Here is a 72,089-nt window from a genome sequence, read left to right as displayed (position 1 = left end):
GAGGGTATGACCTCAGGTTTCAGTCTGTTGGACTTAACCCTCACCAGTGACCCTGTTGTATTAAAAGTACAGCTCTCTAAATGTCTGTCGCTAAAAAATGCTGGCTAAAGCCAGGGGCTGTTGGAGGGCTAGCCAGTTTTAAGGCAGCTAGCCATGAGTTTAGGACTGGTTTCATTGTCAAAGGTAGCCTGAGGAAATGTATCGTATCCCCAGCTGCCTTAGCCCTATACAATTCATTACTGCAGCCAGGGGCAATACAGACCTGTTGGTTGCCGTTTCCTCAGCAAGTGCCTCTGACTGTTTACATTCTACGGCTGCTTACCATGCCAGTAACGTAGCCGATTGTGAAATTCCAACATGGCGGCGCCCATGTAACAACAACAACATTTTCAATTTACCATTTTATCCCTTTTAACAAATTCAGCCATTTTAATCATTGTACCAACGAGAAGGAATAAAATACATCTGTTATATCACCTTTACTCAAATTCCAGTTCAGTTCATCTTTAAGCATACATGTGTTATAATATATAGAACTGCTGTACCTCTGCATTGATCCAGGTCTTTGTCTGGATGTAGAAAGCGAAACAATGAGAGCCAAACTGTCTCCTACCAGAAGGACAGGAAGCTGCACCCTGTATGAACAAACAAGCCAAAAACAATCAGACTAGTCTATATCAACAACTGGTCATTTACTGATTGTTCCTCCTCTGTGCTGTGGAGATAGAGCTGGCAATGCAAGACTACAATCAGAGCAACCCAACGAGTCAGAGATACTGTTCTGAATACACTTTCTCTGTATTGATAAAGTCCTGAATACGGGCCTACCAGCGCGTCAAAAAGCGAAGTTTGGTCAGGTGTATTGGCGACGCCACAAGTCTCCTTTAGCATCTAGCCCTCTGGTGTTTCACATTTTGGTGCTTTGGATCGGGATATATGTTTAAGTGACATGCAGCACAAGAACGGGTTACAAAATGTACGTATGAGTGATATATATATCTCAGACAGAATTCATCAAGCATCATCATGAAAGACATGCCTGAATCATGCTTCACTTGGCTGACAATGAGGAGAACTAAAGGAAACATTGTTTGATAAATCATGTTCTTTCAGATTGTCTCATTCTGCTGTTGCAAGTGTTGTGTTGCAGTGCATCCACCTGGTTAATGCAAAGAATGTGGAAGCTCACTGTGCCTCATGTGAAACTCTGTTTACCTCCCTAAGTACATTGTTAGAAAGGTCACAACCTTCCCTGCATTTTGATGAAGAGTTAAAACTGTGGATGGTATAGCAAAGTAAAGAGAACTTTGCTTCTGCTGCTGTCCAATTTTATTTATAGTATCAAATCATAACAAGAGTTATCTCAGGACACTTTACAGATAGAGTAGGTCTAGACCACGCTATAATTTACAAAGACCCAACCATTCTAGTAATTCCCCAAGAGCAGGCATTTAGTGCAACAGTGGTGAGGAAAAACTTCCTTTTAGGGAGAAACCTTGGACAGACCAAGGCTCTTGGTGGGCGGTGTCTGACGGTGCCGGTTGGGGGTGTGATGAACAGTGGAAATAACAGTCACAATAAAAGATAATGGAACAGTGACTAAAATAGTAGTTGTAGTAGTTCATGGCATAGCAGGGCACTGCAGGGCACTGCAGGGCGTTACAGGACGTAGCAGGGCACAGCAGAGCATAGCAGGGCGTAGCAGGACCATGGTGACAGCTGCAACAATGATTTAGGTGCCACCCTAATCCAAGGAAACATGCTGGGCGAAAACAACATAAGGACTCCGGAGAATAAGCTCCCCAGATCTAAGTTAGTAACAAGCATTTCTGGGACACACAGATGGAAAGAGAGAGAAGCTCAGTCTGTCAGCTGGGTCTTGCACTCTGACCCTATAGTAACATTAGCTACAAAAGAGAGCGCCATGCACTTGCTTGTGGGCGATCCTGGACGTGCCTAGCCTACCCCTGGTTGCTTGGCAACAGTAAATAGAAATTCTCTGTTGCTACCTTCAAGCACGTCTTAAAAGTTACTTCAGAGGTATTGTTAAGTCACAAAAACCATGTTTTTGGATTTAAAAGTATTTATTTCTCGATAAAAGTAACAAAATATATGAGATAAAATGGCAAACATATCAGATATAGGCCTATACATAAATATGATGTCATGAAGCGTTTTCCGCCCTCTTGAATTATTTTCTTCGACTCGAGCCACTGACCCACGTCACGCTGCCCTCACACTGCCTTCACTCCGATTGGCTGTCGCTTTGTCGCATCGCTCCGCATTTGCATAAAAGAAGACTTCTTGTCTATTTTGGCCCTGCCTTGCTCGTAGCAGCGGCACTCCCATTAAAGATTAATGGTAGCCTGTCGCTGTGTCTTTGTCTCTTGTAGCTAATGTGACTGAGGGGTGAGTCTGAACATCATCCAATACACACTGATGTAAAAATGTCAGAAGGACATTTCTTCTTAGTCTCAAACAAGGATGAATATTTAAAAAAGGTTTTAATGGGATTTGAAAGTTGAATACTACCCATATTGTTTGGCTTGGTCATGTGTTACATATGTAAATCATTAACGCTAGCTAACACAGTGAGCTCTTTACAACACTGTTATTGTAAATTATTAACCAGCACTTGGATTAGCAAGCATCAAAAGTATCGTTGATGCGTCGAAAATATTACTAGCATCAAAAAAACATTGAAAGGATAAAGAAAAAGAGTTGGAAGTGTTGAAACAAGCATTGTTTAATTAATTAAAGAACAGATTTCTTCTCAGAAGTTTACTAACTGAGCAGCTTTCTATGAGAGAATTTTAAATAACAGAACATGTATTTTTACTGTAGCTACACACTAAAGTCTGGGTAATGAGCTGGTATTTTGGTGATTTATTTCTTAAGTGTGTACTTACATATGCAGTCAACAGTCTGCTGGACAAACAGAGCAACAAAGCAAACGGAAAGAGTGACGTCATCTGTGGAAAGAAGTTAAACAAAGTCAACAAACTGCAGACAAGGAAAGAATGTCAGACAATGAATGACTGCAACTGATCATTAATGAGCTGTGTATCAAATTAAAGCATCCTGCTAGTTATAAGTGTATTATCTGATATAGATATGGTTTATATTTGATAGATTATCTCATTAAAATGTGTAATTATTACACCAAATGTTCTTAAAATAGAAATGTCCTTTTGATTAATGTAGGATTTGTTAGAATAATTAGAAAAATAGATGAAATTGTGATAATGAATTGAAAGATAAATACCTTTTCTGAGGTGGTGATTGGCTGAAACAGAGAAGAACAAGCTGATGACTGTCACTGAAAGAAAAAGTCCTTATATTGTTTATCATAACGCCGTGGCATCTGAAATATGGAAACCTTAGAACATGTTTGAATCGCTGATTGACATGTTTTTTATGTAAAAAGGAACAAGGAAACACTTGTTATGACTTACTTCTTCCAGTAAGAGGTAAAGTATATCTTATCTTATCTTATAAGAGGTACTGCAGCAAACATACTTGTACTTCACTTCCTTTTCATGCTATTTTATACTTCTACTCCACATGTCATCATTTGACAATTAAAGTTACTTTTTATATTAAAAAAACAATAATATAAAGTAGTACTAATACTACTAATCTACCAGTGTTGGATCCGAACCAGTTGAACAGTAAGGTCCGTGGGAGGACAAAGGACAATGCCATGTGCTCAGGAACAAAGAGAATGAGGCCTCCATGCAAACTCTGCAGCCTAAAAGTCACACTTCCATTAGAAGTAAGTTTGAGCATGGCCGGTGGTATAAAAAACTACAGAATTTGTAGTTTACACCTACATGTTACCTGCAAGAACACTGATTTCCTATTTGGCCGGGGTCCCGGAATGCATCAGCAGTGTGAACAGCTGACCTGGGAGCCCTGGCGGCCCCTCTGCTCCTTATCATTCACTGTATCTTCAAGCTGCTACAAAAGACAAACCATTGCTCTCCATTGTATCCGTGCTAAAGAAAGCACAGTCAAACGTTTTTACTTTATTTAAATAGGGAGATCCAACTCAGAGGAGGAGAGGTTAGTGAGGCCAGCGTCTCCACGGCAGGTGACAGTGAGCACGGATCTGCAGAACCATGCATGGATGAAATAATGAAATAATGACATAATGACATAATGAAATAACGAAATAGTAAATAGTAATGGTTCAGCCCGCTGAAACTTTTCCTAAAAACTTTGCCAATCATTGGTCTAAACTGGACATTCATTTTTTTACTTCCACAAGCCAAAATAATATGTTTGGAAATCTGCATAGGTCAAAATTGTTGTTGTGGAGAGTTTGGTTCAGATGTGCCCAAATTCTTTCATATGAAGGGCCGAAATGTATCTTGATGCATGATATTAAAGAATACTATAATTATTCATAGACAAACCTTATTTAATTAGAGACGTTTACCAGCACTGTGCTTTACACTGCTGTAAACTCAGATTACGTACTTTGTAGCTGCACACAATGTATGTTTTGTAGTTGTTAAGGTTAGGATTTTACAGCACTTTCAAAATAAGGAGAATAAGAATAAGCATGAGCATGTCAAATGCCATGGTGGGCCAAATCAAAGCAAAGATGGGCCAAACTTGGCCCGCGGGCCCCAAACTTGGCGGCCTTGGTTTTGAGTGTCTGCTGTCTCAATGCTGTTTCACAAACCTCTATTCAGTGATCATTGAGATTTTGGTGCTCATGGAAAGGAACAAGGAAACACTTGTTTTCCTTGGCAGGTCTTGCAGCACAACCATTAATGTGGTTTAGCAATTAGGTGCAGGGCCTGCCACAAATTGTATGTGTGGGAGACAAGAAATGCACTCTAATATACTATAACATCATTATATTTTTAATAAGGGTGATGGCACTACTGTTTTATACACACGTTTTTAACTCCACGGCTCTCAAAATGTCCAGAGAGCAGCAGAGCCTGGACCACTGCTCAGCGTCGGGCGGCGGAGAGGAAGTGGATCCATCTTTTTAAAATCATAAGACTCCACGGGTCTAAAAGAAAAAATACGGAAATGTATCCACTATTTTTTAGAAATACTTCCTCCCACTGCTCTGGTTTCCTCTCTCCTCAGGTTTTATCTGGACCTCCTCTGCAGTGCATCATACCCAACCTTTTAACGCCCCTACTTTCTTTTCTTTTCCTTGTTATTTCCTTCATTTTCTCTTTTATATGATATGACTTTTCTTATTGCTTTAATTCATATTCATGTTTAATAATAACTGTGTGTTTGTTTTAATATTTACATATTTATATATTTTATAGCATGTTTTTTTTATTTTATTACTCTTTCCTTTTTGGGGGTTAATTTCCACCTGCAGAGGGGGTCCCACCTAATATGTTTTTAAATTTGTTTTAATAAATATTTTAAAGATGACTTGGTTGTCCTTTATCATTTTTATTCTGCCTTATCTATTTTTTTAATAATATTTTTATTGTGTTTCTTTTTCTATTTTCTAACATTTATTCTATTTATTATTACACAGTGAATTACTTGCCTCAAGATTTTAACATGATAATACACATACTATTGGTTTTATGCAGGACTAACAGTGTGGTTTCATTCTATGATATATTTTAAATTATTTATGGTTATTTACAAATATTTATGTTTATTTATTGTGTGGCACTTTTACTTTGTAAGCACTTTTAAACCTCAGCACATTTTTACATATTTTAATAGTATGTGTATTTGTGTAATTCAGAGAGTAGTTTAGACTTTTTAAATGTTTTTAGTCCTCTTTAATGTTAAATAATATCACTTTAACATTGGGAGAGATTCTTTTATATCGCAACAACTAGGGCATTCATTTTCATAATTTAATATTTTTTTATTTATTTTAATTATTTCTTTTGTTATCTCTCCAGGAGAGAGGCCAGGGCCCTATTTCAGGTAGAAGGTTTAACAAACTCTGAGTGTAAGCCTGATGTCTGAATTGATTTACCCAGCTGATATGAGTTGGTTCAATCAACTCAGAGTAGGTTCACGCGCGTGCACCACCACAATAAAAAGGCAGCATGAATGGAGCCATGATTCTATGATTCACCATGGTAACAACCACAAACAAACAAACAAACGGGTCGGCAGAAATACTGATGCGCACAAACAGCGAGTTAAAAGAAAACAACACAAAGCGGCTAGTGCGAAAGACCAAGAATTTGTGTGAGAAAATTGCTGCTAGAGTAAATGCGTATAGGCTAGTGTATCATATTAAATCATATGAATAGCCTAATATTACTGGTGAAAAGAAAGAAGTACTGAACCTATAATCTATTTCATTTAGGTGAAACACTGCGCCTACTAATCCCATTCTGAGGCTGCAGCACCATCATTATTAGAATTATAATCCATAATCTTTTATTTCAAAGGGTTTACATCATTCACCTGCAGTACTGTGGAACTCCTTTTAAAAACGTTTAAAACACGTTTCAGAGCGAGTCACACTCTTTTGACGGCGCTTTGCTACAGTGGTTTTACTAACATGCTCTGCAGCACCAATGTTGTAAAATGGCGTTTGCAAAAAAACTTAATGCGACACAAATAATCTGCTGGGATGTAAGAGCATAGATGGGTGACGTTAGTCATATGAGGACGGATAAGGTGATCGATTGATCACACTGCTGATTGATCATAATTGATAAATGATATCGGTCAAAGTTATCTAAAAATTTGAGAAATATTTATGTTTCCTAGTCTTTACGGTTAGGATTTTACAGCACTTTCAAACATAAGAGGAGAATAAGCATGAGCATGTAAAATGCCATGGCAGGCCAAAACAAAGGGAGCACAACAAGGGGCCAAACTTGGCCCGCAGGCCCCGAACTGGGCAGCCTTAGTGTGATTGCTGTGTCACATACCGTTGTTCAATGTTTGCTAATGGACAGGGTGGTGCTTTTGGCAAAGGAACAAGGAAACTTCATCCAGATGTTTTTCCCACATCTGTGGAATGAGGTGTGAATGCTCGGTAACAATGCTACATTATTCTATTGACATACTAATTAATGCAGCCCAAGTCAGTTCACATTAGACATAACAGATCATTTTAAACAATAACTACAGGTTACACATTTAAACAGCAACACAATAAAACATGAATAGGGGAGTCAATATTGAACTTTTTATTAATACAATGCCTCTACAACATGACTTCAGACCTGTAAAGGATACAAACAGTTGTGTGTTTAATGGTCTTGTATGGACTTGTAGCCGTTATATTGTTGGCTAGTTTACTTTAGAATAAAACATCAGATTTTATAAACTACATGTGTTTTGTGTGCAGAAATCTTAATGTGTAAAGTAACTAGTAACTAAAGATGTAACAGATGAATATAGCAGATTAACTAAAGTAACTAGTAATAGTTACTAGTAGCTACATTCCACCACTGGTCTAGACAAAGACATTCTAATAACATTCTAATCACCTGGCCAATACCTCACTGAGATCAGCTCTTGTCTTTAGACCCAAAGGTTGGGATAAATATTCATAATTTGTCCCTTTTAGAAAACTGGACCAGACACTGTTTTTGTGACCATGTCTTTTATTTTTGAATGCTTAGTTGATTATATAGTAAAGGAAATCAGCTGAATAAAGAACACAACACATCAGTTTTAAGTAACTACTTACTTTTAAAAAGTAACCAGTTCATTAAACCAGCGGACTATATGAATTATTAATAGTTATTATGAAGTGTTGTTACAGTTGCATTCTCCTCCTGTATCACATAAAGTTCTGACAAAATATACACTTTTATTTTCCATCTGGACATTTTGGATAAAAAGATCATCACCACTTATGTCTGGTAGGTTGACAATTGGACGGAGTCATGCTAGCTGTTTCCAGTCTTTATGCTAAGCTAAGCTAGCTGTTTCCCCCTGTTTTCAGTCTTTATGCTAAGCTAAGCTAACGTCTGCCTGAGGGAACTTAATATTTAGCGCTCACACATGAGAGTTGTATTGATCTGAACAATTACTTTCGTCCTCTCATTCCTAGAAATCTAATTAAAGGGAAACTTCACCGATTAGCATTAAGCTTTGTATCAGTAGAAAGCTGGTAGTATTTTTGAATGACCATGCTTCCCTCCCTCATGTCCCCCTGAGAGGGGAGATCTCTGTATTGTGGGTCTGGAAAAAAGCCTCAGATGACGCAAAATGACGATTTTTGCGTCATCTGAGGTTTTTTTGCCCAGAGGCAAAAGACTACAGCCTGTATTAGGAGCCACTTCTGCATAGCCCAAAGGGGGTTGGACTGTCAGTTTTTTCCGGAGATTGCCGAGGAAAAAACGAGTGTCAGCCATCTTGAATCCTTGCTTAGCTTCTCAGCAGGAGCAGAAACTGTTCATACCGACGAAAAGTTTGGGACGCGAGCTTTTATTTTGAAAAGTAGAAGGTCGGGGATGGCCCCAGGTGGGACAGCATGAGACGGGACGGCATGATATGGGACGCTCCAGGCTGCAGCCATACAGTCTTGGAAATTTTAGAACAACAATTGTGTGCATTCATACTACCACACACGTGTACCACAGGGATACATTGGATCACATCAGAGAATGTGCAGGACACTTTATTACAGACGCAATACTCGACATACTACGCGAGCTTCGCCTGCACGGAGACCAGCGGTGGTGCTTGATTCCTGTGGCCGGTAAAGTGACCTCATCAGTGGGGAGCGCTGAACGAGTGTGCCGGTGGAAAGCTAACGCTAGCCAGCCACCTGTTCACCAATCCTGCTTGCAAGTGTCGGCTCATTAAACAAACTGGACTACATCCAACTTCAACCAAACTCCCAACGTGAGTTCAGAGACTGCTGTGCTGTGTTTTTGTTGTTGTGGAAATATTGCTGTGGACAATCCAGCCTGCTGTCACCGGGTAAGACTACTAGTGGAGGTGGGCTGTGTTACCCCGGACTGCCTGTTGCAGAAATGGGGTGATTTGTATCCAACTAACTGCTAACTGCTGGTGGAGTTTGTGACTGTAAAATGCCGACAATTCTAGCTACATCCCACGCAAATGTACGGTTGTGTTCATACTCGATGTTTATACCACAGCCCACCAAGAGCTAATGCTAGTAGCTATGAGTTAGCCTTCTTTTATTACATGGCTTGGTTGAAATCTAATGTAGAATGCGGCCTGTTATTTCTTGATAACAGACCGCTGCTAAGGATAACACACCGTTGCCATGCATAGCAGAGCGTTGCCATGGACACAGTTCTGTTCACTCTGGAGCTATCAATCAATCCACTGAAAGAAGTGCGGATAATGTATCAGCTGTGGCAAAAAAAAGCATGTTTTAAATGTGTAACACCACTTGAGCCACGGTGAAACGTTTTTTCGTGTATATGGTTGAAATGACAATAAAACACACTTGTTGAGTTGATCGTCTCACTGTCTGTCTGTAAAGGGTAGGCGTGGCTTGGGAGTGGCCTCATACAGCAGCAAAGCAAGTGCATTCTGGGATTTGGTGTCTTTCATCCATATGAGCCAAAAACAAATTTTCTGGCTTATCTCGGCCTAGAAGGCACCAATTTAAATTTTCTTTTCACATTTCTACTACATAAGTGACCCAATTTAAAGATATATTCAGCTTTCCAGCGGTGAAATTTCCCTTTAATGTGTTAATTGTTGTCTAGCTCAGTGAGCCAGTTTTGTGTCTAATTTTAAACCCAAATGTGAACTGTTCCCTAACTCTTCAGATAATTAACAAGTGAAAGGAGGTTCTTGGAGTACACAAAATAAAATGGGGTGCTACAAGACCTGTCGTTCCAGTTCTTTCCTGTAGAGAGAGTTTTCAAACTTAATGTCAAACTTTTGATTGAGACTGCAACATACGACAATATGTTTTAAATGTATTATTTACCCTCAAAGTTCATCTCAAGACAGTTCTCCCCCCCGACGTTGTCAGACTGCCCCGCATTGAAGAATGTGTTCTTGGATACGAAAGAAGCCTGGTAGGTCCAACCTGCGTCGTTCCAGTTTTCTGTAGAGAGAGTTTCCAACCAATGTAACTGATTTCATTTAATTTATAACTTTTATGTTTAAGACTGCAACATATGACAAGATTTTTTTATGTATTTTTTATTTTATTTCCCCGTTTCCAGTCTTGATGCTAAGCTAAGCTAGCTGTTTCCCCCTGTTTATACTCTTTATGCTAAGCTAAGCTAGCAGTTTCCCCTGTTTCCAATCTTTATTCTAAGCACGTCTGCTTGAGGGAACTTCATATTTAGCGCTCACATATGAGAGTTGTATCGATCTGAACAATAACTCTGAGAGAGAAATCTAATTATTGTGTTAATATTTTATCAGATGTGTGGGCGCTGTTTATAACAAATAATATTCAGTAAACTAAAATGGAAAAGATGTGCGAGTATTCAAATATTTTCTCTATTTCATTTTGTGTTATTTACTATAGATCTAAAGTCCAATTACTGATTAGTTTTTGTCCAGCTCAGTGAGCCAGTTTCTGTCTAATTTTAAACCCAAATGTGAACTGTTCCCTAACTCTTCAGATAATAAACAAGTGAAAGTGAGTCATCTGTCAGCAGAGAGCTGTTTCTGTCTGCTGAACAAACTGAAAGTGAATCAATGATAGAGATTATAGATGAGCTGGAGAGGCATCATGATGGTGTGGTAGAGTTACACACACAGGTTCTTGGAGCAGACGAAAGAAGCCTGGTTGGTACAAGCCAAGTCGTTCCAGTTTGCTGTAGAGAGAGTTTACAACCAATGTAACTGATTATATTTAACTTTTATATTTAAAAGTGCAACATACAACAAGATGTTTTAAATGTTTTTGTTTTTTTTTACCTCCACCCGAGTTCATTACAAGACAGTTCTCCCCTCCACAACAGTTGTTAGGCTCCCCCACATAGAAGCTTTTGTAGTGGAATTTGGATCCATCAGTCCACATCCACGTACCCTCCTGGAGGAGAAAGATTGGTTTAAAGTCAAAGTGAAACCAGGGTGGCCTCTAGCTCACCCAGTAAGAGCATTCGCCGCATGTTGGCTGAGTCCTGCAGCGGCGCGAATCCGACCTGCTGCCCTTTGCTGCTTGTCATCCCCCAACTCTCTCCCCCTTTCATGTCTATCCACCGTCACTATAGCAAAAAGTGAAAAAGCCCCAAAAAAATAATCTTATGAAAAAAATGTCAAAGTGAAATTAAGAGTTCTTGTTGTTGTAATACTCATTCAAGCCACAAGTGGATCCTCCTTGTTTTCTACAACAATCTTTAACGCAACGCATTCTCATGAACGTGTTTGTAAGGTTTTTGTATGAAAACGTATGCACAACAATTTGTATGATATCCTATGAAATTAGGCGACTGCCGGCCTGTCACATGACAGAAAAGGATAAGGTTCTTTATAGTTACATTTACCAGAGAAAAGGTGACTGTGAGCCAGGTACAGAGCACCACGAGGTTACGGTCCTTTCAGAGGCCATTAGAGCTGAGTTTAGCGGAGAAAAAGTGACCTTCAAACAACGCCGAAAGTTAAGTTTAGATATCAAAAGGATTAAGATTAGTAAAAAGATTATGACTTGGGTTAAAACCAGAGATGGCAAAAGTACTCACTTCCCGTACTCAAGTAGAAGTACAGATATTTGTGTTAAAAAATTTCTCTGGTAAAAGTAGAAGTACTGATTTAACTTCTTTACTCAAGTAAAAGTAACAAAGTACAGGCTTGGAAATTTACTTAAAGTATAAAAGTAAAAGTAGCCTTGCGAATGAATACCATTTGTTATGAAAAGCTGCATGGAATCTAATAAATCTAACTAGAGTGGTAGCTGAGAAACTTCAGTGGACTCTTTTTATGCCATTGGCTACATTTTAAATGGATGTCTGCCAATAGGCCTAAAACATCACATATATCATTATTGTGACAGAGACTGGGACTCCAGGTCAATAAGATTCTGACTGAGTAGTAAGATAAACTTCACAGATCCAGTTTCTCTTTTTTATCTTCCCCTTAACATTTAAAGGAATCTACATGTATGTGTGTGTGTGTGTGAGCTCAAATATGGCTTCTGGAATGAAAATAAAAGATTCAATATGAATTACTAAACAGACAACAAACAAACATCCATACTACTAGTGCTAACTACCACCATCAAGCCACCATGATTTGCCGCAAATGAATGCCGCCGAATCTGTCGAGTCGTTGCATCAAGTGCAACGTACAGTATATTCCCATCCAATTAGATCCAATTAGATTGAATTCGGTATTGACGTGAAAAATAATAACGGTAACTCCAGTGAAATTATTTGAAACTTGTTAGTTAGGACTAGATTAGGACTGTATTTAAAGCTGATTCTGGTTTCCAACTTCGTCCCAGGTGTGTCTGTTAAAACACGGACGGAGACAACTTCTCTTTTTTGATGCTTTATTAAGATCAAGCAATGTGCAACCTAGCTAACAGGTTAACACAAACAACAGAATCACTAGCTAACTTAAAGATTGCAATAAATATATACCAATACAACAAAAGGCTTCCATTAACTGACAACATAAGTTATACGACTTACAGTTCTCAAGGACACACACACACGATCTAACTGATTTATCTTCTTTTCTCTCACTTTTTTCTCAGTGTGGAGCGCGCGCCTGCTCGCGGTGTGAGGCGCGTGTGTCCGCGCTGTTTTCTGACATGCCCTCACAATCACTCCAGATAGACGACCTTTTGTACAAAACTAAAGTAATGAGCACATTTTCTAAAATCTAAGGAGTAGAAAGTACCGATATTCTTGTTAAAATGTAAGGAGTAAAAGTAAAAAGTCGCCACAAAAATAAATAGTAAAGTAAAAATATCTGAAAAATCTACTTGAGTACAGTAACAAAGTATTTGTACTTCATTACTTCCCATCTCTGGTTAAAACACTCCAGGACATGAACACCCGCTTCCTGGGTGAAAGTCTTGTGTTTTCTTCTTAACTCAGGATCATCACACTCTCATACAGCAGCAGTCAATGTGCTGCTGACAGTAATAAATACGTGAAATACATCCAGATTAAAAAATATTTACTTTTCACAGCTATATGTACGAATAGTTTATGAGAACAGGCTGAGAGACGAGCGACATCACTTCCTGTGTGATGATGAAAGTCTTACCTTCACTGAGTCAGTGCCTCCGATCCAGGAAAGTTTGTAAGCTCCAGACACTTGGTGAATGTAGTTTCTGATAAATATATGTTCTTCATCTGAGTGGATGGAAGCCAGATTCCCACCAGCAGTGTGGCAGAAGCTCTAATGGAGACAATATCATCAGTTTAAAACATTTAGATAGAAACAAAAACATAATCACATTATTAACAGATCTCAGGGCAGTTTTACAGTCACAGGGAACATTTCAATAATGTTAATCATTGGTGGAAGAAGTATTCAGATCCTGTACTGCAGTAAAAGTACTCTGTTACAGTAAAAGTCCTGCACTGTAAAAATTTTACTTCAGTAAAAGTCTGTAAGTATCATCAGGAGAATGTAGTTAAAGTATTAAAACATTGTAGAAAGTGTAAAGGATCCAACCAGTTGTGTGTTTAATGGTCTCATCATCTCAGCTGGACTTGAAGTCCGTTATATTGTCGGCTAGTTTACTTTAGAATCAAACATCAGATTTAATAAACAACGTGTTTTGGGTTGTAACAGATGAATATAGCGGAGTAACTAAAGTAACTAGTAACTAAAGCTGTAACAGATAAATGTAGTAGAGTAAAAAGTACAATATTTCTCTCTGAAATGTAGCGGAGTAGAAGAAGAAAGTGGCATGAAAAGAAAAGACGCAAATAAAGTACAAGTACCTCAACATTTGGTACTGAAGTACAGTACTGAAGTAAATGTACTTAGTTAGATTGCCCTGCTGGTATTAGAAATTTAATCTACATTTCCTGATGCTACTCACTTACTTTTACTGAAGGCACATATTCAATGCAGGACTTTTACTGTAATTGTATTTTTTTACATGATGTGGTTTTAGCATTTTTTACTGCAGTTAAGTATTAGTACACTGTTATGAAGCATACATATCTAATCATAAATACAACTGCTGTACCTCTGCATCGGGCCAGGTTTTTGGCCCGATGTTGAAACGGAAACAGCGAGAGCCAAACTGAGTCCACTCAGGAGGGCAGGAAGCTTGACCCTGTATGAACAAACAAGCCAAAAACAATCAGATTAGTCTATATTGACGATTGGTCATTTATGGCAGTGGTTCTCAACCTGTTTTGGACCAGCGCCCCCACCCCCAATCCGTTGTCCAGGTCCCTCACCACATCAAATACAAACCCGCCCGATTTTCGTCAATATGTGGCACTGTAGATTGTCGTGGAACTTCAGGTTTATGACTGTACACGGCAATTTACAGGCACCACCGAAAATTGACGTGAATTGTCGGAAATTAACGTGGGCCTTGGTTGGCAGTTGAACACCCATGACCCCCCCAATTCAAGGGTAGGCTTTAACATGTAAATGAAAATGCTGTGAGCTATACAAATGTAAATCAGGGTAGCAGCAGGGGGAGTTTTACCCCAGGTAACATTTTTCTAAAATGTATTAACTTAATTTTAAGAAAATCTCTTAAAATAGATCAGACTCAGTATAGCCTAATTGTAGACTCTTCAATTTTAGCTTGACTTGATTTATTTAATGAAAGTATGCTAGATTAATTACTGTGTATGTAATTAGCAATGACCAATGTTATGTCAAAAAGATACACAAAATAATTTATTTCAACAATTACTTTTAATCAGGTTTTGCCACAAAGGTAAAATGTGCATTCCATGATTCATTCCCAGTCTCCGAGAGCTCAACCACTGAGCATAGTGACATGACTACAGTGGCCTTTCTTTGGTCTTGCTCATCCAACATTGTCTGGTGGAATGGAGACAGAGGCTCCACTGGACAGTTTTCTAAGAGAAGTCTTTCTGCTGACACCAAAACACTGGGCTTCACATAAAGCATATCAGGTTTGTCATTGCATGACAAGGTCCCAACCATTTGTCTTCTTAAAATACTGGCAAATTCAGCACCATATTCACATGTCCATGGCAAATGAAGCTGTTGGCTCTGCTGAAATGGCCTCATAATCCAGACTTCAATTGTCCTATTGTTATTAAGCTTTCCCAGTATTCCATTAAATCTCACTGTAATTGACTGTTCGCAAAACCCCGCCCTCGAACGGTCCTCGTCCAATCCTAGCTCAGCAACTGTAAATAAGGAGAAGGACCCCCCGTCAAACATTGTGATTTCAGCAAGATGGTGAAACGATGCGCCTATGGCACCTGCAAGTCTGACACCAGGTACCCCATAAGTTTAGAGGGAGGGGACGTTTTTTTCGCCTTTCCAAAGCCCAAGACCCAAGCGGAAAGATGCCGACAATGGATTAAGCAATGTGGGAAACCTCACTAACAGCTAAATGCCTCGAAGATTAATAAGCACAGCTACATATGTCTGCTCCAAAGTAAGTAAAGCTAGCGAGCTAACTTATATCAATTATCAATAAGTAGTTTAAGTAGCTAAGTACATAACAGTTACAATCTGTAAAACTGACTTAAGTTAACAGTTGTGGTTCTATATAGCATTATTATCGAAAGTAGTAAAGTTAGAACATTAGATACTTTATTATTCCGTAGGAAATTCAGGCAGCCTGACAAAATATACACTTAGCCTGTCAAGCACATGTTGCTATCGACACAGAAAATTTAGCAAGAGGTTGACGGTCATTGAACACATCCCTCCGCTGCATATTGCAGCCCTTTCTGGCGTGCCCTGGAGGATATGTCTGCTGCATTACTCCAAAACCAATCATTTATACCAACAGGTATGGAGCTCAACCCAGCCATGGCTATGTGTCTGGTTCTCAATTGTTTGACGGGCGTAGTAACAATAACTAGGGGGCGTGGCTTTTGCGAAGGGTCAATTCACCTCCACACCAGTGTGCGCGCTGTCCGTGCCCTGCTGGTTAATTTGCTCTCTTTGTTTCTCTATCACTCTGCCCCGCCCCATACCCCCGCCTTCACTGCTTCCATTTGAAAAATAGCGGCGGGACTCGGGAGAGAGCAAAAACTTCCAAAGTATATGATTATTAATGAAAACGGCGAGCTAGTCTGTACTGTTCATTAACTCTTGATCGTACAATGACTGTATTTTGATGTTAAACAGGCTACTTAGACTTGGCAGTAATGTTTTAAACCCCACCAAGTTTAAACGCGAGCAGCACAGAGCTGTGTGTCTGGCTGCTTTCAGCGCCATTCATTACAGAGTGGGTGAGTTGTTTTATAAAAGTATATTTTTTATCCTGTAATTTACAGGAAGCAGTCGCCGTCTTCACAACTCAGAGACAAACTGTGGCAGGCGCTATGAACCGGAGCAAGGGTAAGATTTAAAGAATATGCTTTAATTGAATGAACTTCATTAATTCATACGTTAATATATTCCGCATGACGCTGATAATGACACCATTGTGTGTAAGTCATTTTTACTTTTTCATCTTTCCTTGTTTAATTTTACTGTGACTTGTGTTTTTTATTCATACCACTCTCATTTAATTGTTTTCCAGCTGCCTGTAAGACATACTACGAGACAGCAGCAGGAGCTTCAGCTAGAAACAACCAGATGTGGCATCGCGGGCAGAAGCTGTGAAGAGTTCAGCTCAGAGTCGGTCGAGAAGAAAAGAGGGTAAGATTAGATCAGTTTGGTTAATGTGAATATTTTTCAGGTGCATTCATAGATGTGTTGTGTCCGTAAGCAGTATATCACACAGTACCGATTGTCTTTATTGATTGATTTTACAGCTGCTGGAAGTGAGACAGAGTGTGCTGGCTACGGGTGAGGTGGACATTTGGAAGTGCGCCACCATAGACCTGATGATCCGAAATACAGAACAACACACCACAGACGTCTGCAAAATTTGGTTCCCAAACGCTCAATAAGCGTTTCGGAATCCGGCGGCATTTCTGGGTCTAGTTGATATGGCTTCCCTTTGCATAGTAGAGTTTTAACTTGTAGATGTAGTGACGGACTGTGTTAACTAACGACAGTTTTCCGAAGTGCTCTTGAACCCATGTGGTAATAACCTTTACATAATGCTGTCGGTTTTTAATGCAGTGCAGCCTGAGGGATCGATGGTCATGGGCATTCAATGTTGGTTTTCTGCCTTGCAGATTCTCTGAATCTTTGGATGATATTATGGTCTGTAGATGATGAATTCCTTGCAATTGTACGTTGAGAAACATTCTTAAACTGTTGGACTATTTTCTCACACAGTTATTCACAAATTGGGTGACCTCGCCCCATCCCTGCTTGTGAACGACAAACATTTTTTGGCGATGCTCCTTTTATACCCAACCATGACCAATTAACCTGTTTACCTGTGGAATGTTCCCCACAGGTGTTTTTTTGAGCATTCCTCAACTTACCAGTCTTTTTTTTGCCCCTGTCCCAGCTTTTTTGGAATGTGTTGCAGGCGTCCAATTTAAAATGATTGAATATTTGCACTAAAAAATATCTTGTCTTTGTAATGTATTCAATTGAATATAGGATTAAAATGATTTGCAAATCATTGTATTCTGTTTTTATTGACATTTTACACAACGTCCCAACTTCATTGGAATTGGGGTTTGTAGGATGAAGATTAATTACCTTGAATAGTAATGATCAGGCCCAATTATCATACAATTGAATATAAAATGTTCCATGGCTATGTTCATAGACTTATTATAATGCAAAATAAATTAAGTTAATGTTTAATGATGACTTTAAAGTCCAAGACAAGACCGATTTATAACGCTGCAGTACTCAGTTCATATAAGATGATACTCTGATGACCCATTCTCGTGAAGGCAGCAACTTGACTTTATTGCTCTGCAAACAGCACAACCAGGAAGTAAAAAATAAATAGCATCATTATACAAGCATTTGTATTTATATGTGCAATAATATCTGCTGAACAGGGCCAACATTTACTCAAAAGTGAAGATTGTTAACTGTTTATTAAAATCTATTTATAATTAGAGCTGCGAGCAGCGATGGACGGGCCCTCGCGCCTCTGGGCGCGTCGGGGTTACCGGCGGACGCCGGTCCTTGCGACCGTGCATTTACGCGGCACTCAGACACCGCAAATCGTCACCAATGAAAAGGGAACTCCCCGCCGAGTTCAACGATACCTCACACAAGACTCTACAACATACGGATCATTAGCTGTGAAAGGGGGCGTGGCTTATGCATAGGGGGCGGGTCAAACCATCACCAATTAAAAAGGAAGTCTCTGCTGAGTTCAATTATACCTCACACAAGACTCTAACTTAGATGGGTCACAACCCAGGGGGCGTGGCCTAAGTACATGGGCGTGGTTAAAGTATGGTTCTTGGTTCATCGATAAATGCTCAAAATGGCCGCCATGTTGCCACTAGTGAGTGCCATGACTTTAAGTAAATATCGGCCTTTATTTGTCTTCAGGGTTGGACTCTTATGAATCCTGAAAAGTTTCGAGCCAGTTGGACAACGTACCACTCGAGTTACACCCACTTCCTGTTTCAATGGTGAAACGCACAAAATGGCCGCCCCACCACGGCCACGCCCTATGACAAAAAGTTTTTCTTTTAACAACTTTTCATCTTTAACATCTTAAGATGGCACAGACTGAGTTTGAAGTTGATCGGATGAAATCTCTAGGAGGAGTTCGTTAAAGTACGACATGTGGAAATGGCCAAAATTGCACTGTCTAACTTTCAATTAAAAATGGCGGACTTCCTGTTGGGTTTAGGGCATAGCTCCAATGAAGTTTTTTGTACGTCTTGACATGCTACATATGTTTACCAAGTTTTGTTCGTCTACGTAAAACGTACAGCATGGCCTACATTTTTTACATTTTGTAGGGGCCCTAGTGAGCCATTTTTGTGCGTTTGATTTACTAATGCAACAATCAACAATCTGCATTTAGTTTTCTGCAATCTACTACAAACCAAATATATCAAACTTTTCAGGCAAACCATGATTGGTAATGATAATAGTACAGGTAGAAATATCCATTATACTCACATCAATACTCTTTGTTCTGCCTGGTTTGGTTTGGAGGGAAAAAAGAGTCATAGGCTCTTATATACCTTGGAAAGGGGAGTGGTCTTAGTCATGATTGACAGTCCACTGTCCAACATGGCCCTGGGCCATAGGACATCATGTCAAACCTTACATACAGTTCATGAAATTCTTTTGGATTTTCTTAGGCCGATTTATCTTATCAAAGAATCTGCAGGGAGACCACATGGTGCAATAATAGATGTTTATTCAATTGAAAGACCTTGAGTAATTTTTCTGCAGAATAATGACTTTCAGCATTCATTCCTTTTACACATAGCAACAAAACAGGCACACACTTCTCATTCAACATCCCGGAAACCAACATCTCCATATAAGGTCATTTAAACGACTTCCAATCATTTATCTAACCCAGTTGTTGGAGTGATTCCCATAAATTCTTCTGAAATGATGTTCAGTACTGCAAGCTTATTACACCATTTACACCGGCAGTCCGGCACGCACTCTCTGCTCTCTTGATGCTGGTCTCGCGGTCATTCCCCTAGTAAACAAAAAATCTGTTTGTTAGGGAGCATTGTCCTACCATGCCCCTAACCTTTGGAATGGCCTTCCACTACATGTTAAAAAAGCTAATATCAAATTATATTAAACACACACACACACACCACTCACACAATGGGATTGAACACCCACCTCTACTCATTACACTATAGTCCACCATAACACACCATTCTTTTCTACATCCTTCCCAAACAGACCTTTTCACTTATTCTCTTATGTTGCTGGTTCTGTATTTGTTTATTATTACTACTTTAATGCTGTTCAATTGTTTTGTTGTTCTCTGATATTTCTGTTTCTTTAATTGTAAAGTGCACTGAGACTATGTAACTGCCAACACAGGGCTCCTGAATATTGCTACATTGTGGTTAAGGGTCTTTTAAAGAGCATTTTGGGACAAGTACAAGATTGCTACTGCATATATAGAAAAAGCTTCTTCTCTTGGACAACAATCAAGTCCGATGATGTCAAAGCCCTCCAAGTTTATCCATTATTCCTGCGTTGATGTTGTAATGTGATGGAAGAACTTCACGCAAGAGTTAAATACCAACTAACATTTAAATGGTTATTTCCAAGATGCCCTTCAAGCGCATGGAATGATGGAGAGCCAAATCTCATGACATTTGGGAAGTCTCAAATGACAGAGCTAATTTCACAAACATGATTGCATTTCTTGAGAGACATATAGGAGTCTTGGCAGACCCAATCTTTGGGATTGTTAAAGGTGTAAGCCTACAGGTTGTTGGCTTAAATACTTCCAACAAGTTTAAACCACATTCAAAGGGCAGAATGAAAGGAAGCAGTTTTGTTACTACAGTGACTCCAATGGATTCTGATGAAGACAAAGAAAGAGACCATGTATGGGCTGAAATATGTGCCACCAGAAACTGAATCATTTATATTTGAATTTAAATTGCTAAACTTGAATAATTGCATTGAAAAACTGAATTTGAATCACATAATTTGAAATTGTATTGTTTAATTTGAATCATTGCATTGAAAAACTGAATCTGAATAGCATAATTTGAAATTGAATTCATTCGTTTGTAACTGAATTCCAATAAAATTTGATCTTCACTGAAAATTCAAAGCTCTATATATCCTCACATTCAGTTCTCACTATTCAGATTACAGTACTTGGAGGATGAAGGAAGAGCAATCGAGCGCAGATCGATAAGTAGAGTTCAGTGGCGCAGATACCCAGGACTCCTCTTCGGCCAGCACAAACGTTTTGGAGCACAGCCTCGCCTTGACCCAGAGACTCATAGATAATATAATCTACCTGTTCACAATGTTCAAAATGTAATGCCTGGTGTTAGTAGGCCTAGGTTTATTAGTCACATTCTTCCACATAAGTAAACTTAAAATGAACTATCGCTACTTACCTTAGCCTAGCCTACTGCATGCAAAGTAGTGTGACTATCCATATTTGAATACATGTTAATTAATTTAAACATTTGAATTGCATTGGTTTACTTTGTACATCAGCAAGCCTGCAATACAATGTGATGTAAGAGCCAGTCCCCTGAGTTTATACGAGATGTTTCCACATTAAAACGCAAAATAGTAAATTATTGTTTGAGTCTATTTTTAGACTCAAACGCAGTGGAACTTCCAGCCGAAATCTACATACAGGTCGTCCTGGACTACGTGGAAGATCCTGCCGATCACCACTCTGTCTTTGGCCGGTCCGATCTGGATCAGCGGGGACCGGCGCAGCAGCGAGGCGAAGCGGTGTTCCTGCCCTGGGAAAGAGACGCTGCCGCTGGGCCACGGAACTCACCACCTCCCGCTTCCGCCGGAGCTCAGATTGCAGGTCCAAGGCGGCATATATATCATAAAACACGTTCTCACCTGTGAACTGTTATCCTTTGCTGTTTGTTTTTTGTCATTTCTTTCGTTCCAACTTCCATAAACAGTTTGGCATCTTTAGTGCTAATCCTGCGCCACTCCACTGAACTCTAGCTCTCGATCTGCACTCGATTGCTCTTCCTTCATCCTCCAAGTACCCGGATGTCTGTCTCAGTAACTTGAAATTGAATTTGCTGATCTGAATCTGAATTGTGAGAACTGAATGTGAGGATATATAGAGAGTAGAATTTTCAGTGACGATCAAATTTTATTGGAATTCAGTTACAAACTAATGAATTAAATTTCAAATTATACTATTCAGATTCAGCTTTTCAATGCAATGATTCAAATTAAACAATACAATTTCAAATTATGTGATTCAAATTCAGTTTTTCAATGCAATTATTCAAGTTTAGCAATTCAAATTCAAATATAAATGATTCAAATTCAGCTTCTGGTGGCACATATTTCAGCCCATAACCATGTCACAACATGTCTGAGTTGATTCGAACGCACCATAAATAGGCGTAACTCTTCCTCCTGAACAATCTGTCCCCCTCACTTCTTAAATCACGGCTACACCACTGTGTTCAATACCATCAATTTTGTGAATGACACAACCGTAGTTGGACTCATAACAGACAACGACGTAACAGCCTACAGAGAAGAGGTACAACATCTGGCTCAGTGGTGTCAGCATAACAACCTAGACCTTAACAACTGAGATCAAGGAGGTGATGATAGATTTCAGTCAGTCAGGGTGTACTGAACATCTCACTCTCTGCAGGACATCTACACAGGCGGACTTAAAAAGAAATCCAGCTGTATAATAAAGGACCCATCCAACCCTGGACACAGCCTGGTCTCATCCCTCCCCTCCGAGAGTGGGTACAGAGCCACAACATGTAAAACAAATGGGCTGAAAAACAGCTTCTTCTCCCCCCCCCACACACACACACTTCCAAAGACTGAAAGAACTTGAATCACTGTTTTGCACAATCTTTTCATGCTGCATTAACCACTGTTTTTAAAAACTTGTTTTGCTATTTAAGAAAACTTGTATATATTTTGCCTTCATTCATATTTTTTCTAGTCTACTTTGTGTTCTGTTTACTTAAGCATGAAAAAGATGAATAAATAATGATGATAAAGTTGTATTGATCATCAGATGTCTCCAGCTGTGAGCAGTGTGACAGAGTTGATCCACTGAGGTCATACTGTAGGTGTAGACTTCAAGGGGGATGCAGGGGATATGTCTCCCCCCAATATTTAGAAGACATAGATTTGTCTCCCTCAAAAACTATGAAAAACACAACCCTGGAAAGAGGAAAAAATACCCATTGAGGGGGCACAAAATATGTACATAAACATAGAACTGTGTGTAATTAAAGAAAACAGCAAGTGAAAAATAAAGATAGATTTATGTACATTTAAACTTTGGAGGTTCTGGCTTTAACAAGGTCTCATTCTCTAACAGATTAGCTGTTGAGATGAAGATGATTCCTAAAAAATAACATGCTGAAACACGTGTGATGTTTTGAATGTGAAGAAAGTTTTGAACAATAAAGGAGAATATTCATTTCCTTTACATAAAGACATTTGCACCATAGAGTGTTGCATCAAAATTCACCAGAATGCAGGAAATGAAGAGTTTGACAGACAATATTTTATGAAGGACGACCCCCAGACCCCCCAGTTATAATGTGTCCCCCCATCAATGTGTAAACCAAACCTCCACCCTTGACTGAGAGGCAGAACCATCATCAGATCCAGAGGTTCAGCAGCTGGATCTATAAAACAACATGTCTGCCCTCTGCTGGAGACCCTGAGCTGACACATCACCGTCTGTCTGTTGGCTTTTAAACAATGTTGGGGAGGAACTAGTTACATGTAACAGAGTTAATAAAGGTAAATGTAATCTGTTACAGTTACTGGAAAAAAATGTCTGATTAAATTACAGTTAACTGTGAACATGTTCATGATTACATTGGTAGTTAGATGTGAATATTTTCTGCAAAAGGCAAGGCCATATGTTGAATAATATTTAATTTATTAACATTTTTTCTCCCCAATGGGGATAAAAAGAACTGAGCAGAGGCAAAGATATGTAGACCAGAAAGGGGGAAATCACATCACTCCGGCAAATCACACCCTGACCATATGGTTGTGGATACAAAGGTGTTCCAGTACTGGAAATATACAACCCCACATCAGAAAAAGTTGGGACAGTATGGAAAACACAAATAAAAAAAGAAAGTATTGATTTCTAAATGTACTTTGACTTGTATTTCATTGCAGACAATGTGAACACAAAATATTTCATGTTTTGTCTGGTCAACTTAATTTCATTTGTAAATATACCTATATATATCCTTTCCTGTCATTCAGACTTGCAACACATTCCAAAAAAGGTTGGGACAGGAGCAATTTAGGGCTAGTAATCAGGTAAATTGGTTAAATAATGATGTGATTTGAAACAGGTGATGTCAACAGGTGATTGTAATTATGATTTGGTACAAAAGCAGCATCCAAGAAAGGTCTAGTCCTTTAGGAGCAAAGATGGGCCAAGGATTGCCAGTTTGCCAACAAATACATGAGAAAATTATTGAAATGTTTAAAAACAATGTTTCTCAAAGAAAGATAGGAAGACATTTGCTTATTTCACCTTCAACAGTGCATAGCATAATTAAAAGATTCAAGGAATGTGGAGGAATTTCAGTGTGTAAAGGACAAGGGCACAAGCCTAAGCTGACCAACCGTGATCTCCGATCCCTCAGGCGGCACTGCATCAAGAATCGTCATTCATCTATAAGCGATATCACCACATGGGCTCAGAACTACTTTGGCAAACCTTTGTCAAGTACCACAATACGTAGTTACATCCACAAATGCCAGTTAAAACTGTACTGTGCCAAAAGAAAGCCCTACGTTAAAGGTGTCCAGAAGCGCCGTCGACTTCTCTGGGCTCGGAGGCATCTGGGATGGACCAGCACACAGTGGAAACGTGTACTGTGGTCAGATGAATCAGTATTTCAGGTATTTTCAGGGAGAAATGGACGCCGTGTGCTCCGGACCAAAGAAGAAAAGGATCATCCAGAATGTTACCAGCAACAAGTCCAAAAGCCAGGGTCTGTCATGGTATGGGGTTGTGTCAGTGCCCTTCGCAAAGGTAACTTGCATTTCTGTGATGGCACCATTAATGCTGAAAAGTACATAGAGATTTTGGAGTACAATATGCTGCCTTCAAGAAGACATCTTTTCCAGGGACGTCCATGCATATTTAACCAAGATAATGCAAAACCACATTCTGCACACATTACAAAGTCCTGGCTGCGGAGGAAGAGGATATGGGTACTTGACTGGCCTGCCTGCAGTCCCGACCTGTCTCCAATAGAGAATGTGTGGCACATTTTGAAGCGCAAAATGCGACAACGAAGACCCCCTAGTGTAGCCCACCTTCAGACTTGTTTGCAGCAAGAATGGAACAAAATTACACCTGAAACACTTCATCACTTGGTGTCTTCAGTCCCTAAACGTCTTTTAAGTGTTGTGAAAAGGAATGGCAACGTTACAAAGTGGTAAATGCTTTATTTATTTGTGTTCCAACTTTTTTTGAAATGTGTTACAAGAACCAAAATAGAAATTTTGCTTTTGAAAAATAAAACAATAAAAATCATGAGGAACACATTAAATTATGTGCTGTTGTATTGTCTGCAATGAAATACAAGTCAAAGTACATTTAGAAATCACTACTTTCTTTTTTTATTTGTGTTTTCCATACTGTCCCAACTTTTTCTGATTTGGGGTTGTAAAATGAATTTCATATAAAAAGTACAGAAGTACAGTAACTGCAAGCAATCATAGTCATGGTTAACGGTTCAAAACATTCATTAGATGTTCAGAAATATATCACAAACTGAGCCCAGGATGCCTTAAAAAGTTTTACGGCATACAGTAGATAAATGCTGCAATTAAATCTTTGATTTTCATGAAAGAAAAATTCTGAAGTGACTTTAGATTTAGTGTGCAACATTTCAGATTTTTATCTGAAAAAGGGAAATCTTTTAAAAATGTAATTCACAACGACAGTTATCTCAGGACACTTTACAGATAGAGTAGGTCTTTATTACAATATAGTTATTATGGTACACACATTTTCTCAATTTTCTAGTAAGAGATGACTTTTTTACAGTAATTCAAAATTCAGCATTTAAATGCAGTCCTGCCCCTTGTCTACTAAATGTTGTGAGGCCATTTGTGTCATCACCCAGATAATAGCTCCCTTAGGTCAGCACCTGCCACCACCGTCAAAGGTTCTGAGTTAAAGCCCCTGGTGTTGCAAGGTGGTCATACATATATCTAATCAGGCATTAAGATGTGGACAACTGTCCTGCATGTTTTAAATATGTCTCTGCATTAACACACCTGATTCATATTAATAATCTGACCAGTTTAATAAAGTCATGTTATTAAGTCAACCTGGGTAGACTTAATTAAATAAATTACAGGCATCTATATATTGTCTAGAACTCGATGAAGGAAGTATTCAGATACTTTACTTAAGTAAAAGTACTAATACCACACTATAAACATACTTTGTTACAAGTAAAGGTCCTGCATTAAAAATGTTACTTAAGTAAAAGGGGAAGTATCATCATAAAAATCTACTTAAAGTATTAAAAGTAAAGAAGAATCCTCCCATTGTAGAAAGTGTAAAGGATCCAACCAGTTGTGTGTTTAATGGTCTCATCATCTCAGCTGGACTTGTAGCCGTTATATTGTTGGCTAGTTTACTTTAGAATCAAACATCAGATTTTATTAACTACATGTGTTGTGTGCAGAAATCTTAATGTGTAAAGTAACTAGTAACTAAAGCTGTAACGGATGAATATAGTTGAGTAACTAGTAACTAAAGCTGTAACAGATGAATGTAGTGGAGTAACTAAAGTAACTAGTAACTAAAGCTGTAACAGATGAATATAGTGGAGTAACTAAAGTAACTAGTAACTAAAGCTGTACCAGATGAATGTAGCGGAGTAAAATTACAATATTTCTCTCTGAAATGTAGCAGAGTAGAAGTAGAAAGTGGCATAAAAAGAAAAGACTCAAGTAGAGCAAAAGTACCTCAACATTTGGACAGTACAGTACTGGAGTAAATGTACTTAGATCCATTCCACCACTGGTCTAGACAAAGACATTCTAATAAATTACTTGAAGCAGTCCTGCACATTGTCTATTTGATGTCATGAAGCCAGTTGTGTCATCACCTGGCCAATACCTCACTGAGATCAGCTCTTGTCTTTAGACCCAAAGGTTGGGAGTTCAAGCCTCCAGGGTAAATATTAATGATTTGTCCCTTTTAGAAAACAACAACAGGACCAGACACTGTTTTTGTGACAATATGTCTTTTATTTTTGAATGCTTAGTTGATTATATAGTAAAAGGAAATCAGATGAATAAAGAACACAACACATCAGTTTTAAGAATAAAAAGTAACCAGTACATTAAACCAGTGGACTATATGAATTATTAATAGTTATTATGAAGTGTTATTACAGTTGCATTCTCTTCTTGAATCACAGAAAGTTCTGACAAAATATACACTTTTATTTTCTATCTGGACATTTTGGATTAAAAGATAATCACCACTCATGTCTGGTAGGTTTACCTTTGGACGGAGTCAGTCTAGCTGTTTCCAGTCTTTATGCTAAGCTAGCTAACGTCTGCTTGAGGGAACTTATTTAGTGTACGCACGAGACATATCGATTTGAACAATAGTTCTCAGAGAGAAATCTAATTAGTGTGTTAATATTTTATCAGATGAGGGGGCGCTGTTTATATCAGATAATATTCAGTAAACTAAAATGGAAAAGATGTGCGAATATTCAAATGTTTTCTGTATTTCATTTTGTGTTATTTACTGTAGATTAAAAGTCCAATTACTGATTAGTTTTTGTCCAGCTCAGTGAGCCAGTTTCTGTCTAATTTTAAACCCAAATGTGAACTGTTCCCTAACTCTTCAGATAATAAACAAGTGAAAGTGAGTCATCTGTCAGCAGAGAGCTGTTTCTGTCTGCTGAACAAACTGAAAGTGAATCAATGATAGAGATTATAGATGAGCTGGAGAGGCATCATGATGGTGTGGTAGAGTTACACACACAGGTTCTTGGAGGAGACGAAAGAAGCCTGGTAGGTACTACAAGGCCTGTCGTTCCAGTTCTTTCCTGTAGAGAGTTGCCAACCAATGAATTACATTTACAGTTTTTTCCAACTGCTTACACATGTTTTCAAAACTATGTCTCCTTTTTTCAAAACTCTAAACAAAATTCCTAAAACTGCACACACAAAATGCTAAATGCCTCACATCTCATTCAAAATGAAACACTGCATTCAAAATACCATTACACATCTCAAAATGAAGCATTTGCATCAAATGGCAAACACTTTTTTCATAATAGTACATTTTTGGATATAACATGTACACACTGTTGTTCTAAATCTAAAGCTCTTTTGTCTTTCATAGGCTTATATCTAAATTTACAATGTTCTAGAGATAAAGTAAATCTGCTGAGAGGGGTTGAAAAGTGCACAGTAAAAAATAATGTAATGTTACAGTAAAACAGAAAATATTTATTGGGCAAAACATCACGTTAGTAAGAGTAGCACAGTGTTGTATACAGTAGCATGAAACAAGAAAACAAAAGTATACAGTTTTTTCCAACTGCTTACAGACAAAATCTTTTCATGTCACACGATTTTTGAAACCTCTCACTCAAAGTTCTAAACTACACAGCAAATCTCCAAAACCAGAAGCTATTTCTCAGCCTTTCACTCAGCTTTCAATTGCATGAAACACTTTTTTCAAAATATTACACACAATTCTCTACCTAAAACACAAAAATCTAACAGGAAGTGACTTGTTATCCATTTATCCAAAACACAACCAATCAAAATGCTACACTTATTTACCAGGGCACACATTCCTCCTCACATTTGCAAACACATTATGTCATAACTGAACACTAACCAATCATGGCTTTAGTATAGGCCTATACAAAGGTCAAAGGTCACATTACCTGTTTTAAACAATGGATGCCAACAATAAACAGAGAGCAAGGGGAGTAGGAGGAAGAGACAGGGGATAACAACGAAGAGGAGGAGGAGGAGGAGGGAAGAAGAGGAAGAAGGAGAGCCATCTCTGATGAGATCAGGGAGAGAAGCCCATCTTGAGTAGCTTTAAGGTGGCGTCCATACTGCATGCAACTATCTAATGAATATTTCAGCATTACAAATCAATCAGACTTTGTTTTGCACAAAGTGCATACAATTCTGTCCCCCCCACACACCCGCCCCGACACACAAACACTCACAACACACACACGCACACTGACACACACACACACACACACACACACACACACACACACACACACACACACACACACACACAGACACATATTCTTTATTCTATAAATTATATCTTTGGTTTACATATGTTTATACTTTAAGACAGAATTGTATGCACTTACTTTGTTTGCAAAACAAAGTCTGATAGATTAGTAATGCTGAAATATTCATTAGATAGCTGCATGCAGTATGGACGCCACTGTAAAGCTACTCAAGATGGCCTTCTCCTTAGAGATCAGGGAGATGGCTCTCCTTCTTACTCTTCTTCCCTCCTCCTCCTCCTCCTCTTCGTTGTTATCCCCTGTCTCTCCCTCCTACTCCTCTTACTCTCTGTCTATTGTTGGCATCCATTGTTCAAAACAGGTAATCTGAGCTTTGACCTTTGTATAGGCCTATACTAAAGCAGTGATTGGTTAGTGTTCAGTTATGACATAATGTGTTTGCAAATGTGAGGAGTGTGTGTGTGCCCTGGTAAATAAGTGTAGCATTTTGATTGGTTGTGTTAAGAAATGGATAACAAGTCACTTCCTGTTAGATTGTTGTGTTTTAGGTAGAGAATTGTGTGTAATGTTTTGAAAAAAGTATTTAATGCAATTGAGAACTGAGTCAAAGGCTGAGAAATAGCTTCTGGTTTTGGAGATTTGCTGTGTAGTTTAGCACTTTGAGTGAGAGGTTTCAAAAATTGTGTGACATGAAAATATTTTGTGTTTAAGCAGTTGGAAAAAACTGTAATAACAAAGTTTTATAATTTAGACTGCCACATACGACAATATGTTTTTAATATATAAAAGGAATATTAGTATTATTTACCTTCAAAGTTCATCTCAACACAGGTTCATGGAGCACACGAAATAACCCTGGATGGTACAAGGCAAGTCGTTCCAGTTTACTGTAGAGAGAGTTTACAACCAATGTAACTGATTACATTTAACTTTAATATTTAAAAGTGTAACATATAACAAGATGTTTTAAATATTTTTTTACCTCCACCCCCGTTTATCGAAAGACAGAACTCCATTCCACCAGCGTTGTTAGGCTCCCCCGCATTCCAGCTTGCGTAGTCAAATTTGGATCCATCAGACCAGAGCCACGTAAACAGCTGGAGGAGAAAGAGTTTGTTGTAATACTCATTCAGGCCAAAAGACTTCTTATTTTCTACAACAAGTCATGAGACCCAGCGCGTTCTCATGAATGGGTTTGTAAGATATTGTATGAAATCATATGCACAATCGCCTAATTATGTGAGAAATCCTACGAAATTAGTCAACAGCCTGCCGGTCACATGACAGTTAAATTTAGCTGAGAAAAGGTGACAGTGAGCCGGGTACTGTGCATCATGCAGCGACGACAGTTACATTTAGACACCAAAACAACTAGTTAAGATCAGGATTCAGGACATGAACACTCGTTTACAGGGTGATAGTCTTTTGTTTTCTTCTTCACTTCTTCAGGACATGAACTCTGCTCCCAGGCTTCAAAGCCCTGTGTTTTAGGAGCCAAAGATCCCCCCCATCCTCCTCCCTATGAGGATCTTCATGCTCTTATACAGCAGCAGTCAATGTGCTGATGACAGTAATAAATATGTGGAATACATACAGATTACAGAGATTTACTTTTCACAGCTATATGTACGAATGCTTCATAGAACAGGCTGAGAGACGGGTGACATCACTTCCTGTGTGATGATAAAAGTCTCACCTTCACTGCGTCAGTGCCTCCGATCCAGGCATTTGTCTGTGCACCGGTCAACTTGTAAATCTGGTTTTTGATGAATCCATGTTCCGCATCTGAGTGGATGGAAGCCAGATGCCCCCCAGCGGACTGGCAGAAGTTCTAATGGAGACAATATCATCAGTTTACAACATTAGAAAGAAACACAATCATAATCACATTATTAACAGATATAGGGGCAGTTTTATAGTCACAGGGCACATTTTTATACTTTTAATCAGTAGTGGAAGAAGTATTCAGATCCTTTACTTAATACTAATACCACACTGTGAAAATACTCCGTTACAGTAAATCTTCTTAAATGAAAATGTTACTTAAATAAAAGTATGTAAGTATCATTAGTATTAACGGGTGTTCATGTCTTGGGAGATTTTGATCATTTTATTAATTATGTGGTATTAGTACTTTTACTGCAGTAAAGTATTACAGTACATTGGTATTAAGCATACATGTGTTATGATGGATGAAACTGCTGTACCTCTGCATCAGACCAGGTCTTTGCTTGGTTGTAGACAGCAAAACAGCGAGTGCCTAACTGATTCCAACCAACAGGGCAGTAAGCTTGACCCTGTATGAACAAATAAGCCAAAAACAATCAGACTAGTCTATATCTACAACGAGTCAGAGATACTGTTCTGACCTGTTTATTATAAGTTACACAAGACTTTAACAGCCTCTAACTCAGCCAGTTAAGAGCTACATTTAGCTTTACATGTTATATGAATATGGTCCCTGGAGCACAAGTTTTATCAGCACACAGTTTTCAATGCACATTAAAGAATGCAATTATTATTAAAAAACCTTTAAAAATTAAAAAAATTAACTGTTTATTAAAAGCTGTGTATAATAACAGAAAATGTATTTTTACTGTATCTACACACCAAATTTCCACTTTTAATTATTTTAGTTATTTTAGTGATTTATTTCTTAAGAGTGTACTTACATATGCAGTCAACAGTCCGCTGGACAAACAGAGCAACAAAGCTAATGGAAAGACTGATGTCATCTGTGGGAAGAAGTTAAACAAAGTCAACATACATCAGACAAGGAAAGAATGTCAGAGAATTAATGACTGCAATTTATTATTAATGAGCCATTCATCAAATTAAAGTCTCCAGATTAGTTAATAGTGTATTATGAAATATAGATATGGTTTAATATATGATAGATTATGCATCGTCATCCGCTGACCGCAACTCTGATTGCCCAGGGGCATCTTTACCAGACGTCTAACTGGGGGATCCCGAGGTGTTCCCAGGCCAGGTTGGAGATATAATCTCTCCACCTAGTCCTGGGTCTTCCCCGAGGCCTCCTCCCAGATGGACCTGCCTGGAACACCTCCCTAGGGAGTCGCCCAGGGGGCATCCTTACCAGATGCCCAAACCACCTCAATGAGCTCCAGTCATTACCCAGCCTTCATGACCATAGGTGAGGGTAGAAACTCAAACAGGCTGGTAGATCGAGAACTTTGCCTTTTGGCTCAGAACACACAAATTGTGTATGTAATAGTGCCCCCGCTGAGCTGATTCTCCAGTCAACCTCCTGCTCTGTTGTCCCTTCACTTGAAAACAAGTCTAGAGGAACTTAAACTGCTGCACTTGGGGAAAGGACTCATTCCCTCCCCCAAAATGTCCTCTCAATACAGACAGGATTATTTATTAATAAAAGTAAAATAGATGAAATTGTGATAATACATTGAAATATAAATACCTTTGCTGAGGTGGTGATTGGCTGACACAGCGGAGAAGAACAAGCTGATGAAAATGTCACAGATCTGAATAGCATTAAACACTCAATAATAACAAATTAGGTCAAACTTCACCTGATTTACATAATTAATGCATTCACTATCTGCACTCATTTTTATCTTTACTCAACAGAATAAACTCTGCAATCCAGCATAAACAACATTCATAAATTTTTCAGGCAAATCTTTCTTTCAATGATAATGATAATACAATATGAAAACGTCCATTAAACTCACATCAGTAATCTTTGTACTGCCTGGTTTGGTTTGGTTTGGAGGGAAAAGAGAGTCACTTATATACCTCAGAAAGGGGAGTGGTCTTAATCATGATTGACAGTTCATGCAATGACGCAGGTAAAGACTTGATATTTAACAGGGTGTTAAAGTCAGGGTCAGTGATAGGCCTGGCAAACTAGATTCCTTTTAAGGATTTGGGTTATTCTGAGTCACTCACTAAACTGATCCGGGTTGTGCGAATCACTTGAGTCACTTGAGTCAGTATTGCTAAATCCTAGTCCTACTTGCCACCTCATGTAGCTGCCCACAGGAGAGCCATTTAGTCACGGGAAAGAAAGCATTTTGACTCAACTTAGTGTAGCCTAAGCAATATATAGTACGGTGGCCGAGAAGGGTCAGAACACATACAAAAGCTACAACACAAATACAAAAGCTACAACACAAATACAAAAGCTACAACACAAATACAAAAGCTACAACACAAATACAAAAGCTACAACACAAATACAAAAGCCACAACACAAATACAAAAGCTACAACACAAATACAAAAGCCACAACACAAATACAAAAGCCACAACACAAACGCAAAAGCGACAACACAAACGCAAAAGCCACAACACAAATACATAAGCCACAACACAAATACATAAGCGACAACGGAAGTAGCTAGCTATGTGACAACGGAAGTAGCTAAGTGACAACGGAAGTGAACGTGTTGTTGATAAACGGAGCCGGAGGATGAGCAGAAGGAGAAGTTCTTGTATGAGAAGTAAGTGAAACTTACTTCCCTTGCTAATTATGATTACTGTTGCTATGTGATTGTCACAAATAAGCAATGTTGTTCGATATATTTGTATTTTCACATGTATGTACTCTGCCATTTAGGCTACGAAGCTTCGTAGTGTCTTTTAACGCGCAAATGCTATGTTTAAAGTCTATAGTTTGTCACGTTTAGTGAAGCTGTTAAGCTAAATCACACAAATACTATATTATTGTAACTTGTTAAGCGTATCTCGGCCATTTAGGCTACGAAGCTACAGCTAGCATTTAACTAACGTTAACTAAATGGCGCCCCGCGTCTTTTAACGCGCGAGTCCTACGTTTAACTATCAACTAGCCATCCATCCATCCATCTTCGTCCGCTTATCCGGTGTCGGGTCGCGGGGGGAGCAGCTCCAGCAGGGGACCCCAAACTTCCCTTTCCCGAGCAACATTAACCAGCTCCGACTGGGGATCCTGGCGTTCCCAGGCCAGGTTGGAGATATAATCCCTCCACCTAGTCCTGGGTCTTCCCGAGGCCTCCTCCCAGCTGGACGTGCCTGAACACCTCCCTAGGGAGGCGCCCAGGGGCATCCTTACCAGATGCCCGAACCACCTCAACTGGCTCCTTTCGGCGCAAAGGAGCAGCGGCTCTCTCGAGCTCCTCACGGATGACTGAGCTTCTCACCCTATCTCTAAGGGAGACGCCAGCCACCCTCCTGAGGAAACCCATTTCGCCGCTTGTACCCTGGATCTCGTTCTTTCGGTCATGACCCAGCCTTCATGACCATAGGTGAGGGTAGGAACGAAAACTGACCGGTAGATCGAGAGCTTTGCCTTCTGGCTCAGCTCTCTTTTCGTCCTGGCGGTGCGATAGATTGAATGCAATACCGCACCCGCTGCGCCCGATTCTCCGACCAATCTCCCGCTCCATTGTCCCTCACTCGCGAACAAAACCCCAAGGTACTTGAACTCCTTCACTTGGGGTAAGGACTCATTCCCTACCTGGAGAAGGCATTCCATCGGTTTCCTGCTGAGAACCATGGCCTCCGATTTAGAGGTGCTGATCCTCATCCCAACCGCTTCACACTCGGTTGCGAACCGATCCAGTGAGTGCTGAAGGTCGCAGGCCGATGATGCCATCAGGACCACATCATCTGCAAAGAGCAGCGATGAGATCCCCAGCCCACCAAACTGCAACCCCTCCCCACCCCGACTACGCCTCGATATCCTGTCCATAAATATTACAAACAGGATTGGTGACAAAGCGCAGCCCTGGCGGAGGCCAACCCTCACCTGAAACGAGTCCGACTTACTACCGAGAACCCGGACACAGCTCTCACTTTGGTCATACAGAGATTGGATGGCCCTGAGTAGAGACCCCCTCACCCCATACTCCCGCAGCACCTCCCACAGTATCTCCCGGGGGACCCGGTCATCGCCTTCTCCAAATCCACAAAACACATGTAGACCCGGTTGGGCATACTCCCAGGCTCCCTCCAGGATCCTTGCGAGTGAAGAGCTGGTCCGTTGTTCCACGACCAGGACGGAATCCGCATTGTTCCTCCTCAACCCGAGGTTCGACTATCGGCCGAACCCTCCTTTCCAGCACCTTGGAGTAGACTTTACCAGGGAGGCTGAGAAGTGTGATACCCCTATAATTGGCACACACCCTCTGGTCCCCCTTTTTTAAAAAGAGGAACCACCACCCCAGTCTGCCACTCCTTTGGCACCGTCCCCAGACTTCCACGCAATGTTGAAGAGGCGTGTCAACCAGGACAACCCCTCCACACCCAGAGCCTTGAGCATTTCTGGACGGATCTCATCAATCCCGGGGCTTTGCCACTGTGTAGTTGTTTGACTACATCAGTGACTTCCGCCTGTGAAATCGGCGACAATCCCCGTTATCCTCCAGCTCTGCCTCTAACATAGAGGGCGTATTAGTCGGATTCAGGAGTTCCTCAAAGTGCTCCTTCCACCGCCCTATTACCTCCTCAGTGGAGGTCAACAGTGTCCCATCTTTACTGTACACAGCTTGGATGGTTCCCCGCCCCTCCTGAGGTGGCGAACAGTTTTCCAGAAGCACTTTGGTGCCGACCGAAAGTCCTTCTCCATGTCTTCTCCAAACTTCTCCCACACCCGCTGCTTTGCCTCTTTCACGGCAGAGGCTGCAGCCCTTCGGGCCCTTCGGTACCCTGCAACTGCCTCCGGAGTCCTCCGAGATAACATATCCCGGAAGGACTCCTTCTTCAGTCGGACGGCTTCCCTGACCACTGGTGTCCACCACGGTGTTCGTGGGTTACCGCCCCTTGAGGCACCTAAGATCCTAAGACCACAGCTCCTCGCCGCAGCTTCAGCAATGGAAACTTTGAACATTGTCCACTCGGGTTCAATGCCCCCAGCCTCCACAGGGATGCACGAAAAGCTCCGCCCGGAGGTGTGAGTTGAAAGTCTGTCGGACAGGGGCCTCCTCCAGACGTTCCCAATTTACCCGCACTACACGTTTGGGCTTACCAGGTCTGTCCAGAGTCTTCCCCCACCCCTGACCCAACTCACCACCAGATGGTGATCGGTTGACAGCTCTGCCCCTCTCTTCACCCGAGTGTCCAAAACATACGGCCTCAGATCAGATGAAACGATTATGAAATCGATCATTGACCTTGGCCTAGGGTGCTCTGGTACCAGGTACACTTATGAGCATCCCTATGTTCGAACATGGTGTTCGTTATAGACAATCCATGACTAGCACAGAAGTCCAACAACAAACAACCACTCTGGTTTAGATCAGGGAGGCCGTTCCTCCCAATCACGCCTCTCCAGGTGTCTCCATCATTGCCCACGTGTGCGTTGAAGTCCCCCAGCAGAACAATGGTGTCCCCCCACTGGAGCCCCATGCAGGACTCCAGTCAAGGTCTCAAGACGGCCGAATACTCCGAACTCCTGTTTGGTGCATATGCACAAACAACAGTCAGAGTTTTCCCCACAACCCGCAGGCGTGGGGAGGCGACCCTCTCGTCCACCGGGTAAACTCCAACACAGCGGCGCCAGCCGGGGCTTGTGAGTATCCCCACACCCGCCCGGCGCCTCACACCCTGGGCAACTCCGGAGAAGAAAAGAGTCCAACCCCTATCCAGGAGTATGGTTCCAGAACCGAGACTGTGCGTGAGGTAAGCCCCACCAGATCTAACCGTAGCGCTCCACCTCCCGCACCAGTTCCGGCTCCTTCCCCCACAGAGAGGTGACGTTCCACGTCCCCAGAGCCAGCGTCTGCCGCCCGGGTCTGGTCCGTCGAGGCCCCTGACCTTCACTGCCACCCATGTGGCATCGCACCCGACCCCAACGGTTCCTCCCACAGGTGGTGGGCCCATGGGCTGGAGAGATGGGAGCCACGTAGCTTGTTCGGGCTGTGTCCGGCCGGGCTCCGTGGCAAACCCGGCCACCAGGCGCTCGCCGACGAGCCCGCCGTCTGGGCCTGGCTCCAGACGGGGGCCCCGGGCTTCCTCCGGGCAGGGTCACTCCATCTCTACCTTGCTTCTTCATTGGGGTTTTTGAACCATTCTTTGTCTGGCCCCTCACCTGAGACCACTTTGCCTTGGGAGACCCTACCAGGAGCACAAAGCTCCAGACAACACAGCCCTCAGGTTCACAGAGACACACAAACCTCTCCACCACGATAAGGTGATGGTTCACGGAGAATGACTATCAACTAGCATTACTTGTTAATATATCCATCCTGCGTGTGTGTGCGCACACTCACTTCACTTGGAAGGTTAACATTGTTCAATGTTCTGCACTTGCTTATGGTTATGTGGTACATGAAGCATAGCACTTAAACAAATACAATATAACGTTAATGTTTAGTAAATTGTTTATTTATTTAATGTTTACATTCCTAATGCTCACCTAATGACACTATTTGTTTTATTACAGATAACTACAGTATGTATTGTCCTTTTTGTGGGTTCAACCTACATGTAGAAACAGCATTCTGCAGTTCATGTGGCAAGAACATCACATTTCTGCATGATGCTGCTAAGCCTGGCACAAGTGAAGGTAACTATTCAAAGATTCCATCATTTTTATTAATCTTCTATACTCAATGAGTGAAAGGCTGCCACTAACAGTTTTTTTTTCATTATTGATTAATGTGTGAGTTATTGTCTGGATTAATGGATTAGTAGTTTGGTTTGTAAAATGTGGATCAGTGTTTCCCAAAGCCAAAGAGAATGTTCTCAAATGTCTTTTGTCCCCAACTCAAAGCTATTCAGTTTACTGTCACATAGGAGAGAAGAAACTAGAACTTTTTATAAAAATAAAAAATGACTCCAACTGATTGGATTCTGTTTGAAGCAGGAACTGGAAGCACAGGAAATAGTGCACTGGCTACATTCCTGAATTTTCAAGTTTGAAAGAGAAAGAGAGACAATCATGTTTCAAAAAGAAAAAAGAACCACTGAAAGACAGCAGTGTGAAGGTAACTTCAGTTCAGCTGGTAGTCCATTATGTCATATATTTGCTATGTGTCAATGAACCTACTTCTATGTTTCTCTGTAGATTTCAGTTGGTATTATGCGCATAAAGGATGGAGTGCTGAAACCTGTCAGAGGAATGGTACTACCCCTTGTAGTGCAACCAGGGTCGGATGCAGAGCAATTGCGCAAAGCAGCCGTACAGAAAATGAAAGATTTTAACAAAAATTTAGAGGCTGGTCCCTACCTTCTGCTCTACCCTGATGGTACAAAGGTAATAAATATTCCCGGGACAGAAACAGCCTTCTCTCTGAAACTCTACAAGGATGCTGTTGGGAAGGCTTGGCAACGCCTCACATTGTACATTTGTGCGGTGGAAGATTTCCTTACTAATTGTAAGTAATTCTGATATCAATAACCAAAGAAAAAAAAGCTCTCTTAAATTGATTAGTATAAGTAAATTGTCCCATTGTTCATTGTCTAATCTTGTATTTCACAGCTGAGCAATTCAACTCAGACTCGTCTGATTCAGAGGTGATCATTACAAGCAGAAGTGCTGCTGAATTCAATTCAGCTGATACAGTAGTAAGTGTAACATTTGCCATGTTGTACCTGCTTTCATGACTCACGTGCAGGTCAAAGATGGTATGCCCTTTAACAATGTGGTGTGGGTCAGGATGTTCATCAAATGAGAGATACTCTTATTGCTTATATTTCAGGCTATTTCCGTCAAATCTGAAGTGCAGCTGTGATTTGTTTTTTTTACTTTCAGCTATTTAAACCAATCTTGACCAGTACCAGTATTGGTGTTGAAGAAACTCCACACCGTGATCCAGAAACTATGGTAATATGTGGCTCCTATATGTGTAGAGATATTAAAAACTAGAAACTACTATTTAGTTCCCTTAGTGTTTTTTTTTAAAGTGGCAGAGATGTATGTGTTTGTAGCTTTGTCTTTTAAATATTCTGTAGCTAACTAAATTACATAAAGTAATATGTGACACTGACTTAGAGACCCAAAGTGATAATTGAAAGAGTAGTGCCTTTCTTTATAAATAGGACATCTGATACCCCTATCTTTTATATTCAAGCCCTTCTACTCACAAGTCCAATAACTTGTTTGTCATGCAGATCTTACTTTCCCAAGCAGAAGACTGCCCAGGAACATCAGGAAGTGCATTGGAAACTACATGTTATAGGTATGATGCTTTCCTCTCTAAATTTGGAGATTGATTGATTCATTTGGAGACAAGAACAATGTAAATGTTTCTTAATTTTTCAGAAAATACACAGAACTGTATGCACCCATTATAGTAGAGGATTCAGAGACCTCCGGAGACAGTGATGCTGTCACTCATGATATTTCAGAGGATCCAGAGTAAGAAATCAAGTCACCCTTACTACAACTGTTGTTTCTTCTGGTTAAATGTGTCTTCCACCAAGTATCATCATCATCATCATTACATTCATCATCATCTATTTGTTGGTAGGATAGAACAGAGACCCATTTCAGAAGTGATTGCAAACCTGGCACTCCAGATTGATCGCCACGCAGTCAGCAGATTTCACATTTGCCGCTCTGACATCTGGGATGGTGCCGTCAGAGGATTCAAAAGAGGAACATTCTCTGAAAAGAAGGACCTCCTAGTAAAGTTTTCTGATGATGCAGGCATGTTTGAGGAAGGTATTGATACAGGTGGCCCAAAAAGAGAATTCCTCTCACTCCTGATGAAAAGCCTGAACAAACGACCCATATTTGATGGACCTGCAGAGAGCCGCTACCTTGTCTACAACTCAACAGGTACTGTTTTGTGTGGAGTGTTTTAAAGGAACTACATCATTAACCATGCAATTCTTGTTTAACATAAAAACTGATTTAATATGATTACTATGTATTTTCATAAGCAGCAATCAGAGAGGATGAATATAGTTTGGCAGGAAAGATGATTGCTGTATCCATAGTACATGGAGGACCTGGTCCAAATTTCCTCTCAAAGGATCTGGTCAGCTACATCTCAGGGCAGTCCAGTTTCAACTCATCTATAGGAGACATTACAGATGAGGAAATAGGGAAAGTGTTACGAAAAGGTATGAGGGTGTAAAATTCTAGCAAAGGTTGTTGGTTAGTGAAGGGTGCAGTTTTGTCAACTTATTAAAGGTTAAAGGTAGTTTTCTGATATGACTATTATATTGTTTATATATATCAAATGAGTTAAGTTCATCATATATTTTTTTTAGATACACAATGCATCCTCATTGGAGACCCTCACGAGACCTAATGGTACAGAACAGCACTATGTTGCAGACAGCAGGGTGCTTCAAACATGTAAGGTCAGTTGAGGAAAGGAAGTCGATTGTAAAGGAGTACCTCAGGTGGTACATCATTGACAGAAACCACAGTGCAATTGAAAGGTATGTTTTTTGTTACTGTTTTAAAAATATATTGTTTGCGTTAAAACCTGGTGTTGCTGTCTTGCTGCTATGTAGTGCACATTCCAATTTTCTGGTAACCTGTTGTTGTATTTCAGATTCAAGGATGGGCTTTCCAGCTTGCAGGTGTTAACAGTGCTGCAGCAGCATCCTGAAGTCCTGACACCTGTTCTCTGCCTGTCAGATAAAAAGTTATCTGCTACGGACATTGAGAATATCTTCCGACCAGAGCTAAGTCTGCGTGGAAGCAACAAGAGGCTACAGGAGGAAAAAACACTATCTTTCTGGGCAGACTACCTTCTTGATTGTGAAGGTTGGTGAATTTTCTTTTAATTGTGTTATTTTATCCACAGAAATTATAATAAACAGTTCCAGAGTTGTTGTGGATGTTGTTTAATTGCTTTCTACTTTTAGAAAGTCAAAGTGAAGTAACCCTGGAGGAGGTCTTCATGTTTGCCACAGGTGTGCCATGCATACCTCCTGCTGGTATGGAACCTCAGCCACGCCTTCACTTCCTGGCCAGTTCAACGCTCCCTATGGCAAATACATGTGCCAATACTTTAATGTTGCCACTCCTGGAAAACTACAACACCTTTAAGGCAAAAATGAGCTTTGGGATTAAGAATTCCCCTGGCTTTGGATGCATTTAGACAGTTATCAACTGTCAGCCCCTTGAACCATTGTCATTGAATTACCTATGTGGTAAAAGTAATAAATTAAAAGCTTTTTGTTTGCATTAATAGTAGTGGCCAAATGTTTGTGCCAGTTTTTCAAATTGTTATGTTTGTTGTGTAGTTTGGTTAAATAACACATCACCACTTAAATGTCAGAAGTAGTGTCATTTATGAAACATGGCTGTTAGGGCTGGAAAATATATCAATATTATATTGACATACTTTAGATATACAAGACTAGATATTGTCTTAAATTTTGGGTGTTTATCGCGATATGACACAAGTTTAGTCTTTTCCTTGTTTTTAAAGGCTGCATTATTTGCATTTGCCCACATTACTGTTGATTATTTATCAAAACTGTCATGGTCTTATTTGTGAAAGCACCAATTGTCAACCCTAGAATATTGCTGAAAAATAGACATCGATGTATTAGGTCACAAACATTGTGATAATTGATTTTTTTCTCTGTGTAACTAAGCTGTATTTCTTGCATGTTATGTACATTTAGCCGCTTTGATGATAAACATTGTTTCTATTAAAAATAAAATAAGTAAATAAATAGAAATTAGATTGTGGACTCTTGTTTACACTGTATTTAAAGCCATTTAAAAAGGGTTTGTTTATAGACTGTATATTGCCATTTGTATATTACCATTTGTACAAATAAAAAATAATTTTGTGAATCAACTAATGCCATTTATTCCCAGATACTTCATGAACGCATCATTTCCCAGATCCACTTTAGCCAATCTGACAGACTGCAGGCCAGATAGCATATGTTGGAGAGAAGCATGAAGAACGGATTGCAATATGTAAAACTTAATTTTAAAATTACAGAAGTAGAGGCAATTTAATTTAGTCTTTTTATTTTGAAAATCTGTACAGTGTTAAGGTTAGTAGCACGAGGTAAAACTTTTTAAAAGACATTCATGATTTGTGCAAATTCAATTTATTATGTATTGATATGTTTTCTACATTTGAAGATTTCAATATTAATGACTCAAAATACAAAAGTATGATTTTGGATTTGCCTGTCTGGACAAGGGACTTAACGGCAAAGACTTAAGACTTACTTGCATTTTACAAAACTGACTTGGTCCCACCTTTGGAAATAAGCTACAGTTGTGCTTACACATTTATGAAACCATGCTGAAGTTGAATATATATATATGAATAAATACGAATAAAAAAAATCTTGTAAATTTCTTTATTTCTTAATTTAAAAAACAAAAATGGGAAAAATCCAACCTTTAAGGACACCAATTTTCTTTCTGCATGAATAATGTATTACAAATAAATTAAAGTTCTTCCTTAAAATACAGTAGTATACACACCCTGTACTTTACCCCAGTGTACTTATGACCCCTGCATTTTAAGGAAGAACATTTCTTTACAATACATATCCATTCACAAAGAAAATTGGTGTCCTTAAAGGTTGGATTTTTCCCAATTTTTTTTAATTAAGATAAATTTCCAAAAGATTATTTTTTTATTCCTCTTTTTAGTCAACTTTAGCATGGGTTCATAAACGTTTACCGCAACTGTACATTAAAGATCAGCCATGTTCTTCAGGGTGATGTAGTTCTCTACAGCAGATTCCCATTGTAGAGGAGATGTCAAACCACTTTGTCTCTGCAGTTCTTCAAAGCGAGTTTGCTGTTCATCCTCTCCACCAGGAGTTGCTGGCGCTGGCATGAGGCTGTCAAACTGGCTCAGGGTTTGTGTAGATGCTGGGAATCCACAATTCCTTCCGTTAAATCTAGGAGCATGTACAAAAAAAAAATCCAGAATCACTCACTAACAGTTTTCTTTCAAATTTATTTGAGTTATGTTCATTATTTTAGTCACGTACTTCTCATAGGACAATGATGCAGAGACACAAAAAGATACTAAGTCAACATGATCATGAGTTAAAATAAGTCACAACTACATATTTGACCAAAATGCTTGAAGCATGTGTGTATTTTTGTGAGAGCTAGATGTTTGATGTGCAATGTTATTGTACTATCTATCCATGAATCCACCATGAACTATAGTTCAAATAAAGTGTTACCTGATTAGGTTTATTTTTTAACATGGTGATGCAATACTCACCTGTGAGGCACATTGTACATAGCCTCTGGTTTACCAGATGGGCATTGGGATTGGCGAACTGGACGAATAGTGTGAGTGTTCCACAATTGCTTGTATTCATCCAGTTCATTCTGCAGGACACCCAAGAAGCAGTATCGCACCAAACTTATGTGTTGATAGCTGCCATTGAAGAGATGCCTCTCCCTCAAGTCACTGAACAGATCCATCCAAAATTGACTCCTAGTTAAGAATACACACATTAACACACTATAATGTCGTAGATATTAGAAAAATGTAGAAAGAAAATAGTCTCAAGCTGACACTAAGGAAATACAACAGCCAACATGAGGCACCCACCAAGCAGGAGTGAGTATTGCCTAGATCAGTAAAACATACAGTAAATACACAAATGTAGTAGAGCATAAATCAATGAAGAATTTAATGTATGAGACAAAAACCTTTGTTTCCAGTAGGACCACCAGCTTTCAATGCGCTGGTTGGATGTTGAAGTGCCGTACATGTGGCTTTTGGCTCCTGCAAACTCATCTGCATGCTCTGATCTCAGGGAACAGTGAAGTGATGCCATCAGTCCATTTTTCTGTGCCGCAGTCTGTGCGGAGACGCATTGAATAATTCCAAACTCAGCTACACACTGCATGTAATTTTGAGCAATTATGCCAGGGTCATTGTTAGACTTTCCACATTTCAGCCACATGATTTTTCTAGAAAATCCATCGATACAGCCACTAATTGCAATCCCAAAAGGTTTCATTTTATCATAGCCATCAACATGCCAGACGTCATTGGGTCCCATTGAGTGGTATGCTCTCCGGACGAATCTGCGTCTAGAGCGATTTTCTTTTCGGACGGATCCAGTTCTCCCATTAGGCGCATCACATCATCTCTTCTGACTATAAGAGAGTACTTCTGTCTCAGAGTCTGACACATTGCTCGGTATCCTAAGAGCTGGCCTGATCCCTTAAGTTCCTCAGATATAGCTGCCTGCACAGTTGCAAACGGAGTGTAGTTTGTCCTCCGGGTCAGGCGTGCATCCTGTAGTCTTCTTTTTAAAGTGCTAAGACTCAATGAAATGTTGTGCTTGGTTGCCAGTAAGTCCATTATTACTTCATAACTATGGCCTTCTGTGAAATACTTCTGAATAAGTTCATCTGCCATTGTAGCTTCAGGACCTGATGGGTAGGAATGAGGACATTATATTTAAGATTATTAGATGCACTGCATTAATGTACCGTGTTTTAACTTTTACTTAGCATTGAAGAAACAGTACAGAGTAAAAGATACTCAAAGTCAATTACATTAATTACAATTTGAATTACATTTAATTACAAAAGTGGTTAACTTCATGTTCATTTGTCAAATAACAAAGCAATCCAGTATCTAATTACACTACATGTCAGAACTAAACATAGCATACCTTCATCTTGAAGACTCCATAAAAACTGAACGTTTCTGCCACATTTCCCACAATATGACAGAACATGTTGAAGGTTCACTCCACAAAATGGACAAAACATAACCTGTTAAAAGACCAAGGAAAGCAAAGTTTTAGACTACAACCAAGGCACATGTTCTCAAACTTGTGGGATGGTAATCTAAATACTCTTCTACACAAAGTTGATCCCTTAATACATTTGTACTGGTGCATACACGGACTCATATAGTTAGTGATTCATTATCTCCCTCCAGGAGTAAACACGAAGCAAGGTCATGGTGAAAATTCTGGGTTTATTTCATTCACACCAACCGTGTATGTATGACAGATTACGCTACTAATACTGTAATAGGCAGCATATTAAAAGGTAACACAATTAGCATTCACTTTAAACATCTGTTTACCGCAACCATTACCACATATGTTATGTATATGTGTTTAAACAGCTTCACTAAACGTGACAAACTATAGCTAGACTTTAAACATAGCGTTAAAAGACGTTACGAAGTTATAGCTATCTAGCTAAATGTTAGCTAGCTAACGTTAGATAGCTGTAGCTTCGTAGCCTAAATGGCAGAGTACATACATGTGAAAATACAAATATATCGAACAACATTGCTTATTTGTGACAATCACATAGCAACAGTAATCATAATTAGCAAGGGAAGTAAGTTTCACTTACTTCTCAAACATACAAGAACTTCTCCTTCTGCTCATCCTCCGGCTCCGTTTATCAACAACACGTTCACTTCCGTTGTCACTTAGCTACTTCCGTTGTCACATAGCTAGCTACTTCCGTTGTCGCTTATGTATTTGTGTTGTGGCTTATGTATTTGTGTTGTGGCTTATGTATTTGTGTTGTGGCTTTTGCGTTTGTGTTGTCGCTTTTGCGTTTGTGTTGTGGCTTTTGTATTTGTGTTGTAGCTTATGTATTTGTGTTGTGGCTTTTGCGTTTGTGTTGTCGCTTTTGTATTTGTGTTGTCGCTTTTGTATTTGTGTTGTAGCTTTTGTATTTGTGTTGTAGCTTTTGTATTTGTTCTGACCCTTCTCGGCCACCGTAATATAGGCTTTCAATGTAGACATAGAAACATGAACGGAGAAATGCCCGCAGTGAATACTTTTTTTTTTTTTTTTTTTTTTTTATCCATCGACCTAATTTTGATATGCTGCATCTATACACCAAACCTACAGTAGGCCTAGACTACGTGCAGAACATTGTATATTATTTCAGAAGTGAAAGGATGGCTTTTGTTGTGGATTTGCTTTTCACCCTGACTCGAGGAGAGACTTCACTCACTCTACAGATCCACTCATGACAACATAGCTGGCTGATTCACGAGACTGACTGACTGACTCGTGGACTCAAGAGTCCCATGGTCTGTGAGCTTGCAATGTTTCCGGCTCTGAGTCTGTGGGTCGGGAAGTTCCTATAACCTGTCTTGCACTGTCTCTGCTCACTCAGTCGCTTGAGTTGACATGTGGAGTTGTGATTGCCTACGAAATTGTAAATTATAAAGCTTTTGGGAGCTGAGATGGCTAGGACTAGTAACAGCTATTGTTGCAAGAGGTTTGTGTGTGGTGCTGTTATCATTTTAGATTGAATTGTAGTAGGACTCAACTGATCTGAGTTAATGATACTAGAGACTCGCGACTCATGAGTTAATTTAAAGACACGGGTGAAAGATCCGAGCGAGTCACGGCTCAACCAGGTTTAGTCAGTGGTGTATGACGGTGTCTGGATGTGATGAATAATGTGTGTTTAACCGGTGGACTTCTGCATTGTGTTTGATTTATTAATCCCACTGTGACACAAGATCTCTTTATGATGATATCAATTTATTGTCTCTGGTGACAAACACAAATAAACAGGACCTCATTTTTCAGCTTCAACAATACTGTTAGAAAAATGATGCTTAGAACGGCTTTTGCTTCAGTTTCTCTTTTAAACCATTGGCATCCAAACTTTGTTTGTTTGTTTTAGGAATTCTGTCTTTCTTGGGCTAATCATGAAAGCTGAGTGACCTTGCAAAGAGCACAGGCTGTATCCTAAGGGCAGAGCGCATAATGTGGAGGAGATGCGGGGCATGACCGGAGATAAGAAGAAAATCTACTGATTGTATGAACCGAATAACGATCTTGACTCCCAACTCCTTCAAAAAGACACTGTTGTGAAAAACCTTCAGTCATTTTCTGTACTTATGCTGTGAGTGCTATAAACTGACTCTACTTGCAAGTAAACCAGCTTTTAAGATAATTCCAGTGATTTTGTCCATTCTTTGATAAATAATTATCCTAACAAATAAACACATTAACACATATACAAATCAGAAGTTAACTTTGTCTGCAAAAAATTTGAGCTAGCTACACTAACTCTACAAACTAAAACAACATAGTCATGTAGTGACATTAGGATGTTGAAATCGATACGTAGATAGGTTTGGACAGACAAAACATTGTGGGGAACAAAATAATACAAGAAATAAATTCAGATAAATAAATTACACTCACCTCTCCCAAACGGTATTACAAAAAGGGGAGAGGGCAAGGGGCACAAGGGATTCATAATCGCAGGACCACCGAAGAAGAGAGGAATAACATGCAGCTCATCAGACGTTTCCTAAAAATAAAGATTGTTCACGAGGCTCGCATCTTGAGTCCGAGTCAAGTCTGAAGTCACTGTGTGCAACTTAAGTGTGACTCGAGTCAGAGTCTTGAACTTGAGTTCCCATCTCTGGTCCAGTGTGGTTGGATGGGTCATAAAACACAGGACTGTCCCAGGAAAACAAAATATTTTCAGCCAGAAAAAGCATGTTCATTGTGTGTTTTAATCCCAACCACGATCTTTTCCCTAAACTTAGCTAGTCGTTTTGGTGCCTAAACTTACATTTACACTTATTGTAACGTGTGCCGAAACGACTGGGAGCTCGCGGTGCTCTGTTACCGGCTCACAGTCCCCTTTTATCGGGTAAACTGAACCACCAACTACCGGAGCACCATGCGGAGCACCATGTGGAGCACTGTTTCTGCCATAGCAGAGCTCTGTAGCAGCTAAAAGCATTTACCAACTACTGCTGACCTGACTGAACTGTGAAAAATAGCACTCCGGGCTGTGTTCCTCTTTGCCTGTAACACGTGTAGAAAATCACAATGTTCCCCGTCATTGCAACGTTGGGAGTAGCCATCTTGGGCCTTTGTACGAGAAGAACAAAGAGCCTTCAAACACACGGTCTCCTGACCACCATTTTGAAATCTTGCGTGGTTAGCCAACCACTTGAACCCGCTACTCCTACCATCCTTGTCTCCAATCCTGCACCTACACACACACACACACACACACACACACACACACACACACACACACACACACACACACACACACACACAGACCTGTCTCCCCACATGCTTGTTTGTTTCTGCTTTTTGTTGTAGTTTAAAAAACGGTTTATTGGTTTTGATTGATTGAAGAATTATCAATTGGCCATTGATGATTTTGAAGTTAAATAAATTCTATTATACTTTAAATAGCAGTTGTCTGTGATTGTTTTGTGTATTTGTTGTAATAACAAGTTGGTTGAACACAGTTAGTTGTTCGAATTCCCCCTTTTGTTTGTTCCTTTAGAATATACCAGATAAATTAACCAAATTAATTCAGATCTGTATTTTAAAGGGAACACCACTTTAATGAGACCTAAATGTTTCACAGTTTGATTATTGGTCCTTGGTACCAGGGTGGTGCCCCGTTTTGATTGTTTCTCACTCTGGTAATTAATACTATATTCATAACTTTATTAATATTGATAACACATCTTCTATAATTTGCCAATAATTGAATCTGTACCCTACGAATTACCAACAGGGGTTTGTGTCCTGTTCTTGTATTGTTTGTCACTGAAACTTACATTTTGTAACCCCATCCACCATCTTCCCACAATATTTACTATATATATGACCCTAACTAGGTGGTTTTCACCCTGCACACCAAAGTGGTGCTCAGATCATGAAATATCTCAGAGGATGGGATATCCTAACCCAAATACACTGAAATTAGGTGAAAGCCCCAGTCTCTGACTGAGACCAAAGAGAGACACACACACACAACTACCACAAAAAAAATAAAGCAAATAAGATGCACAACGACCATAAAAAGACAAAAAAAACACCAAAGAGACACAAAATGAATATGCGATAACGTTAAATATCGTGATAACGACATAACTTAACGATATTAAAGTGTTCTTACTCAGTTCTTATTTTCAGTATTCTGCTAAAATCCAACAAACTGCTAGTTTAATTTTAAACTAATGAAAGGAAATCATTTCCGACTTTCTTTTATTGAACTAATTGAACATTAAATCAAATATAAAAAGCAGCACTAAAGAAAGAATGACAGTTTTTTTATATATATATTTTCTTTCAACTAACACTGAAATGTGTGTGTCTTTCACAATGTGTTCATGTTTTCAGACCAATTTCTCTTTCCCCCATCATTGTCAAGTGTTTTAAAAGATAAATAAATGAATAAATATAAAGGCTGCCGCTCCTGCAGATCTTGATAAACATCAGTTCGGACCAACAGATCGACAGATAATGCAGTTACAATAGCTCGCACTGCATGAAAAGTGGGATTTCCATCCCCGTAAATGCCTGTAAACCCCCGGAAATCCCCCTAATTTTCGGCAGTTATCGACAATTTACAGGCTGCGAACGTCACGTTCGTCTGTGCCACATATTGTCGGAAACGAACCATGACGTATGTGGAGAGCCCCTGCGGAGGTGTTAATGGATCTAATTAGAATATGAATAGGAGCCTGGCCAGAGAACGTCTGGCCTGGCTGGAACTTCATCACTCAGGATTGGATGAAACCACTACTTTTAAACAAGAAAAATCTCTCATGATTGGTTGACAGGTCTGTCAAGGGTTAGGCTATTGGTCAACCTGGGCCATTATTATTATTATAATAAGAAAATTATTTTTTATATATATATTTATGTATTATATATATTTATTTCATATATGCTATGTTGTATATTCATGTCATCGTTATCCTAATTAAAATGATTTGCCAGGAACATGCTGTTTATTCTAAGATAGAGCTTTATTGACACAAAACACAAACGCAATCAGAAAAAAACTATGTACAAAGCATCGGAGACACACAGCACACACAACAAATCTCCCTCGCTCACGAGGAGCAGCACCGTCCACATCTAACCCACGGCCGCCTCGGAGCTGTTGGTAACCGGCAGCATTCGGTCTGATTCGGTCCATTTAGCAGACGTCTGTGGTGTGTTGTCCTGTATTTCAGATCATCAGGTCTATGGTGGAGCACTTCCAAATGTCACCTCACCCGCAGCCAGCACACTCTGTCTCGCTTCCAGCAGCTGTAAAATCAATCAATAAAGACAATCAGTACTGCGTGATATTTATTTATGGCCACAATACACCTATGAATGCACCTGAAAAATATTCACATTGACCAAACGGATCTAATCTTACCCTCTTTTCTTCTGGACCGACTCCGAGCTGAACTCTTCACAGCTTCTGCCCGCGATGCCACATCTGGTTGTTTCTAGCTGAAGCTCCTGCTGCTGTCTGGTGATATGTCTTACAGGCAGCTGGAAAACAATGAAATGAGAGTGGTATGAATAAAAAACACAAGTCACAGTAAAATTAAACAAGGAAAGATGAAAAAGTAAAAATTACTTACACACAAAGGTGTCATTATCAGCGTCATGCGGAATATATTAACGTATGAATTAATGAAGTTCATTCAATGAAATCATATTCTTTAAATCTTACCCTTGCTCCGGTTCGTAGCGCCTGCTAAAGTTTGTCTCTGAGTTGTGAAGACGGCGACTGCTTTCTGAAAATTACAGGATAAAAAATACACTTTTATAAAACAACATCACCAGGTCAGCAGCCACAGCTCTGTGCTGCTTGCGTTTAAACTTGGTGAGGTTTAAAACATTACTGCCAAGTCTAAGTAGCCTGTTTAACATCCAAATACAGTCATTGTACGATCAAGAGTTAATGAACAGTACAGACTAGCTCGCCGTTTCATTAATAATCATATACTTACGTTGTCTTTTTCTTTTCTGTGAGCGCATCTTTGGAGCCCCAGAGGTGATATGGAGGAGAGAAAAACCTCTCCAAACGTCTTGAACAACTCCTGTGTGTTTCCAAATGAAGTTTGACAGAGTATACCGACAACTCTTTTACCAGTTGGTCAGAAATATTCCCATATTTCGGAAGTTTTTGCTCTAACTCTCGGATTCATCTCCCGCCGATATTTTCAAATGGAAGCAGTGAGGGCGGGGGTAGGGGGTGGGGCAGTATGATAGAGAAACAAGGAGGAGCAGATTAACCAGCAGGGCGCGAACAGCGCACACACTGGTGTGGAGGTGAATTACAGTGAGTTTTAATGGAATACTGGGAAAGCTTAATAACAATAGGACAATTGAAGTCTAGATTATGAGGCCATTTCAGCAGAGCCAACTGCTTCATATGCCATGGACATGTGAATATGGCGCTGAATTTGCCAGTATTTTAAGAAGACAAATGGTTGGGACTTTGTCATGCAATGACAAACCTGATATGCTTTATGTGAAGCCCAGTGTTCTGGTGTCAGCAGAAAGACTTCTCTTAGAAAACTGTCCAGTGGAGCCTCTGTCTCCATTCCACCAGACAATGTTGGATGAGCAAGACCAAAGAAAGGCCACTGTAGTCATGTCACTATGTACAGTGGTTGAGCTCTCGGATACTGGGAATGAATCATGGAATGTACATTTTACCTTTGTGGCAAAGCCTGATTAAACTAATTGTTGAAATAAATTATTTTGTGTATCTTTTTGACATAACATTGGTCATTGCTAATTACATACACAGTAATTATTCTAGCATACTTTCATTAAATAAATCAATTCAAGCTAAACTTGAAGAGTCTACAATTAGGCTATACTGAGTCTGATCTATTTTAAGAGATTTTTTCAAAATTAAGTTAATACATTTTAGAAAAATGTCACACCACTGCTCCTGAATTCACACCTCCAATCAAGGGCGTAGTGGACACGGGGTACGCGGTGGACATGTCCCCCACATTTAACATGTCTGTGCCCTCTGTCGCAAACACATCTGAGTTGATTTGAACGCACCATAAGTAGGCGTGTGTTTATGTTACTCAGTTTGCGTCAGTTGATTGATAGACTCATATAGATACAGGCAATAATTAAATAATATAACAAAAATGTAAAGAAAAAAATATAGAAAGAAAAACTCATATTATATGCAATAATAAAGATCAGTGTATATGATAAAATTGTGGCATTAGAATGTGCCTGAGGCCACCAAATTTTGGGCCAAACCTTTCTCCGGGGAGGCATGCCCCCAGACCCCCCTACACTAGTTACATGTTAGCAGGTCTCCCATTGGGCGAGATGCTGCAGTAAAACACTTTGGAACGGTTTATGGAAATGTAGGTGTTTCCATCAGTCATGAATGAAATATAGGCCAGTTGGAATCCAGGGCTGGACTGGCCATCTGGCATACCGGGCATTTTCCCGTTGGGCCAACGCACTTTTGGGCGGAATCGCTGATATAAATAGGCCTTTTTTTGTTTTTTGGCTGGGCCGGCTCATAACACTCTAAAAACTCCTGGGTTGTTTCTTTAACCCAGTTTCTGGGTTATTTGTGTTGGGTTAAAATCATGGGTTATTTTTTCAAAGAGTAACCATTTTCTGGGTCATAGGGCTCATATTTTCATCCAATTCCTGGGTTCTTTGGGTTGCTGGGTTATTTTACAAAGAGTAACCCATTTTCAGGGTTCTCTCTCTCTCTCTCTCTCTCTCTCTATATATATATATATATATATATGTATTTTATAATGTATTTTTTGTTTGAGGGGTATATTTTATGGAGTTATTATATTATCATGTCAACATAGTTTATAATATGAACAATCACACTTGTTGTGTTGTGTACATTATGATAAAACAGTATCACCAGTATTTGAAGGAGAAATAAAGTGACACACCCTCTTAACATGGATATATTAACTTAGAAATAGAAGAAATAAGTTTGTATATTAAACCCTTGCACCTATAACATACACATCAGTCTGCCAGAAATTCCTCCCTCTCTCCCTCTCTACCCCTGTAGAAGAAGAATGCCCCCTGCCTGGTGTCTCAGACCATAACAGAGGAGTGAGATGCGTCAGATGAGAATGCAGAGGTTTAGTTGTGTATTTAATGGCTGTAAAAAAAAAAATGTTTATCTGTATGTCTTTGACAAATGCAAGCCAGTACAATATATTGTTGGGCAGGGTCATCCCTTTTTTCTCTTTCAATTAGAAGGGTCATCCAAAATGTATTGTAAGGAGAGTCAGGTCTATTTTGACTTAAGGTCCCCAAACTTCTCTGGTGGCCCCTTAAATAAATAACAAGCAGTCCCTAAAACAAAGTTTTATTTTCTGAAATAAGGCATAGTAACCCAAGTTAGGTTATTTGTGACTTTTGACCAAGAAGTTGGGTTGTATTAACCAAACATTTGGGTCAGGTATTTAACCCAGAAGTTGGGTTATATTAACTACACTGTTTGGGTCATTTGGGTCAAAAAGAATAACCCAATTTTCTGGGTTGAAATTACCTTGAAATTAGTTGGTCCCTTTTTAACCCAGGAGTTGGGTAAAAAATAACCCATTATGGGTTATTGTTGACCCAGGAGTTTTAAGAGTGAAAGACCTCACGGCAGCCCATTGGTTAATTTTCTTTATTGGCACTGGCCTGACCCAATCAAATCCAGGAACCCCTTTCCCCACTCCGGGCCGCAAATTTACAAATCCCACTATGGCCACGCCTCCCGGCCCTGACACACAAGCTGTAATAGTTATGTTGGAAGTTTACCATTCACGTTAAAATGGACAAATGACCACCAACGTGCAAGGGAGGTGCAGAGAAATTACAGGAGAAAAAGATTAAGAATCTACAGGCGGATTCCTCAAAATGTGCCAAAATGTCTGACATGTTTGGGGCTGTAGCAGCTGCTTCAACATCAGCATTACCTGAAGCCGAGGAGGAGGAGAGGTGGCTGGCTATAGAGAGAAGCAGAAAGACAGGGAAGAAGCAGAGGAAGAGGCGAGTGACCATGAGAGCGAGTGAGGAAAAGATTGAAGAGAGAGTAGATGACGATGTGGTAAGGAGTAGGCAAATATATATATATATATATATATATATATATATATATATATACAATATATATTACAATCCTGCATTTGCTTTGCAATTCCATTGACCCGGGTCGACTTAATAAAATAAATAACAGACCTTACTAGACCAAGTGAAATTAATGACAGTATTTCAACATCGAGATTTTGAAGCAGTCCTGCACATTGTCTATTTCATGTCATGAAGCCAGCTGTGTCATCACCTGGCCAATACCTCACTGAGATCAGATCAGGTCTTTAGACCCAAATGTTGGGAGTTCAAGCCCCCAGGGTAATTATTAATGATTTGTCCCTTTTAGAAAACAACAACAGGACCAGACACTGTTTTTGTGACAATATGTCTTTTATTTTTGAATGCTTAGTTGATTATATAGTAAAGGAAATCAGCTGAATAAAGAACACAACACATCAGTTTTAAGAATAAAAAGTAACCAGTTCATTAAACCAGTGGACTATATGAATTATTAATAGTTATTATGAAGTGTTATTACAGTTGTATTCTCCTCTTGTATCACAGAAAGTTCTGACAAAATATACAATTTTATTTTCTATCTGGACATTTTGGATAAAAAGATCATCACCACTCATGTCTCAGTCTTTATGCTAAGCTAAGCTAACGTCTGCCATGACATTTAGCATACACACACGAGAGTTTTATTGATCTGAACAATAACTCTCCGATAGAAATCTAATTAGTGTGTTAACATTTTATCAGATGAGTGGGCGCTGTTCATAACAGATAATATTCAGTAAATCCAGCTAAGTGAGCCAGTTTCTGTCTAATTTTAAACCCAAATGTGAACTGTTCCCTAACTCTTCAGATAATAAACAAGTGAAAGTGAGTCATCTGTCAGCAGAGAGCTGTTTCTGTCTGCTGAACAAACTGAAAGTGAATCAATGATAGAGATTATAGATGAGCTGGAGAGGCATCATGATGGTGTGGTAGAGTTACACACACAGGTTCTTGGAGGAGACGAAAGAAGCCTGGTAGGTACTACAAGGTCGTTCCAGTTCTTTCCTGAAACCAATGAATTACAGTTCTCCACTCCACGTGTTGTCAGGCTGCCACCATTGAAGATTTTGTAGTTGAATTTGGATCCATCAGTACACATCCACGTACCCACCTGGAGGAGAAAGACTGGTTTAAAGTCAAAGTGAAATCAAGAGTTCTTGTTGTTGTGATACTCATTCAGGCCACAAGAGGATCCTCCTTGTTTTCTGCCGGTTACATGACAGTTAAGGTTACCGGTCTTTATAGTTAAGTTTATCAGAGAAAAGGTGACGGAGAGCCAGGTACAGAGCACCGTGATGTTAAGGTCCTTTCAGAGTTATAGGTGAGTTTATCAGAGAAAAGGTGACGGAGAGCCAGGTACAGAGCACCGTGATGTTAAGGTCCTTTCAGAGTTATAGTTGAGTTTAGCAGACAAAATGTGAGCATCATGCAGCGACGACAGTAAAGTTTAGAAAAACCGAAGGACTAGTTAAGATTAGAAAAAAGATGGTGGTTTGGATCAAAACACTTCCAGGAAATGAACACCTGTTTCTTGGGTGAAAGATCCTCCCCGACCTCCTCCCTATGAGGACCTTCACACTCTCATACAGCAGCAGTCAATGTGCTGCTGACAGTAATAAATACGTAGAATACATACAGATTAGAGATATTTACTTTTCTCAGCTATATGTACGAATGCTTCATGAGAACAGGCTGAGAGACGAGCGACATCACTTCCACTTCCTGTGTGATGATTAAAGTCTTCATTTTTGTGAGGAAGATTGTTTCACTGAAAAGTACGAAAACATTTCTTGCAAGTAACAAGTAAGTCAGATGCTTGAGCGAAATGTAGTGGAGTTAAATTCAATTCAATTCAATTCAATTTTATTTATAGTATCAAATCATAACAGAGTTATCTCGAGATACTTTACAGATAGAGTATGTCTAGACCACACTCTATAATTTACAATTTACAAAGCCCCAACAATTACAGTAATTCCCTCAAGAGCAAGCATTATAAATGGCTATTGCGACAGTGGCGAGGAAAAACTCCCTCTTGGGAAGAAACCTCGGCAGACCCAGACTCTTGGTAGGCAGTGTCTGATGGGGCCGGTTGGGGGTGTGAAGGCGATAATAGTCGCATTGAAAATAGTGGAACAGTGATTTTTAAGGTAGTCGTTGTAGTTCGTGTCACAGTAGGACGTTGCGGGATGAAACGTGGCGCTGCAGAGCATGGGTGGGTGCAGCAGACGCAGCAGGACGCGGCCGGGCGTTGAAGGGAATCGCAGAGCATAGCTCTGCGAAGAAGAAACATAAGGACTCCGGGAGGAACTCCCCAGAGCTAGGTTAGTAACAAGCAGTTCTGGGACAGGATGCATACAAAAGGAAACGAATGAAAACATTGATGAGAGGCTGTACTGGCCTGCCTCCCTCTACTCACACTATATTATTGATTATATGATCAAGAAATCTGATGACTACGAAGAGAAGCAGGTGGGCCGGGTTAGGCGGACGCTGCAACTCCTCACTCCACCATAGACCCATATCTAACCTAACTATAAGCTTTATCAAAGAGGAGAGTTTTCAGTTTACTCTTAAATGAGGCGATGGTGTCTGCCCCCCGAACCCAGACTGGGAGCTGGTTCCACAGGAAAGGAGCCTGGTAGCTGAAGGCTCTGGCTCCCAGTCTACTTTTGGAGACTCTAGATCCACAAGTTACTCTGCATTTTGGGAGTGGAGTGCTCTAGTGGGACAATAAGGTACTAAGAGCTGTTCTAGATAGGATGGTGCTTGACCATTTATGGCTTTGTAGGTCAGGAGAAGGACTTTAAAGTCAATCCTGTATTTTACAGGAAGCCAACACAGAGAAGCTAACACAGTAAAATAAGTCAAAATATGATCTCTTTTCTTAGTTCTCGACAGAACACGTGCTGCAGCATTCTGGATCAGCTGGAGATTCTTAAGGGACTTATTTGAGCAACCTGACAGTAGGGAGTTACAATAGTCCAGCCTGGAAGTAACGAATGCATGGACCATTTTTTCCGCATCGTTTTGAGACAGGATATTCCTAATTTTGGCAATGTTACGAAGATGAAAAAAGGCTGTTCTCAATGATTGTTTTAGATGGGCGTTAAAGGATATATCCTGATCAAAAATAACTCCTAGATTTCTGACAGTAGTGCTGGAGGCCAGGACAACACCATCCAGAGTAGCTATATCTGTAAATAATGAAGTTCGGAGGTGTTTAGGGCCCAGCACAATAACTTCAGTTTTGTTACAGTTTAACATCAGAAAATTATAGGTCATCCAGGATTTTATATCTTTAATACATGCTTGAAGTGTAGCTAACTGACTTGTTTCGTCTGGTTTGATTGACAAGTATAATTGGGTGTCGTCCGCATAGCAGTGATAGTTATTTGAGTGTTTCCTAATGATATTACCAAGAGGAAGCATATACAAGGAGAACAAAACTGGTCCAAGCAACGAGCCCTGTGGAACGCCATGCATAACCCTCGCGTACTTAGAGGATTTATCATTAACATTAACAAATTGAGATCGATCAGAAAAATAAGACTTAAACCAGCTGAGTGCAATTCCTTTAATTCCGACTAAGTGTTCTAATCTCTGTAACAGGATTGTATGGTCAATAGTGTCAAAAGCAGCATTAAGATCTAATAAAACAAGTATGGAGACAAGTCCTTTGTCTGCAGCAGTTACAACGTCTTTAGTAATTTTCAACAGTGCTGTCTCTGTGCTATGATGCTTTCTAAATCCTGATTGAAAGTCTTCAAATAAGCTGTTGCTATGGAGAAAATCACATAACTGATTAGCAACTACTTTTCTCAAGGATCTTGGAGAGAAAGGGAAGGTTAGATATAGGTCTATAGTTTGCTAAGACCTCAGGATCAAGGGTGGGTTTTTTCAGAAGAGGTCTTATCACAGCTACTTTAAATGACTGCGGTACATAACCTGTTAATAGAGACATATTGATCATATCTAGTAGAGAGGTGTTAACCATGGGTAATGCTTCTTTGAGTAATCTCGTTGGGATGGGGTCTAAGAGACAGGTAGATGGCTTTGCTGAAGAAATCTTTACCATTAGTTGTTGAAGGTCTATAGGATAAAAACGGTCTAAGTAAATGTCAGGTCTAGTCGTTCTTTCTAGCAGTCCTGCGTTGAAAGGTGAACAATTAGAAGTTGAGGGCAAAAGGTGATGAATTTTATCTCTAATTGTTGTAATTTTATCATTAAAGAAGCTCATGAAGTCATCACCACTCAGAGCTAGAGGTATCAAAATTGAAGATGACTGACTATCTGTCAGCCTGGCTACAGTGCTGAAAAGAAACCTTGGGTTGTTCTTGTTTTCTTCTATTAATGATGAGTAATAGTCTGATCTGGCATGTCTGAGGGCCGTCCTATAGGTTTTCAAACTGTCTTTCCAGTCCAAACGAGACTCTTCCATTTTGATGCAGCGCCATTTACTTTCAAGTTTTCGCGAGTTTTGCTTTAATTTACGAGTTTGGGAGTTATACCAAGGTGCTAGTTTCCTTTGCTTCATCTTCTTTTTTTTGAGTGGAGCAACAGAGTCTAAAGTAATCCGTAGACAGGCCGTAACACCATCTACACAATTGTCGATTTGAGAGGGACTAAAGTTTACATAAAGGTCCATCCATCCATCCATCCATCTTCGTCCGCTTATCCGGTGTTGGGTCGCGGGGGGAGCAGCTCCAGCAGGGGACCCCAAACTTCCCTTTCCCGAGCAACATTAACCAGCTCCGACTGGGGGATCCCGAGGCGTTCCCAGGCCAGGTTGGAGATATAATCCCTCCACCTAGTCCTGGGTCTTCCCCGAGGCCTCCTCAAAGCTGGACGTGCCTGGAACACCTCCCTAGGGAGGCGCCCAGGGGGCATCCTTACCAGATGCCCGAACCACCTCAACTGGCTCCTTTCGACGCAAAGGAGCAGCGGCTCTACTCCGAGCTCCTCACGGATGACTGAGCTTCTCACCCTATCTCTAAGGGAGACGCCAGCCACCCTCCTGAGGAAACCGATTTCGGCCGCTTGTACCCTGTATCTCGTTCTTTCGGTCATGACCCAGCCTTCATGACCATAGGTGAGGGTAGGAACGAAAACTGACCGGTAGATCGAGAGCTTTGCCTTCTGGCTCAGCTCTCTTTTTCGTCCACAACGGTGCGATAGATTGAATGCAATACCGCACCCGCTGCGCCGATTCTCCGACCAATCTCCCGCTCCATTGTCCCCTCACTCGCGAACAAAACCCCAAGGTACTGGAACTCCTTCACTTGGGGTAAGGACTCATTCCCTACCTGGAGAAGGCATTCCATCGGTTTCCTGCTTAGAACCATGGCCTCCGATTTAGAGGTGCTGATCCTCATCCCAACCGCTTCACACTCGGTTGCGAACCGATCCAGTGAGTGCTGAAGGTCGCAGGCCGATGATGCCATCAGGACCACATCATCTGCAAAGAGCAGCGATGAGATCCCCAGCCCACCAAACTGCAACCCCTCCCCACCCCGACTACGCCTCGATATCCTGTCCATAAATATTACAAACAGGATTGGTGACAAAGCGCAGCCCTGGCGGAGGCCAACCCTCACCTGAAACGAGTCCGACTTACTGCCGAGAACCCGGACACAGCTCTCACTTTGTTCGTACAGAGATTGGATGGTCCTGAGTAGAGACCCCCTCACCCCATACTCCCGCAGCACCTCCCACAGTATCTCCCGGGGGACCCGGTCATACGCCTTCTCCAAATCCACAAAACACATGTAGACCGGTTGGGCATACTACCAGGCTCCCTCCAGGATCCTTGCGAGAGTGAAGAGCTGGTCCGTTATTCCATGACCAGGACGGAATCCGCATTGTTCCTCCTCAACCCGAGGTTCGACTATCGGCCGAACCTTCCTTTCCAGCACCTTCGAGTAGACTTTACCAGGGACGCTGAGAAGTGTGATACCCCTGTAATTGGCACACACCCTCTGGTCCCCCTTTTTAAAAAGGGGAACCACCACCCCAGTCTGCCACTCCTTTGGCACCGTCCCAGACTTCCACGCAATGTTGAAGAGGCGTGTCAACCAGGACAGCCCCTCCACACCCAGAGCCTTGAGCATTTCCGGACGGATCTCATTAATCCCCGGGGCTTTGCCACTGTGGAGTTGTTTGACTATATCAGTGACTTCCGCCTGGGAAATCGACGACAATCCCCCGTTATCCTCCAGCTCTGTGTTATTAGCGTATTAGTCGGATTCAGGAGTTCCTCAAAGTGCTCCTTCCACCGCCCTATTACCTCCTCAGTTGAGGTCAACAGTGTCCCATCCTTACTGTACACAGCTTGGATAGTTCCCCGCTTCCCCCTCCTGAGGTGGCGAACAGTTTTCCAGAAGCACTTTGGTAACTCGAGTGGACAATGTTCAAAGTTTCCATTGCTGAAGCTGCGGCGAGGAGCTGTGGTCTTAGGGTCTTAGGTGCCTCAAGGGGCGGGAACCCACGAACACCGTGGTGGACACCGGTGGTCAGGGAAGCCGTCCGACTGAAGAAGGAGTCTTTCCGGGATATGCTATCCCGGAGGACTCCGGAGGCAGTTGCAGGGTACCGAAGGGCCCGAAGGGCTGCAGTCTCTGCCGTGAAAGAGGCAAAGCAGCGGGTGTGGGAGAAGTTTGGAGAAGACATGGAGAAGGACTTTCAGTCGGCACCAAAGTGCTTCTGCGGGGAACTATCCAAGCTGTGTACAGTAAGGATGGGACACTGTTGACCTCAACTGAGGAGGTAATAGGGCGGTGGAAGGAGCACTTTGAGGAACTCCTGAATCCCGCAACGTCCTACTGTGACACGAACTACAACGACTACCTTACAAATCACTGTTTCACTATTTTCAATGCGACTATTATCGCCTTCACACCCCCAACCAGCCCCGTCAGACACCGCCTACCAAGAGTCTGGGTCTGCCGAGGTTTCTTCCCAAGAGGGAGTTTTTCCTCGCCACTGTCGCAATAGCCATTTATAATGCTTGCTCTTGAGGGAATTACTGTAATTGTTGGGGCTTTGTAAATTGTAAATTATAGAGTGTGGTCTACACCTACTCTATCTGTAAAGTATCTCGAGATAACTGTTATGATTTGATACTATAAATAAAATTGAATTGAATTGAATTGAATTTAACTCCACTACATTTCGCTCAAGCATCTTACTTACTTGTTACTTGCAAGAAATGTTTTCGTACTTTTCAGTGAAACATTCTTCCTCACAAAAATGAAGACTTTTATCATCACACAGGAAGTGGAAGTGATGTTGCTCGTCTCTTAGCCTGTTCTCATGAAGCATTCGTACATATAGCTGAGAAAAGTCCATCCATCCATCCATCCATCTTCGTCCGCTTATCCGGTGTCGGGTCGCGGGGGGAGCAGCTCCAGCAGGGGACCCCAAACTTCCCTTTCCCGAGCAACATTAACCAGCTCCGACTGGGGGATCCCGAGGCGTTCCCAGGCCAGGTTGGAGATATAATCCCTCCACCTAGTCCTGGGTCTTCCCCGAGGCCTCCTCCCAGCTGGACGTGCCTGGAACACCTCCCTAGGGAGGCGCCCAGGGGGCATCCTTACCAGATGCCCGAACCACCTCAACTGGCTCCTTTCGACGCAGCGAGCAGCGGCTCTACTCCGAGCTCCTCACGGATGACTGAGCTTCTCACCCTATCTCTAAGGGAGACGCCAGCCACCCTCCTGAGGAAACCCATTTCGCCGCTTGTACCCTGGATCTCGTTCTTTCGGTCATGACCCAGCCTTCATGACCATAGGTGAGGGTAGGAACGAAAACTGACCGGTAGATCGAGAGCTTTGCCTTCTGGCTCAGCTCTCTTTTCGTCACAACGGTGCGATAGATTGAATGCAATACCGCACCGCTGCTGCCCGATTCTCCGACCAATCTCCCGCTCCATTGTCCCCTCACTCGCGAACAAAACCCCAAGGTACTTGAACTCCTTCACTTGGGGTAAGGACTCATTCCCTACCTGGAGAAGGCATTCCATCGGTTTCCTGCTGAGAACCATGGCCTCCGATTTAGAGGTGCTGATCCTCATCCCAACCGCTTCACACTCGGTTGCGAACCGATCCAGTGAGTGCTGAAGGTCGCAGGCCGATGATGCCATCAGGACCACATCATCTGCAAAGAGCAGCGATGAGATCCCCAGCCCACCAAACTGCAACCCCCCCCACCCCGACTACGCCTCGATATCCTGTCCATAAATATTACAAACAGGATTGGTGACAAAGCGCAGCCCTGGCGGAGGCCAACCCTCACCTGAAACGAGTCCGACTTACTACCGAGAACCCGGACACAGCTCTCACTTTGGTCATACAGAGATTGGATGGCCCTGAGTAGAGACCCCTCACCCCATACTCCCGCAGCACCTCCCACAGTATCTCCCGGGGACCCGGTCATACGCCTTCTCCAAATCCACAAAACACATGTAGACCGGTTGGGCATACTCCCAGGCTCCCTCCAGGATCCTTGCGAGTGAAGAGCTGGTCCGTTGTTCCACGACCAGGACGGAATCCATTGTTCCTCCTCAACCCGAGGTTCGACTATCGGCCGAACCCTCCTTTCCAGCACCTTGGAGTAGACTTTACCAGGGAGGCTGAGAAGTGTGATACCCCTATAATTGGCACACACCCTCTGGTCCCCCTTTTTAAAAGAGGAACCACCACCCCAGTCTGCCACTCCTTTGGCACCGTCCCAGACTTCCACGCAATGTTGAAGAGGCGTGTCAACCAGGACAACCCCTCCACACCCAGAGCCTTGAGCATTTCTGGACGGATCTCATCAATCCCGGGGCTTTGCCACTGTGTAGTTGTTTGACTACATCAGTGACTTCCGCCTGGGAAATCGACGACAATCCCCGTTATCCTCCAGCTCTGCCTCTAACATAGAGGGCGTATTAGTCGGATTCAGGAGTTCCTCAAAGTGCTCCCTCCACCGCCCTATTACCTCCTCAGTGGAGGTCAACAGTGTCCCATCCTTACTGTACACAGCTTGGATGGTTCCCCGCCTCCCCCTCCTGAGGTGGCGAACAGTTTTCCAGAAACACTTTGGTGCCGACCAAAAAGTCCTTCTCCATGTCTTCTCCAAACTTCTCCCACACCCGCTGCTTTGCCTCTTTCACGGCAGAGGCTGCAGCCCTTCGGCCCTTCGGTACCCTGCAACTGCCTCCGGAGTCCTCCGAGATAACATATCCCGGAAGGACTCCTTCTTCAGTCGGACGGCTTCCCTGACCACTGGTGTCCACCACGGTGTTCGTGGGTTACCGCCCCTTGAGGCACCTAAGATCCTAAGACCACAGCTCCCTCCGCAGCTTCAGCAATGGAAACTTTGAACATTGTCCACTCGGGTTCAATGCCCCCAGCCTCCACAGGGATGCACGAAAAGCTCCGCCCGGAGGTGTGAGTTGAAAGTCTGTCGGACAGGGGCCTCCTCCAGACGTTCCCCAATTTACCCGCACTACACGCTTGGGCTTACCAGGTCTGTCCAGAGTCTTCCCCACCCCTGACCCAACTCACCACCAGATGGTGATCGGTTGACAGCTCTGCCCCTCTCTTCACCCGAGTGTCCAAAACATACGGCCTCAGATCAGATGAAACGATTATGAAATCGATCATTGACCTTCGGCCTAGGTTGCTCTGGTACCAGGTACACTTATGAGCATCCCTATGTTCGAACATGGTGTTCGTTATAGACAATCCATGACTAGCACAGAAGTCCAACAACAAACAACCACTCTGGTTTAGATCAGGGAGGCCGCTCCTCCCAATCACGCCTCTCAGGTGTCTCCATCATTGCCCACGTGTGCGTTGAAGTCCCCAGCAGAACAATGGAGTCCCCCACTGGAGCCCCATGCAGGACTCCAGTCAAGGTCTCCAAGAAGGCCGAATACTCCGAACTCCTGTTTGGTGCATATGCACAAACAACAGTCAGAGTTTTCCCCCACAACCCGCAGGCGTAGGGAGGCGACCCTCTCGTCCCACCGGGTAAACCCAACACAGCGGCACTCAGCCGGGGCTTGTGAGTATCCCCACACCCGCCCGGCGCCACACCCTGGGCAACTCCGGAGAAGAAAAGAGTCCAACCCCTATCCAGGAGTATGGTTCCAGAACCGAGACTGTGCGTGAGAGGTAAGCCCCACCAGATCTAACCGTAGCGCCCACCTCCCGCACCAGTTCCGGCTCCTTCCCCACAGAGAGGTGACGTTCCACGCCCCCAGAGCCAGCGTCTGCCGCCCGGGTCTGGTCCGTCGAGGCCCCTGACCTTCACTGCCACCCATGTGGCATCGCACCCGACCCCAACGGTTCCTCCCACAGGTGGTGGGCCCATGGGCTGGAGAGATGGGAGCCACGTAGCTTGTTCGGGCTGTGCCCGCCGGGCTCCGTGGCAAACCCGCCACCAGGCGCTGGCCGACGACAGCCCGCCGCCTGGGCCTGGCTCCAGACGGGGCCCCGGGCTTCCTCCGGGCAGGGTCACTCCATCTCTACCTTGCTTCTTCATTGGGGTTTTTGAACCATTCTTTGTCTGGCCCCTCACCTGAGACCACTTTGCCTTGGGAGACCCTACCAGGAGCACAAAGCTCCAGACAACACAGCCCTCAGGTTCACAGAGACACACAAACCTCTCCACCACGATAAGGTGATGGTTCACGGAGAAGAAGTAAATATCTCTAATCTGTATGTATTCCATGTGTTTATTACTGTCAGCAGCACATTGACCTCTGCTGTATGAGAGTGTGAAGGTCCTCATAGGGAGGAGGTCGGGGAGGATTTTGTCTGCTAAACTCAACTATAACTCTGAAAGGACCTTAACATCACGGTGCTCTGTACCTGGCTCTCCGTCACCTTTTCTCGGATAAATTTAACTATAAAGACTGGTAACCTTAACTGTCATGTAACCGGTAGAAAACAAGGAGGATCCTCTTCTGGCCTGAATGAGTATCATAACAACAAGAACTCTTGATTTCACTTTGACTTTAAACCAATCTTTCTCCTCCAGGTGGGTACGTGGATGTGGACTGATGGATCCAAATTCAACTACAAAATCTTCAATGGTGGGCAGCCTGACAACACGTGGAGTGGAGAAATGTAATTCATTGGTTTCAGGAAAGAACTGGAACGAACTTGTAGTACCTAGGCAAGGCAAGGCAAGGCAAGGCAAGGCAAGGCAAGGCAAGGCAAGGCAGCTTTATTTATATAGCACATTTCAGCAACAGGGCAATTCAAAGTGCTTGACATAAAACATTAAAGAGCAGTTAGAAAACAATTAAAAAACAATAATAAACAAATTAAAAACATTAAAAGACAAGAATAAAATTGATAGTGCAGCATAAGAATAAAAGTTACAGTGCAGTATAAGAAATTAAAGTTAATAAAATAGATTATTTAAAGAAAAGCAACATCAAAAAGATAGGTCTTTAGCTTAGAGTTAAAAGAATTGAGAGTTGCAGCGGACCTACAGGTTTCTGGGAGTTTGTTCCAGATATGTGGAGCATAAAAACTGAACCCTGCTTCCCCCTGTTTAGTTCTGACTCTGGGGACAACAAGTAGACCTGTCCCAGACGACCTGAGAGGTCTGGGTGGGTCATAGTGTAGTAGCAGATCAGAAATGTATTTTGGCCCTAAACCGTTCAGTGATTTATAAACCAGTAAAAGTATTTTGAAATCAATTCTTTGAGGCACTGGAAGCCAGTGTAGAGACTTCAGTACTGGAGTGATGTGATCCACTTTCTTGGTTTTAGTGAGGACTCGAGCAGCAGCGTTCTGAATCAGCTGCAGCTGTCTGATTGATTTTTTAGGGAGACCTGTAAAGACACCGTTACAATAGTCAAGTCTACTGAAGATAAAAGCATGGACGTTGGAAGTTTTTCCAGATCCTGCTGAGACATAAGGCCTTTAACCCTTGATATATTTTTAAGGTGATAATAGGCTGATTTTTTAATTATGTTAATGTGGCTTTTAAAATTCAGGTCTGAGTCCATGACTACACCAAGATTTCTGGCTTTGTCTGTTGTTTTTAACATTGTCGTTTGAAGCTGAGCGCTGACTTTCAATCGTTCCTCTTTTGCTCCAAAAACAACCACCTCCGTTTTTTCTTCATTTAATTTAAGAAAGTTCTGGCACATCCAATCATTAATCTGTTCAATGCACATATTTAATTGTTGTATTGGGCTGTAGTTCCCTGGCGATAAGGTTATGTAAATGTGTGTGTCATCCGCATAACTATGGTAACTTATTTTGTTGTTTTCCATAATCTGAGCCAGTGGAAGCATGTAGATGTGGAACAGAAGAGGTCCCAGAACTGAGCCTTGGGGAACTCCGCACGTCATATTTGTATGCTCAGATGTATAATTACCTATAGACACAAAGTAGTCCCTATTCTTTAAATAGGATTCAAACCACTTTAGTACTGAGCCAGAAAGACCAACCCAGTTTTCCAATCGGTCAAGCAATATGTCATGGTCTACCGTATCAAATGCAGCACTGAGATCAAGTAATACTAAGACTGAAATTTTGCTAGTATCTGTGTTTAAATGGATGTCATTAAAGACTTTAACAAGAGCCGTCTCGGTGCTGTGGTGTGGTCGAAAACCTGACTAGAAGGCATCAAAACTGTTGTTTAGCGATAAGAAAAGGTTGAGTTGTTGAAAAAACGCTTTTTCTATGATTTTACTTAAAAATGGAAGGTTTGATATTGGCCTATAGTTGCTCATTAGTGTCGTGTCTAGATTGTTTTTTTTTAGGAGTGGCTTGATGACTGCAGTTTTCAGGGCCTGTGGGAAGATACCTGAGAGCAGAGATGTATTTACAATATTTAGAAGATCAGAAGCCAAACAATTCAAAACATTCTTGAACACATCCGTTGGTAGAATATCAAGGCAACAGGAGGAGGTTTTCAGATGTTGTATAATGTCCTCCAGGTTTTTAAGGTTGATCGTATGAAATTGTATCATGTTGGAATTTGTTTTGCGTGCACACTGTGACAACACTTATCCTGTACTTGATATGGAAGCACTGACTGTTTGTCTAATTTTCTGAATTTTGTCTGTGAAGAAGGAGGCAAAGTCACTGCAAGCCTTGGTAGACAACAGTTCAGATGCTATTGATACTGGAGGGTTTGTTAATCTATCAACAGTAGCAAACAAAGCACGTGAATTATTATTGTTTCTGGCAATAATGTCAGAGAAAAAGGACCGCCTTGCATTCCTTAGTTCCATATTATAAATGCGAAGTCTCTCTTTATAGATGTTATAGTGGACCTGGAGATTAGATTTTCGCCAACTGCGTTCAGCTTTTCGACATTCTCTTTTTTCTGTTCTCACAACTATAAAATTTCTCCATCGAGATCTTTCCTTACCAGAGACAGCTTTGACCTTAGTGGGAGCAATAGCATCAATAACATTCGTAATTTTACAGTTGAAATTATCTACAAGCTCAGTGACCGAGGCCCCAGTGAGGGTGGGTGTAGAGGAGAAAAGCTGAATGAATGATTCACTGGTGTTTTCAGTGATATACCGTTTTCTGATTAACTTTGTTTGAACACTTTTGGGCAGAGAGATAGTGCCGTTAAAGAAAACACAGGAATGATCAGAGAGAGCAACATCAGTCACCACAACCTTGGAAATGTTCAGACCCTTGGAGATAATCAAGTCCAGAGTGTGCCCCTTGTTGTGCGTGGGCTGTGTCACATGCTGAGTCAGTCCATAGCTCTCAAAAACACAACACAGTTCTTTGGTCCCTCGGTCCTGGGGGTTGTCAACATGAATGTTAAAATCACCAGCAATAATTACATGGTCAAAGTTAATACAGATTATAGACAACAGTTCAGTAAAGTCGTCAAAGAAGTTTGCACAGTATTTAGGTGGCCTGTAGATATTTAGAAGTAGAGCTTGAGGGGAGGATCTTAGCTGAAGAGCCACATATTCAAAAGAAGCGAAATTTCCGTAAGATATTTGCGTACATTGGAATGAGTCATTAAACAAAATGGCGACTCCACCTCCTTTCTTATTCACTCTATTCTCACTCATAAAACTGAAGTTAGGGGGGGCTGACTCAATGAGAACAGCAGCACTGTTATTATGGTCCAACCAGGTTTCAGTTAAAATCATAAAATCAAGATTGTGGTTGATAATAAAATCATTGATTAAAAATGATTTTCCCGCCAAAGACCTAACGTTTAGTAGTGCTAGTGTTAGTGCTTTTTCATTTTTTGGGACAGACTGTGGCTGACGAGGAATGGATGCTAAATTTGCAAAGTTTGCAGTTCCGTGCTTATTCACCATTATTTTTCTATTACCTATCACAACATAAATTGTGGAAGAATCTAATAAGCAGGGCCCAGGCTTGTCTTGGAAAAAGTCATGAGTGCTACTAGGCATGCAGCCTGGACCCGGCCCATATCAGTTAATGCTTGCTGCATTTTGCACACAAGCATCCTTATCAGTTTGGGGAGAAGGAGTTAACTGCCGTCCTTGAGGGGGCAGAGGTGCCTGGCATTTTACGATGGGAGAAGGAAGGGGGGCATACTTGGTTCCAGCATTTACCAGCTGCTTCATCTGGTCAGTGAACTCCAACATGGGGATGGGGGAAAGAGGGGAGAGCGACGTATCCTTAAAGAGGTCCTCAAAGCTGTGGTGGTTGTCAAAGAGGTTTGAGGAGTGTTGGACGGGTGAGAAGGGGGGTTGAGATTTCTCATCTCCGCTCTTTGGTCTCCCATGGTCAAATCTTTGCTTAGGTGGGGGCTGTGGTGGCTCACTGCCGCACTTTGTTGTGTCTTCCTCTTGTTTTGGTTCATCTTGTCTCGTGTCCTTGGCCAAGGGAGCAGATGTGTGGTGCAGAAAGTAAAGTAGGCTAGAGGTGAACAGCTTTACTCCTGGCTTGTTAAGGAATAGTCCATCTGCTTTAAAAAGATGTCTGCAGCCACAGAAAATGTTAAAATTGTCAATAAACTGCATAGAATGGTTGTTGGTACATGCAGTTGAAAGCCATCTGTTCAGTGCCAACAGTCTGCCGACTCTCAGCTCCTCCTCTGACTGGCGGTATAGGGCCACTGATAAACACCTTTGCGTTTAGGGAGCTGACTGTGTTCAGCAGATTCATAAAGTCACGTTTCAGCACTTCAAACTTTTGCTTTACAACATCATTTGACCCTATATGCAGTATAATGTTCTTCACAGTTGGGTGTGCTGCTACGATATCTGGGATTCTTTGGGCCAAGTCAGACACCATGTCTTTGGGAAAACAGAGTATTTTGGTGTTTTTACTGCTTTTTATATCTTTCACAGCAGAGTCACCAACAATCAGAGTTTGGGGCCCAGTCATTAGCTTTCCCTGTAGATTTTTACTTTTAGAATTGCTCTCAGTCCTTACCCTGCTGTGTGACAATGAGACGTAATCCAGGTCGTGTCCAGAGTCCTGCAGCAGAGGAGCAAATCTGTTCTTCACCTGCACACTCATTTGTTGGGGAGGCCTTTTGTTGCTGATTTTCCCTTTTGTAGCTGTCCACGACCGTGTCCTGCTAAGTACAGGGGTTGAAGAGGCACTCTGCCTGGGTGATAATGCAGGCCAGCCGGTCATATCACAAATCTCAGGGCGCTGTGTCCTGCCCGTTAGTCGTCCTCCCATTTCCCAGGAAAATGATTTACTCTTAGGCTTTGCACCAAAAGAGTTCCAGGGAGGACTGCCACTTGTTGATTTATTATCCGTTCCACAGCTCTCCTGTTTCTTTGTGGTCTTGCTGGTGCTAGTTAGCCGTGTGTTAGCATGCTTTTGTCCATTGTTTTGGGTCACTGGTAAAGTGGTGTCATTTCCACATGATCCGTTCACTTCCATATTTACTTCTAACCGGTAAATTTTGGTTTCCAGAACTGCAATCTTCTGAATGAGTTTGTAGTATTCCTCTATGGAGAAGGGTGGCATCTTGCTGCTAATTAGCTTTAGCTACAGTCACTTTAGGACAGGCTTGAGCTATTGGTAGGCCACGCTCACGCAGAAAAATGTTCAAATATGACAATAGCCTACTATGTCTACAAAAAATGTATAGTCCAGTGATTTATAAGTATCCAAGAGCCACTGCTCATAGTTTTTCTCAGAGGAAAAGCAAGATTATCAGCAGAAATATGCAAGCAGAAGCAGGAGCAAGCAATAGAGCGTCTGCACTGTAAGAAGCAGGAAGCAGGGGATCTAAATAAATGTTGATAGATGTAGCATTTTTAGTTTATAAATATAAATCAACAAAAAAGCAATCCAGCTTCCCTGGCCGAAATATACCGAAATAATAACATAAAAAGAAATACATATAAACCATGATACTATCTCGTGAATAATGTTGATTAAAACAGCGGTTATTGGGCTAAAATTACCAATAACTGTCACAGATTTCGAGTTAAGGGGCGGGGGGCGTGTTTTTTTCTTTCGTCGATATCCGACGGTGAGGGAATAACATGAATGTCTATCTGACGGACCCCCTCGTCGAAAATAACATCAAGGGTACCCCTATTTCATTGAAACTTGACGCCAGGGTCCTTGACCATGCGTCATACATTTGACGAGTAGGGAGTGAGACTGTGTTGGGCTGTTTTTATTTTTTTTTCTGGTAGTTGTGTGTGTGTCTCTCTCTTTGGTCTCAGTCAGAGACTGGGGCTTTCACTTAATTTCAGTGTATTTGGGTTAGGATATCCCATCATCTGAGATATTTCATGATCTGAGCACCACTTTGATGTCATTTTCAATGTGCAGGGTGAAACCACCTAGTTAGGGTCATATATATATTAAATAGTACGGAAAGATGGTAGATGGGGTTACAAAATGTAAGTTTCAGTGACAAACAATACAAGAACAGGACACAAACCCCTGTTGGTAATTCGTAGGGTACAGATTCAATTATTGGCAAATTATAGAAGATGTGTTATCAATATTAATAAAGTTATGAATATAGTATTAATTACCAGAGTGAGAAACAATCAAAACGGGGCACCACCCTGGTACCAGGGACCAATAATCAAACTGTGAAACATTTAGGTCTCAATAAAGTGTTGTTCCCTTTAAAATACAGATCTGAATTAATTTGGTTAATTTATCTGGTATATTCTAAAGGAACAAACAAAAGGGGGAATTCGAACAACTGACTGTGTTCAATCAGCTTGTTATTACAACAAATACACAAAACAATCACAGACAACTGCTATTTAAAGTATAATAGAATTTATTTAACTTCAAAATCATCAATGGCCAATTGATAATTCTTCAATCAATCAAAACCAATTTTTTAAACTACAACAAAAAGCAGAAACAAACAAGCATGTGGGGAGACGGGTCTGTGTGTGTCTGTGTGTGTGAGTGTGTGTGTGTGAGTGTGTGTGTGTGTAGGTGCAGGATTGTAGTAGCGGGTTCAAGTGGTCGGCTAATCACGCAAGATTTCAAAATGGTGGTCAGGAGACCGTGTGTTTGAAGGCCCTTTGTTCTTCTCGTACAAAAGCCCAAGATGGCTACTCCCAACGTTGCAATGACGGGGAACATTGTGATTTTCTACACGTGTTACAGGCAAAGAGGAACACAGCCCGGAGTGCTATTTTTCACAGTTCAGTCAGGTCAGCAGTAGTTGGTAAATGCTTTTAGCTGCTACAGAGCTCTGCTATGTCAGAAACAGTGCTCCACATGGTGCTCCGCATGGTGCTCCGCATAAAAGGGGACTGTGAGCCGGTAACAGAGCTCCGCGAGCTCCCAGTCGTTTCGGCAGACATTACACAAAACGACTAGTTAAGTTCAGGGAAAAGATCGTGGTTGGGATTAAAACACACAATGAACATGCTTTTTCTGGCTGAAAATATTTTGTTTTCCTGGGACAGTCCTGTGTTTTATGACCCATCCAACCACACTGGACCAGAGATGGGGACTCAAGTTCAAGACTCTGACTCGAGTCACACTTAAGTCGCACACAGTGACTTCAGACTTGACTCGGACTCAAGATGCGAGCCTCGTGAACAATCTTTATTTTTAGGAAACGTCTGATGAGCTGCATGTTATTGCTCTCTTCTTCGGTGGTCCTGCGATTATGAATCCCTTGTGCCCCTTGCCCTCTCCCCTTTTTGTAATACCGTTTGGGAGAGGTGAGTGTAATTTATTTATCTCAATTCATCCCATTTATTTCTTGTATTATTTTGTTCCCCACAATGTTTTGTCTGTCCAAACCTATCTACGTATCGATTTCAACATCCTAATGTCACTACATGACTATGTGGTTTTAGTTTGTAGAGTTAGTGTAGCTAGCTAAAATTTTTTGCAGACAAAGTTAACTTCTGATTTGTATATGTGTTAATGTGTTTATTTGTTAGGATAATTATTTATCAAAGAATGGACAAAATCACTGGAGTTATCTTAAAAGCTG

The 72,089-nt window shown here is 41.2% G+C and overlaps 3 protein-coding genes, 1 long non-coding RNA gene and 1 pseudogene across 4 annotated transcripts; 2 read left to right on the top strand and 3 right to left on the bottom strand.

Moving 5' to 3' along the window:
* Positions 1-2,972, bottom strand: part of LOC114564689 (galactose-specific lectin nattectin-like) — a 7,708-nt pseudogene extending 4,736 nt beyond the window's left edge.
* A 6,909-nt stretch (positions 2,973-9,881) lies between these two features.
* On the bottom strand, positions 9,882-16,023 carry LOC114564298 (galactose-specific lectin nattectin-like). Its single transcript, XM_028591557.1, has 5 exons — positions 15,943-16,023; positions 14,072-14,161; positions 13,135-13,269; positions 10,837-10,951; positions 9,882-10,009 (listed from the first exon to the last, which is right to left on the bottom strand). Exons 1-5 carry the CDS (start codon positions 16,021-16,023, stop codon positions 9,882-9,884), a joined length of 549 nt encoding a protein of 182 aa, XP_028447358.1.
* A 22,168-nt stretch (positions 16,024-38,191) lies between these two features.
* On the top strand, positions 38,192-39,916 carry LOC114564297 (G2/M phase-specific E3 ubiquitin-protein ligase-like). The gene is made up of 7 exons (XM_028591556.1): positions 38,192-38,209; positions 38,314-38,399; positions 38,587-38,658; positions 38,946-39,013; positions 39,097-39,192; positions 39,305-39,615; positions 39,723-39,916. The coding sequence occupies exons 3-7, from the start codon at positions 38,656-38,658 to the stop codon at positions 39,914-39,916; spliced, it is 672 nt and encodes a 223-aa protein (XP_028447357.1). The 5' UTR covers positions 38,192-38,209; positions 38,314-38,399; positions 38,587-38,655.
* A 176-nt stretch (positions 39,917-40,092) lies between these two features.
* Positions 40,093-40,946, top strand: LOC114564681 (G2/M phase-specific E3 ubiquitin-protein ligase-like). The gene is made up of 3 exons (XM_028592172.1): positions 40,093-40,226; positions 40,343-40,557; positions 40,659-40,946. Exons 1-3 carry the CDS (start codon positions 40,093-40,095, stop codon positions 40,892-40,894), a joined length of 585 nt encoding a protein of 194 aa, XP_028447973.1. The 3' UTR covers positions 40,895-40,946.
* A 2,915-nt stretch (positions 40,947-43,861) lies between these two features.
* LOC114564692 (uncharacterized) lies at positions 43,862-45,280 on the bottom strand. The gene is made up of 3 exons (XR_003693814.1): positions 45,127-45,280; positions 44,427-44,529; positions 43,862-44,181 (listed from the first exon to the last, which is right to left on the bottom strand). It is a non-coding gene; the product is annotated as an uncharacterized LOC114564692 (long non-coding RNA).
* Positions 45,281-72,089: the final 26,809 nt, after the last annotated feature.

Source organism: Perca flavescens, chromosome 11 (assembly GCF_004354835.1).
Source record: "Perca flavescens isolate YP-PL-M2 chromosome 11, PFLA_1.0, whole genome shotgun sequence".
Lineage (NCBI taxonomy): Eukaryota > Metazoa > Chordata > Actinopteri > Perciformes > Percidae > Perca > Perca flavescens.
The sequence above is the reverse complement of the archived record's forward strand: the minus strand, read 5'-3'. Positions and strand labels throughout refer to the sequence as shown.

What these genes read in the sequence shown, in the direction of transcription:
- LOC114564681 (XM_028592172.1), top strand. Translation starts at nt 40,093, where the DNA reads ATGGTACAGAACAGCACTATGTTGCAGACAGCAGGGTGCTTCAAACAT. An exon ending in AACCACAGTGCAATTGAAAG is followed by an intron (nt 40,227 to 40,342) that starts GTATGTTTTTTG and finishes GTTGTATTTCAG; the next exon opens with ATTCAAGGATGGGCTTTCCA. An exon ending in CTACCTTCTTGATTGTGAAG is followed by an intron (nt 40,558 to 40,658) that starts GTTGGTGAATTT and finishes TTCTACTTTTAG; the next exon opens with AAAGTCAAAGTGAAGTAACC.
- LOC114564297 (XM_028591556.1), top strand. An exon ending in GATATTTCAGAGGATCCAGA is followed by an intron (nt 39,193 to 39,304) that starts GTAAGAAATCAA and finishes ATTTGTTGGTAG; the next exon opens with GATAGAACAGAGACCCATTT. An exon ending in CCTTGTCTACAACTCAACAG is followed by an intron (nt 39,616 to 39,722) that starts GTACTGTTTTGT and finishes TTTCATAAGCAG; the next exon opens with CAATCAGAGAGGATGAATAT.
- LOC114564298 (XM_028591557.1), bottom strand. Translation starts at nt 16,023, where the DNA reads ATGGGGCGGGGCAGAGTGATAGAGAAACAAAGAGAGCAAATTAACCAG. An exon ending in AAACCTGGCCCGATGCAGAG is followed by an intron (nt 13,270 to 14,071) that starts GTACAGCAGTTG and finishes TGTCTCCATTAG; the next exon opens with AGCTTCTGCCACACTGCTGG. An exon ending in TGTAATGAACTCGGGTGGAG is followed by an intron (nt 10,010 to 10,836) that starts GTAAAAAAAAAC and finishes CTCTCTCTACAG; the next exon opens with AAAACTGGAACGACGCAGGT.